This window comes from Haliotis rubra, unplaced genomic scaffold, assembly GCF_003918875.1.
Source record: "Haliotis rubra isolate DU_JTF1 unplaced genomic scaffold, ASM391887v1 Scf209, whole genome shotgun sequence".
Taxonomy (NCBI): Eukaryota; Metazoa; Mollusca; class Gastropoda; order Lepetellida; family Haliotidae; genus Haliotis; species Haliotis rubra.
This window is the reverse complement of record NW_025766103.1, coordinates 1,328,765-1,400,853: the sequence shown is the minus strand read 5'-3', so window position 1 is coordinate 1,400,853 and position 72,089 is coordinate 1,328,765. Positions and strand designations below refer to the sequence as shown.

General features: G+C 40.1%; 3 protein-coding genes across 4 annotated transcripts; all 3 read left to right on the top strand.

Moving 5' to 3' along the window:
• The first annotated feature begins 13,820 nt into the window (after positions 1-13,820).
• LOC124276398 (tigger transposable element-derived protein 6-like) lies at positions 13,821-14,606 on the top strand. Its single transcript, XM_046712040.1, has one exon. It carries the CDS (start codon positions 13,821-13,823, stop codon positions 14,604-14,606), a length of 786 nt encoding a protein of 261 aa, XP_046567996.1.
• A 1,163-nt stretch (positions 14,607-15,769) lies between these two features.
• On the top strand, positions 15,770-17,815 carry LOC124276397 (ankyrin repeat and KH domain-containing protein mask-like). The gene has a single exon (XM_046712039.1). The coding sequence runs from the start codon at positions 15,770-15,772 to the stop codon at positions 17,813-17,815; it is 2,046 nt and encodes a 681-aa protein (XP_046567995.1).
• A 40,200-nt stretch (positions 17,816-58,015) lies between these two features.
• On the top strand, positions 58,016-68,731 carry LOC124276429. Of its 2 annotated transcripts, none has more exons than XM_046712080.1 (7): positions 58,016-58,315; positions 59,943-59,969; positions 62,385-62,711; positions 64,449-64,502; positions 65,579-65,680; positions 67,078-67,153; positions 67,959-68,731. In XM_046712080.1, exons 1-7 carry the CDS (start codon positions 58,261-58,263, stop codon positions 68,086-68,088), a joined length of 771 nt encoding a protein of 256 aa, XP_046568036.1. In that variant the 5' UTR covers positions 58,016-58,260; the 3' UTR covers positions 68,089-68,731. The 2 variants fall into 2 exon arrangements, with proteins under 2 accessions (XP_046568036.1, XP_046568037.1); XM_046712081.1 differs by lacking the exon at positions 58,016-58,315 and adding an exon at positions 58,634-59,167.
• Positions 68,732-72,089: the final 3,358 nt, after the last annotated feature.

Here is a 72,089-nt window from a genome sequence, read left to right as displayed (position 1 = left end):
GACTGAGAGTATAGTTTGATCTCACCGTTCCAATGGTTCCTGCAGGAGAGGCAATAACTCGCCCAAGCGATTGATATGATTTGACCTTCGTCCCCTCTTGTGACCATGGCTGGGTCGACGCCTTTGGGAAGCTTGAAACAGACTCAATACATTGACGTTGACAGTTCTTCTCTCTATTGACAATATAGAAGAACCAGTATATGAGATTATTATGGAAAAAAGAAAGAACATTTCATTACAATGATCATGACACATTATAGTAGAAAGGCCATTGGGTGACGCAAAAGGATAAGGATCGTTGTGTGGTCCTACAATAAAGCGTTAGGATTATTGTACTCTAAAAGCCGCCCCACAAGGTCCAATTGTATGACATTCACTCACAGATAAACGTTTAGAACATGTACAGTCAATATTAAGACAAAAAAATTAGAAGTAACTGGTTAAATTGATATCCTTATTTTCAACTCAGAGAGTTATTCAAAAACATTTGAATGATATTAAAGTGTCATATTATGTGTCTAGTCTTTCAAATTGGAACGTTTACCTTCAATGGTGAAATTGTTTCATAATGTAAATATTTGGGCCTTCACTTTTCATGCTCAGGGTAATGATATGTTACACAGAACACCACGCTGAACACATATGGAAAGATGAACAATTCTTAGTTCATCTAAGAAAAGATTTGCCACATATTTCGTTATACATATTTGATATCAATAATTTACATTTCGTATGTAAAGATGTGAAGTTTTGGGATTTCGCCCTTCACCAAATACTATACATGTCCATTATACATTTTGCAAACAATTCTCTGGATCTTCCAAGAAATACAGCCAATGTTGTTGCTCTGGTGAAATTGTCGATATTCATTGAACGTCTACCAGTACTTAACATTATTAGATATTGGATTTCATCGTTATCCAAAGTAGATAATGCTATCTTGAATATTGTATATAAATAACACCATAATCACCTGTGATAAGGAAATTTATTGTTGGGTATCATGTCCAGATCTTACTTTATTTGTTATGGATTTTGTGGAATGTCCTACTTATGTCAATGATTGTCTGATATTGAAACTCGTTCGCCTACTCCTGGACTGGAGCGTTATTCTAAATAAATCGTTTGTAGACGTGTTAAAATTAACATTTTATTCGAAATTTATTTCAAAATATTTGACGGTGAAGACATATAGATTTGCCCTGACTAAACTCAAACCATAGTCTAATTCTGAAGTGTGATAGATCCTAGACTGAAAGGAGAAAATGGTCTGTGTCCATTGTGTGTTGTTTCTCACGTCGAAACTAAGTACCGCATTTTGGGGAATGCCCACTCTATAGTGATTTGTATGGGCAGGTCTAACAGTTCATGTCGGAGTCCTTGTTAATAATGGCCTTGGTGTGTCTCTCTGTAGAATGACGTTCTGTCATATCCTCAATGTTGCAAAACTGGTTTCATCTGCATATACCAGTAGCGCATATACTCAACACCTTCAGATATGTCGCCACTAACTGATGTAGAGTGGAACCCAGTTCTGTGTCAGGTCTATCAGCTTATGACGCCCCACTATGACAAGTTCGCACTGTGCCAGCAGTGTATACGCTAGACCATACTGTTGTAAAACAAGGAAGCACACTTGAGAAAGTGTGAACATTGTAATAAAGACAGTGTTGGCAAAATTCATCTTGCTTCAACCGCGATCAAGCTTCCGAAATAGGCCTAGGCTAAATATCCATGGTGCAAATATATTTGTACAAACTGTTGGTCTTCTTGCACCATGCGGTTTCATGCGCATTGGCTCTTAGCCAATCTTCTTTTATAACGAAAAGGCTGATAAGATGGGGGGAAGGGGGTGTTCATGAGCTATTTGCCTGGGCTGTTCGTAAGACGATAGGAGAAGAGGACTGGCCTGTTCAGATGCTGATGAGGTACGAGGCTGGTCTATTAGTGAGAGGATGGGGTGATGTGGCTGGCATTGGTGCAGTAAGTGTTCAAACATGTTTTCTGTATTTGTTTGTTATCACCAGAAACATAGCAATATTCCTGATATATGGCGGTGGTCTTTAAATCATCGAGTGTGAACCAGACAATTCAGCATGAACATCGATCAACTCAAATGGGATACGATGCCATTTGTCACAACAAGTCAGCGAACTTGACAACTCGATTCCGTTCAAACATGTACGTTGTATTGATCTCTTCCCACGCTTCGTGGCTAGGTCTAAAATGCCACGTGATGACCAGTTAAAATAAAAACAATTAACTGGAGACAATACCTTTGCCAATGTGTTGAGTTCCCCTAATCAGTGTATGGAGCCTGCTGACTACAGTGAATGCTGTACAACGATGCTACTACGTACAGGTATCTGTCTACAGATTGCCTTGACGGTTACTGTTAACTTCGTGGTTGTACTTTCAACATTCAGTACAAGAGAATGTGGACTTCAGATGAAAGAGAAAATGAAGCGCAGATCTGTCCTGTTAAGTAATGTTGACATGAAGTTTTGTCAAGTTGACTGTATTGAAAATTCCTATATATTTGCCTTTTGTCATCAATCAAGTGATAGATCCAGAAAGATTGAAAAGACGAGCGGATCCAGTATATCACCAGAGAATCATCCCAATGTAAGTTATGCCTTTGTCAAGAGGATGAGTACAGACATCTGTATGTGTGTATATGTGTGATGATGTGTGTTTCGATGTGTGTAGTCGTGGCAGTGTGTGTAGATGTGTGTTGGTGTGTGGGTGAATGTAGACGTGTACATACATTTATATATGTAAATGGATGGCGGTGTGTGTAGACATGTGTATTGTGGGTTGATGTCTAGCTGTGTGTAAATAACCGTGCGTATGTAAAATTGTGTAACCTTCTTTTTGCGTGTCATCTGTTGACATTTAGGGATTTGTATCGTTGTCCAGATAATGTGTAATCTGTTGGTGTTGTTAATCAATATGTATTGAGGTGCGTGTCTGTGTGTGTGTGTGTGTGTGTGCGTGCATGCGTGCGTAGGCAGACACATGCAGATGTGCGTGTAGCTGTATATGATGTTTGTGTTTGCTGATGCGAGTAGGTATGTGCGTGCGTGTTTACGTTTGTATGAATAACGTTGTACTACGATTTGAGAATAATGGCGGTTGTATTTCTGTATCCTGCTCATATGCCATGCCACAGGTTTAACATAAAGAAAAAAGGCTGTACTCACTTAAAGCTGACCTGTTCTTGTTTATCCATTAACTTGGGCTTCAGACAGGGCAACAACAAGTACCATCCTTTACAGTCTTTTGAATAAAGCAGCTTGGGACATTGCTGGCGCTTTATCTCCGTGAATACATAAAACAGTATCTCAAGTTTGAAAATGTGTGAGATTGCCTTTTGATTCAGGCGTCATGACAATTCATGTCGTTGTCATGGTCTGAAAACCCCGCTATATGTCCATATAAAATTTAGTTGTATACCGATATATGTTGATCTTTCACCCACCGTTGAAAAGTTCTATACTGACATGTTTTGAGATAAAATAAATAGTATTGAGTTTTCAATCGACTTTATATTGATAGAAGATAGACACATTTATTTCGCTCTAAAGGTCCTCACCAAATCCTGTGGATCCGAGGTCTGCAATGAGACTTCCCAATGTATAGATGACGGATGTCGAATGGTCTGTGTGGAAGGTAAGAGTTTCAAGCAAAGAAGTGTAGGATGTTCAGTTTGATATGGTTTCTCTCAATTTAGTAAACGTATCGGTCAATCATTCCATCTGACACGTGACAGTTTGTGCTACTAGCTAATATCCTATTACAAACACACAAACACACACACAGACAGAGACAGACAGACACACATTAACACACACACACACACTGTGTTTTACTGTGTAACAGCGTTGTATGTATACTGCATTATTTATTTGACGATTCAGTGGAGGATTGTGGTGTGTGTACAGGCCTGGACACTTCTAATCTTGTTCTGCAACATCCCCAGTGTAGTGTGAGCAAGAGAGCATGTTTGTATATAGGAAGGGGCAGCAATCTTGCTTGCAGGTATCTCACGTTACATATCACATTAGCAGAAGAACAGCAGTTGCGGGAAGCCTTGGCCTATTTGAGAATATCTATAGGTAAAAACTATGCGCTTTGGGTAAAAAGCACCATTTGGCTCACTTATCAATTGACCCGTTCCGAACATTTCTCGATATGTATCTTGCATGGCAACGCTTCCTTGTGATAACAACAGACAGACAGACTTTATTACGCGAGCCAAGCTGGCCATACATATGATATTACATGTACAATTTAGGTGGTGAGGTTAACGATCGACAAATACATTAGCTGTTGTTTCTTAACTGAAAAGCTTGATACACATGTTTCCTTAATGGACACTGAATATCAATATCTCTGCAGATAATAACTGTATACATTTATAAACGGAATAATGTTTACAACAATATTTCCTTAAATGAACACATCTCAAATGAGAGTATAATGGACATTAAAGAAAATCCTCTTCCAAATCTTGAGAATAACAATTTACACGTAGTCATAAACAACTCAGGATGCCCGTTTTATTTGGTTTAAACCTCTGCTGATTACAGTACATGTTCAGCTTATCAAAATCATTTCGTCAAATTCCGTAATTTATTCAGAATGCAAGATTGATGTCTATATCATGGATTCCTGAAATATTGCCGATGTGACGTTAAATATTAACTCACTCACTCACTCACTATATCATGGAGGTTGTGGTGACGAAAATCCAGGATGACCACAAAAATTACTTTATATTCAGAAATGGTCCATTTCTACTTCAAATATACTGAGTCAAAAAAGAAACTTCACAATTTTTAAAGATAATGAAAAAATTTTCTCTGATGATACATCTATGTATCCGAAATGGGATCCCTATCTTTCGACTCTAGAAAAACGTTAGCAAAACCTACTCAAACCCATCCATTCATCGTGCAAATGATGTTAGTGCCAAATCAGGTTTTGCAAGTGCAGTCGATCACGTGATCTTCGCATCGATGTTTTCGTCATATGCACGTGTTTGCATTGGCTTCAAGAATTGAAAAAACACTCTTAAACCACAGTTCTAACGGTACTTGAAATGCCACGATTGTCAAATGTGCAACGTGAACGTGCCGTTGGCATGTTGCAAGCTGGAAGATCAGTTATTGACGTCGCAAGAGCAATGGGATGCAGCCGTCGTACTGTGTATGACTTGCGATGTCGTCTACAAGAAACTGGCACCACTTCTGATCGCCCAAGGTCGGGTCGTCCAAGTGTGACGTCACGAGCAGAAGACCGTCAAATCGTCCTACGTCACCTACGTGACAGATTTCTGCCGGCTACACGAACCAGAGCTGAGATGTTTAGAGGTCGACTGTCCTCACGTACCATTCGAAATCGGTTGCGGGCTGCCAATCTCCATTCTTGACGTCCATATCGTGGGCCAATATTGAAGCCGTTTCATCAACGTCAACGTCTGCTGTGGGCCCAACGTCACCTCCGATGGACCCAGAGAGACTGGAATCGAGTCGTCTTTAGCGATGAATCCAGGTTTACCCTCAGATTCGCGGACGGCGGCATAGAGTCTGGAGACGACGTCGTGAACGGTATGCCCAATGTTGTGTACAGTAAGTCAACAGATTCGGGGGCGGAAGTTGCATAGTGTGGGGTGCTTTCTGTGGGAACAACCGTTCCCGACTTCTGGTCATCCGTGGAAACCTCACAGCTGCTGCTTACCGCGACCAGGTGCTCACCCCTGAACTCGTTCCTTTCATGGCGGCTCATGACCCAGGTCTACAGTTCCAGCATGATAATGCTCGGCCGCATACCGCGATGTTGACACGAAATTTCCTTCAAAACGCTGGAATCAACGTCATGGACTGGCCATCGAGGTCCCCTGACCTTAATCCAATAGAGCACGTTTGGGATGCACTTGGGAGAAGGCTTCGTGGTCTTAGGAACCAACCTCAGAATTTGCAGGAACTTGGCGCTGCCTTGCAAGAGCAATGGCGCAGAATCCCCAACCACGTGTTCACAAGCATCAGACAGTCGATGAGGAGACGGTGTTTGGCAGTGGTGAATGCGCGGGGCGGCAATACACAATATTGAACTGAGAAATTTCGCATTTTTATTCTTGTGACTTGACATTCTGCATACCCATGTTTTGGAACGGCGGTGTAGCCTAATGGAACTGATTATGGCACTGCCAGTGTATCGAGTACATCACACAGATCTCAGCAATGAAATAATAACAATTTAACCATCTTACCATCTCTTGTTCTTTTATAGTGCCCTGAAGAAAGAATGTGAAGTTTCCTTTCTGACTTTATATAGATGCAATTGTACAAAATATTACCTTTTGGACTTAAGGTCACAAAATGTCATTGAATCTTATGTTGTAAAACAAAATTTAAGTAAATGGGGAAATGTAATTATCATCCCAAAATGGGTTCCACAGGATGTATTACTTGTGTGAGATCAGTATATTTTGTACAATGCCCTGAAAATGCTATGACGTCATGAACTTGATGACGTCACATCAGTAGTACAGTGTTCAGAGATGTACATTTTTCATTGAAAGCAAATGAAGACTCAAGTTTTGTTGATAAATAGAATCTCACCCTCGTGCCTACTGATATCAATTAAATCAACACCCGTCGATAAAGGTAAAATATCCTTGGCAATCCTCGGGTATTTTATTTTATCAACTCGTGTTGATATATTTGATATCAGTGGGCACTTGGGTGAGGTTCTCTATATATCCGTGCACTTTGACTATGATTTATTTGTAAGCAATTTAAAGCAAATAACATAATCATTATTGAGGTTTCACTAGTTTTACAGGGACATCTGCGTTAGTTCGTTGAACTTCAGATGACCACAGATTTTGTTTGATAATTGGCTACACTCTCCATCACGTCATTTATCATTTATATCAAGTGAATTTGTATCTGTTCTCAAGAAAATCGGCACCCTTGAAGAACCACCTCCTTGTAGTGGGTGCTGGGTAACGCTAAGAGCTCTTCAACCTCCCGTGTGGGCCCGGAGGTATATTTGGTCCACCAACCTGTTTGCCGTCGGTTAAGCCCCTGTGCCGGTGGAGGACGGGAGTCTGGTTGAGGGCACTGGGAGCCTTGAACCGTGTTCCTGTTACCCAACACACCACTAGGACCCGTACTTCACCTAGACGGGCGGTAGAACTGGCCCGGTTCAATCGATCGGCTGGTCACGCCATGCCCTGTGCATAGGGAATATTTTTGCACATATAACTCTTTTGGGGTCTTGGCCATTTTGATTTTCTATTTATGAATTATTGATTTATTTAATTGCCTAGAGTCCTTTGCGAGAACCAGTGGCTCATGGGTCAATCTGGCATTATTGACCTCCATGTTCTGTTTGTCCTCAGGTAAATGTCTAGGGCGGAACCAGCCTTACTCTTATTCTGTTTGACTGTTGTAGCTACCTTTTTTTCTTTTGCTGGAGTATAGCATACCTGTAACCCTGGTGTTTGTAGTCGGTTTCCACTTCAACACCGTCCTTGAATAAATAAATGAATAAATAACTTTGATTGTTAGTGGCTATACCTTCAAAGGGGGTTGGCATCCGTGAAGAGCCACCTCCTCGTGGAGGGTGCTGGGTAAAACTTAGCGCTCTTTACCCCCCGTGTGGACCCGGGGACACAGTGGTCCACAGCACCCCATTGCTGGTCTTTAGACCGAATTAGGCAACCCTTTTGACGTGGGTTGCGCCCCTGTGTCGGTGGAGGAAGGGAGTGTGATAGTTGAGGGCATTAGGTCCAGGAACAGTGTTCCTTTGCCCAACACATTACTTCGCCCCTTACTTCACCTAGATGGGTGGTTGAATGGGCCCGGTTCAATCAATCGGCTGGTCATGCCAAGCCCTGTGTATGTCTATTTTGATACAGAAGTTTAAGACAGTATGTAAAATGTTTTGTCTGATGACTGGGCTTATGGTTATTTTCAAATTCGGAAATATTTCAGTTTTGTAATTTGCCTAAAGTCCTATGCCCAGAAGGCGGTGGCTCATGGGCCAGGCTGGTGGAGTAATTATTAATTATTCTGCTGGAGTATATCATCCAAGTATCCTTGGTGCTGCAAGTTGGAAATCCACTTGTTATTAGCATTGTCTATATGCACTCCGTTGTGGGTGGGGGAGCTTGGATGATGAACCAATATACCAACAATCATGGATTACCAAACCCCCAACAAACAAAAACAAACGTCCACTGGAAAATGATGATCAGCAACGACCCTCTATACTCATTGATTATTGGCCACGTTTTTTGGTAATCGAGACTCTTGACAAGACTCCTTTAAAATTAAATACATATGTAATTATATAAGGTGTCTCTGACATTGCAGGTGTGGATAAAAAAACCAACATCAAACGCTTGGGCTTAGGATCGATGCTAGCTGAATGTAGCAAAAAAACAGCAAGCTATGAACCTGTTATCAACTGATATGTTTATCGGAGTCCCGGTGTTAGTTTCTGCTCACAGAACGCTGAATACTAGCAAAAGTACTGTTCGAGACCGTGAGCATCTTCTAGCAGACATGACTGAGCTCGATGTTGTATCCGAGATTAAAGATCAAGGAGTACCTTACGTCAAACGTTTTACAACTCGGTAAACATAATGAAACTGTCCAAACCAATACCTATCTGTTTTCATTTTCAGCTCCAAATCCTCCAAAGTCAATACTGCAATCTGAATGTTGACTTATGTATTTCAAATCCTCTGCGCTGTTTTAAGTGTCAAAAGTACGGACATGGTGTTAATACTTGCACATTGTCTGTTACATGTGCTCACTGTACTGAGAATACATGTGCAAACTGTTCTGGAAGTCATTCGTCCTTTCCTGAAGAATGTCCAATTTGGAAAAGGCAAATGGACTTTAATAAAATCAAATTTTCCCGGAACGTCCGTTTGGCAGAAGCCAAAAAGATTGTCCAATCTACTGAACACACTGAAACTTACGCCCCTGTCACCAAAACACCTGAAACGTCCTCAAAACGAACAACTTAACCAATAATGACTTCGTCAAGCTCATGTCAGGCTGACCTGACATTGGTGAATACAGATATTCCCCAGCCTATCTCTCCTGAACAGTCTACTCAGTTTCTACCGAACAGATCGTATCTCCAACAAACAACACTTCTTCTCAGTCTGACAGAAATGAAAAACAACCTGCAAAATAAAATTCAAGACAAAAACAGAAACGTCCAAATGAAATCAAACACCTAAATGATCAGATAATAACATAAAATTGTTTAACAAGTTTGGATCACTGGAGGAAATGGATGTATCTGATTACACCAATCAAAGGACACATAGCGTGTCGCCCTCACAGAAAGTGCGGGGTAGATCCCCAATCAACCCACCTAAACGACAGTCCGTTCCAAACATATAGTACAGTGGAATTGTAGAGGATTAAGGACCAATTTTATTGAGTTACAGATATTAGTCCAAGATTTTGCACCATCAGCTTTCTGTCTGCAGGAAACCTATCTGAAGCAGGCAAATATTTTAAATTTACGTTGCATATAATTCTTTTTCGACTCCTGGTGACAGGGCCACTGGAGGGTCTTCAATACTTATTAAGCAGGACGTTATCCATAGTCCTGTAACACTCACAACTACTCTCCAAGCCGTTGCAGTGAGACTTACTCTTCACGTTACCTTTACACTATGCTCTCTGTATATTCCGCCTTCTTCAACACTCCAGCAGTCTGATCTTCAAGCTCTCTATGACCAACTTCCTAAAACTTTTATTATAATGGGTGATCTCAATGACCATAACCCGATCTGGGGTGGTACAGACACTAACTCAAAAGGTAAAATGCTGGAAGATTTCATCGCCAAACATGATTTGTGTATATACAATGAGGATTCAAGCACTTATCTGCACCCTGCAACCGGCACCTACTCTTCTCTAGATTTGTCTCTTGCAGACTCTAGTCTACTTAATGAATTTGCCTGGTCAGTCCACAATGACCTCTGTTGAAGTGACCATTATCAGAAATGAATGCATCTGACTCTCCATCGTATATAAGATGGAATTTGTCCAAGGCAGACTGGTCTTTATTTCAAACTTTATGCACATCTAAACTAAGACCCGAATGTTTCAGTGATATAACTGATCCTATTCAGTTTTTTTCTGACGTTTTAAATGAAATTGCTGATGAGTGTATACTAAAGTCCTTCACATGTTCGGAAACCATGGTTTAATACCGATTGGTCCGTAAGTACCAAAACTTTCAAAGTCAGTTCAAACTTACCAGGATTTTTAAACGTAACATTCGTGTTATTTTAATTGTGGCTAACATTTCTTACAATCACCAACAGCTGAAGGGTGGAGTAAATCCAACTAGGGTCCATGCAGGTAGCAAAGGTAAGTCCCCATGGTCCCTGGTATGGTGATCTACTTTCAGGTGTTGGCGATCTATAGCCTGTTTTTATCTCGTATTGTCCAAATAGTGCTATGAGTTTTAACTTTCCATGCTAGTTTTAACTCTTATTGTGATATTCTAGTTATTTTACTGTCCTTTGTCGACAGGTTTATATAATATACACGTTTTATTTGAATGTCAAATATGTTCTCGTCACGAATATGGCTGAAATATTGCCGATGCGACGTTAAATCTTAACTCACTCGCTCACTTAATAGCGATTGTAGGCAAGCAAGGAAAACGAGGAAAAAGGCAGATAATTATTTCCGCCATCACCCAACTGTCCACAACTTAAATAAATTAAAAACTAATTGTCCAGACTTTAGTAGGAAATATACGCCGCATAAGGACCCAGAACTATCATTAAATGCCACTCCCACCAAAGTTGTAAGTGAGGCCAAATTCTTGGGTCTAATTTTCGAGTCTTATTTTACCTTCTTGCCACACATTAAATCCCTTAAAAGTAAATGCCTGAAGGCACTAGATTTGTTAAATGTTGTTTCCAATTCTAAGTGGGGAGGGGATCACACTACCCTCCTTCACTTATACAGATCATTGGTAAGATCTAAACTTGATTATGGCTCCATCGCATACTGTAGAGCCTGCAAAAGCAACTTAAAACTACTTGATTCTGTCCACCACCAAGGCCGAAGACTTTGTCTTGGGTCTTTTAGAACTTCTCCCGTTGACAGTCTCTATGTTGAGGCAGATGAGCCTTCACTTACCCAACGCCGTATAAACTTATCTTTACAATATATTACAAAACTGTATTCTAACGAGTTTAACCCTGCTTTTAATTGTGTCAGTAATCCTCTCTCTGAGGATGTGTACAACAAAACGGCTTCTCTTGTTCCGCCTCTTGGGCTAAGAATTCAACCATTCATTTCTGCTGCCGGCATTGAGCTGGACAATATAGCTTCTTCACGTCTTCTTTGTTCTCCTCCTTGGCAATTAGTGAGGCCACAAGTTGACCACACACTGGCGAAGTTTACGAAAGCAGAAACTAATGAACTACAATATAAACAAGAATATAATCAATTAAAAAGTACATATAATACATACCAAACCTTATTTACAGATGGATCCAAGGATGGTGGCGCAGTGGCATGTGCACTGTAATTGGATCCAGAACAATATCTTCTTGACTATCAAATAACAGCAAACGCCATATTAACAGCTCTTCAATATATTAATAAACACCTTAAATATAGACAATACAAAATATTTTCCGATTCTCTTTCGTGTCTTCAGTTTATTAAAAATCTTTCTCGTAAACATCAACTTTTAATCGAAATTATTGAATTATACAATGAGCTTGCTACTGGCCAATGCGACATCGTCTTTGTTGGCTACCCAGCCATGTTAGCATTTCTGGGAATACAATGGCCGATCACTCAACAAGTCTGTGACACCACTTCTTCTTCCTTACTCTGATTACAAAGCTAGCATTAGAACTTACATCCGTGATCTGATGCAAAAGAATGACTGACTGACTGAGTTTGGTTTTACGCCGCTTTTAGCAATATTGCAGCAACATCACGGCGGGGGGCACCAGAAATGGGCTTCACACAATGTACCCATATGGGGATTCGAACCCGGGTCTTCGGCGTGACGAGCCAACGCTTTAACCACCAGGCTACCCCACTGCCCTGATGCAAAAGAAGTGGGACACCCAAGTAGGTATTAACAAATTACACGCAATAAAATGAACTATCGGTTTCACCTACTTGGTTTGTCAGTCCAGATTTGAAGAGGTCATCATTCGACGATGTCGTATTGGCCGCACAAGATATACTCATGAGTACCTATTAAAAGGTGAGGATCGTCCGTTTTGCATCCCTTGTGATGAAAGAATCACGGTCAAGCTTGTCTTGCTTGACTGTGTTGAATATTCCATCACAAGGGGTATATATTTCAAATCACGAACTATGAAGGATCTTTTTAATAATGTCGGTTCTCATTTAATTATTGCATTTTTAAAAGAATTAGATTTATTTAATGATTTGTAAATAGATAAATGGTATTTTAAACATGGTAGTATAAATTAGTCACTGCCATTGTTAGTAGCTGTATCCTCGAAGGGGGTAAAAGTATAGTAAAATTTTTGTCCTCCTGAGCGGGTACGTAAGTCCCAAAACTTTCAAATTAAATTTTTGCTTACCCGATTTTTATACGTAGTATATTTGTTCCTTTAAAATTCGACTAAACTTTTTCCCAAAATCGCCAGCAGCTGAAGGGATGGTGTAAATCCAACTAGGGTCCATGCAGGTAGCAAAGGTACTGTAAGTCCCCATGGTCCCTAGTATGGTGATCTACCTCCAGTTGTTGGCGATCTATAGCCTATTTTTATATTGTGTTGTCCCTATAGTTGAAATGTTTTAGATTTACTTACCAGTTTTACATGTATATCTGTGATATTTTAGTTGTTTTACTGTCCTTCGTCGGCAGGTTTTAAAATATAGTAATATTGTCGATGCAATGAAAGTTTAACTCACTCATTCACTCATTCACTCATAGCCTCTGCAATTAACTACTATTCTCATTGCATGAATACAGTTGAAACCGTAACATTTATCCTCTGTCCCATAATCAAACCGCTGATCTGAGAAAGATAAAGGCACTTACTTTCCGGTCCAGAATTATATTATGTCCACCATCTCACATGGGCTTGTCACGCTAAGGAACAGCGTTAGAAAGACATATAGGTATATAGACCCTACCCTAGCACTATATAAAAGGAAAGGGATGTAACGACGGAACCACCCCCTCCTCAATCAAAGTTAGATTGACCATGTAAACTATTTTAAGGCCCCGTCGAGGCCTACGGATCGAAAGCGAGATGATTTCCCTACAAAATGAACTATAAATGGTCACAACCAGATCAGTATTTCCAAAGTTACACGCCACGACTCACCGAAAACAGCTACAGGGGGTAAGGGGTTACTGACTTTGCCTACAGTAGTGGATGGGTGACCAGATTTAACCAGCGACATGGAATTAAGACGCACAAAATTCATGGTGAATCAGCCTCAGCCCGACAGAGTTCTGTAGACGCAGGTAGAGAAGAATTGCAGCAAATCCTGGCTGAATACAATCCGTGTGACGTCTACAACTGTGGTGAAACTGGCTTGTTTTACAAAATTGAACCCAATACCACACTGAGCACTTGTCCTATGTCTGGCAAGAAACAAGCAAAAGATCGTCTTACTGTTATGCTTGTGGTGAACGCATCAGGCACTGACAAACCTTAACCACTGGTAATATGGAAATTTAACAGGCCCAGATGTTTTGGTAGAACTTTTGATCCTAATTCTGTGTGCCACTGGTATTCAAACAAGAAGGTTTGGATGACAGCACTGATCTTCAAAGACTGGCTTGTGAAGTTTGATAGGCACATGCGCAGACAGCGACGACAAGTGATATTGCTGATTGACAAAGCCCCTTCCCATGCCTCCGTAGATCTCACCAACGTAAAGCTTCACTATCTGCCTCCGAATACAACATCCCACATTCAGCCCCTAGATGCAGGAATCATAAAGAATTTCAAACTTCTTTACAAGAAGCAGCAGATGAAACTTCATCTTGACAACGCCAGCACAGACACGCCAGTACCACTTGATATCAAGCAAGCCCTACTGTTTATCCGATCAGCGTGGAGAGATGTAAAACAACCAACGATCATCAACTGCTGGCGTCATGCAAAAATCCTGCCACCTACTGACAGCCAGATCGAGCCCGATAATGAACCAACTGAAGACGTCCGAGATTTACAGGAAACTCTTGACAAGCTATACCCGGATGCACCCGTACCTGTCAGTGACTTCATAGAATTAGACGCAAATCTGCCATGTGAGGAAGCCATGACAGAAGATGAAATCATCGAGATTGTCCGACCTACTGCTGAAGAAGAAACAACAATCAACACTGAAGAAGACCAGACAACCGAGCCAGTCATTCCCAAGCTACCTCAGGTCAAAACATTGCTGAACACTTTACAGACATTTGTGACATACAACTTAGACGTGTTTGATGTGAGTGACCTGGACTTCATCGACACGTTGAAAACTAAAATGCAGAAGACCTCAGAAAAAAATGAACAACAAAAAACCCTCAAAGACTATTTCAAATTTTAAATTATTGTTCACCAGACATCCATATGTTACTGTGGAACTAGTTGTATGCAAACAGTGACTCATTCAACATCCGGGTCATAATGGCTGCTGAGAGTGAACTAGCGACGACTGGTAAAAACAAACGTGAGTTTTGTGCCAATGTGATTTTGAAATCGATACGAAACTGATTGATTATGTGATTTTATGTGTACATGTATGTTATGCCATCTATGATTGTTAATAAATGATATCAAGGATGTATTGTTATATTTTTTATTACTGAATGTTTTTACAAACGAAGACGATAACCAGATCTACAATTTCTGATATTTTCTGACATTTTCATTAATCCGACATTTTCGTTAATCCGACATATTTCTCTGCAACCACAAGTGTCGGATTAACAAGAGTTGACTGTACCTCCGCAATTCCAAGCCAAAATCATGGATCACCCAAGACAGCGAAAGCTCACCTTTTAAATTCGTTTATTAATTCCAGCCACGTTGACAGCACCTATCTAGGGCTAGATTCGATTGGCAGCGGCATTCCACGGGTCTAAACCCTTATTGCAACATCTACAAATCATTTCCTTGACAGTAAGCAGGCACTTTCTCCAAAACCATCGGCAATCATACTCACTTGTCGGCCATAGATGGCTTTAAAAATAGTTTACGTGGTGAAATCTAACGTTGATTGAGGAGGGGTAGGTTCCGTCGTTACATCCCTTTCCTTTTAAATAGTACTAGGGTAGGATTAATATACCTATATGTCTTTCAAACGCGGTTTCTAAGCATGACACGCCCCTGTTCACCATCTTCATTCCTATTCCCTTCAAAATTGTGATCCAAGATGTATAACGAGTAAAAACATTGTGTTACAGCACCATCTCTGTGCGACCTCCATAATGCCTCAAAGTCCGGCGAACTGTCAAAGGTGAAATTCGTCTTGTCACAGGAACAGGCAGACATTGATTGCAAAGACCGGATTGGTAGAACACCTGTGATGTGGGCAGCTGGTATGGGACATATAGATGTGGTTGAGTTACTTGTGACTAAAGGGGCTAACTTGTCACTCGTTGATAGTCTCGGGGTCAACATCCTTCACGCAGTCTGTCTGGGTGGATATGTAGAGGTGGTGAAGTATGTCCTCTCCCAGGCAGAGTTCGTTGCGGGAGAACACCTGTGATGCTGGCGGCAGAGAAAGGACATAAAGAAGTGGTGGAGTTACTAGTTGGAAAAGGGGCTGGTGTGTCACTCGTTGATACAAGAGGTAACAACATCCTTCACTGTGCCTGTAGGGGAGGGGATGTTGACGTGGTGAAGTACATCGTCTCAAAGAAAATGGTTGATATCAACAGTAGGGAATGGAAGAACAAGACATCTTTAATGGTAGCAGGCCTGTGGGGACATAAAGCAGTGGTAAAGTTACTCGTAAAACAGGGAGCTAATCAGTCACTCAGGGATAAACGCGGCGACAACATCCTTCACTTAGCCTGTCAGGGAGGACATGTGGAAGTAGTGAAGTACATCATCTCGCTCGACACGACTGATATCAACTGTAGAGGTTGGAGGAAAAGGACACCAGTTATGTGTGCAGGACGACATGGACATAAAGGCGTGGTTGAGATACTCGTTAACAATGGAGCTAATCTGTCGCTCAGAAATTCACGTAGTAACAACATCCTTCACTTTGGATGTCAGGGGGGACAAGTGGAGGTGCTGAAATATGTCCTGTCTCAGAACACGGTGGACATCAACAGTAGAGGATATGGCAACAAGACACCAGTCATGGTAGCAGGGAGAAGGGGACATAAAGATGTGGTTGAGTTACTCGTAATGCATGGAGCTAATCTGTCACTCAGGGATAAAAGCGGTGACAACATCCTTCACTATGTCTGCACGGGAGGACGAGTGGAGGTACTGAAATATGTTCTCTCACGGAAGACGGTGGACATCAACAGTAGAGGATCTAAGAACAGGACTCCAGTGATGGTAGCAGGGCGAATGGGATATAAAGACACGGTTGAGTTACTCGTTGATCACAGAGCTAATCTGTCACTCAGTGATGCACGCAGTGACAACATCCTTCACTTAGGAAGTGCATGGGGACATGTGGAGGTGCTGAAATATGTCCTCGCACGAGACACGGGTGATATCAACAGAAGAGGAAATGACAACAAAACACCAGTTATGGTAGCAGGAGAAAGGGGACATAGGAACGTGGTTGAGTTATTCGTAATACATGGAGCTAATTTGTCACTTAGAGATAGAAGCGGTAACAACATCCTTCACTTAGGATGTGCAAGGGGACATGTGGAAGTTCTGAAATATATCATCTCACAGGCCACAGTTGACATCAACAGTAGAAGAAATGATAACAGGACACCAGTGATGATAGCCGGACGATGGGGACATAGGGACGTGGTAGAGTTACTCGTTGATCACAGAGCTAATCTGTCACTCAGAGATGTACACGGTTACAACATCCTGCATTTAGGATCTTATGGAGGACATGTGGAGGTACTGAAATATGTCCTGTCACAAGACACGGAAGATATCAACAGTAGAGGAAATGACAACAAAACACCAGTGATGGTAGCAGGAGAAAGGGGACATAAAGACGTGGTTGAGTTATTTGTAAAACGTGGAGCTAATTTGTCACTTACAAGCAAACAACATACTTCACTACCGGGAGGACTTGTGATGGAAATATATCCTCTAGCACTGTGGACTAGAAGAAATGATAACAGGACACCAGTGATCATAGCCGGACGATGGGGACATAGGGACGTGGTAGAGTTACTCGTTGATCAGAGAGCTAATCTGTCAATCAGAGATGTACACGGTTACAACATCCTGCATTTAGGATCTTATGGAGGACATGTGGAGGTGCTGAAATATGTCCTGTCACAAGACACGGAAGATATCAACAGTAGAGGAAATGACAACAAAACACCAGTGATGGTAGCAGGAGATAGGGGACATAGAGACGTGGTTGAGTTACTCGTGAAAAAAGGAGCTAATCTGTCACTCAGAGATGCACGCAGTAACAACATCCTTCACCTGGCCTGTCGGGGAGGGCATGTTGGTGTTGTGAAATATGTCCTGTCAGAGGGCACTGTTGACGTCAACGCGAAGAACGACAAGGGAGAGTCAGCTGCCACAATAGCGACAACACTTGGACGACAGCACGTTCTGGAGGTTCTTCTGTCACACGGTGTTAACATGTAACAGGTACAATAAATAAATGACTGAACGAATGAATGAAGAACAGGCACCGTCACTGAGGTTAATGAATTACTAACGTGTTGCGTACATACATGTACATACATACTGAAATATTGACAAGTGAAGGCATACTGACGATTTGAATCCCTACGTGGGTAAAACTATAATGACGACTTCAATACATACATGTGGTACAGACACATTCAGGGCTTGAGGGCACAGAAAAAAGATATATTGACGTTAACAAAGATATGTAGTGTTAAAGATATACTGACGACTTGAATACAAACCAGTGGTGCAGAAATATTGACGAGTTCAATCCCCAGATGAGTACTGATATATTGACGACTTGAACACATCTGGTAGAGACATAATAATGAGTTCAATCCCCAGATGAGTGCAGACTTATGGACGACTTGATCACATCTGGTAGAGACATAATAACGAGTTGAATCCCCAAATGAGTGCAGACATATGGACGACCTGATCACATCTGGTAGAGACATAATAACGAGTTGAAACCCTTGATAAGTACAGACATATTGACGGGTTGTAGACATACATGTGGTAAGGACATATTGACCATTAGAGTACATGCATGTGGTACTGACATATTGACGAGTTGAATCCCAACATGAGAACAGACATATTTACGATTGAATATATACATGCTGTAGAGATATCTTGACATCAGGAACAATATATGTGTGTAATGAAAGCACATGTCAAAGACATATTAACGTGAAACATACATTCACTGCGGTGACACGTATAATGGTGTTTTGAAAGCATATATGTGGTACACGCTCTTTAGCATTAGAAACAAATATCCACAAGATACAATTTGATATATACTAGGCATCATTAATAAAGGGTCAAGTGATATATAGCTTATGTAAAGAAAAGGTTCTCAGGAATAATAGAACTAAGAGTGTCATCATAATGCTTAATGTGTTGACACATCCTGACATACGGGCAAAAAGTTCAAACAGCACTAGCAAACATCAGTTGTATAGACCAACCCCAAAAATGAAAATTACAAACATGAAACACTTGTTCATTCAATATCTTGCGTACCCTTCTCGTGCGTCCAAGACACAGGTGCAGCCTTGTTGTCATGCTCCTTATCAAGTTCATAAAGGAAGCTTGCATTCCATTCCTCTACTATAGCTCTACGGACTTCTGGGAGATCCAATGGTGCTGGGTGACGTGTACACACGCCGACCGAGTTCATCCCAGGCATGCTCAATTGGGTTGAGGTATGGCGAGCATGCTGGCCACTCCATCCGCTCTACACCCTACTAGCTAAGGAATTCCGAGACAATCCTTGCCCTATGAGGCCTAGTGTAGTCCTCTTGCAGTAAAGAGGGTCGACCATAAAAGCCATGCATAGCTTGCAGGAATGATACTGCTGTAGGACTGCCATAACGCTGTCCGGTAGGATTACCTTCAACCACGTGCTGTGGAGTACGTCCAGTAGGAGTTATCCCTGCCCAAACCATGATCGATCCCCCGCGAAATCGGTTATGCGTGGCCACTGTGATTCGCTTTCCATTGCGACGATAAATCCTAGTGGTTAAAGCGTTCCCTTGTCACGATTCCCAACATGGTTACAATGTGTGAAGCCCATTCCCGGTGTCTCCCGCCATGATATTGCTTAAATATTACCAAAAGCGTCGTAAAACTAAACTTACTCACTCACTCCTTTGTGAAGAGCACACGAGACCATTGACGTTGATTCCAGCGGCCATGATGTCTACGCCATCTCAAACGCACCTGCCTGTGACGTGGCATCAGTGGTGGACGTAGCCTGGCTGCCCTTAGACGTCGACGAACCGTGCTCCTGGATATCCTCACATTGTTAACATTGAAGTTTTCTGTCTGAAGCTCTGCTCCGTTAAATTATCTGTTACGTAACGCAGTGTTAATCACGTGTCTATCATCTCGGACTGTTGTGACTCTGGGGCGACCTGGTCGAAGTGCGTATTCCACTGACCCATTGGCTTGAAATCTCTGCCACAGTCTACCAGTTGCACTCGGACTCGCATTGACAATTTGAATAAAAATGTTCCAAAAAAAGAACGTTAAAGAAAGTAATAATGACATTTCAACGGTCGGATGTGTTTTTTCTATACTGTTAAGAAAGTTTGTAAGACATTCATTTGTATATATATATATATACTCATAGAAACGAATAAGGGAACATATGCACTCCTTTCCATGAGTACATTTCAAACAAAAAATTGTTACCTATAGCTTGGCCTTTCATTAATGACGTCGAGTATATATCAAATTGTATCTTGTGGATATTTTATATTTTTTTCTAATGTTACAGAGTGTGTACAACATATATGTTTCCAAACACCATTGTATGAGTCACCCCAATGCATATAGTTCAAGCCACCTGTGCAACACTTGTTTGTGCTTAGAGAAGTTTTTAACCAGTCCTTTCATGGGTTTTTTCCTTCTTTTTTTACAGGTATACGCTATTGTAAAACGAAACAAATCTCCAACTGTTAGTTGACAATTTAAGTTAGCCTTCGTAGTGACAATTAGCGCCATCTGCCCATCAAACTTGATTCCGACAAGTCAGCGAGCATCTCGTTGAAAACCAGCGAAATCCTCTCAAATTCAAATTTTCGATCAGATTGTGCTCAACAGAAGCTTTCACGTTGCATGTTCCTATATGAGTGTATAATCATGTACAATTATGTAGTATAATATTCAACAACTGGCGTGGACACATTACGTTCAGTTTAAGTACTCAAAACAGCGACGACCACTACTTTTTCAGGCACATTACATTTAACGCAACAACAACTGCTCCCTTCCTAGTGGCAGCGCAGCAAGTGAGGAATGGGCAACTGAGTTGTAAAAGACTTCATTCAAAGGATTAACCGATAATGCGTTGATTGATGATTACTGTTATGTACATGTATGTAGGTTTACTATTTTGTAGTTTGTAATGTGCATTATAATGCTGTTCACTGACTATCTTAACATGTAATCATCAATTAACAAAACTGTTGGCTGTACCTCTTAATTGTATATTCTTTGTTATGATCTACCGCTTCGATCCTCCGATATGTACGAGAATTACAAAACAGTCGAAATTATAGTATAAATTGTGATTTCCAGAAATAAAGGGCGATCCATATTTCAACATGTTCAAACTTGGAGTTTTGTTTCCTTACGAAGTGTGATGTTGTCCCCAACTAGTTACGGTGTACAAACGATAAAATATAAGCACTTGAGTAATCCACCTTGTCTTATAACAACTCTACCCATATATGCTGTTGTTTATGGAGATAAAGGTATACTGATTCTTCAGCACAACTTCTGTTGTTTATGATCAGACAGAAATATGACAGATTATGGATTCTTTGCATGTAAACATATGCTTATGGATGTTATCCCTGCCTTGGGACAGTGTAGTCTTGTGTTTCAGAAGGGAGATCTGGATGCTGCTGCCATCACCCTTGTTTTGTCTGCTTAAGGATAGCATCAAGAACGCAAGAACAGGAAAGATACATTACCAGAGATAATTTAGGAATGGACTGAGAGTCAGTGAAGTTGAAATCAGAAGAAAGTTGTGTTTCAGGGTGCCGTTGTACAAAACAACCATAGTGCTGAGACTACATTAAGTATATGTTAATGTATGGCAGTTGTGGTCACCGTAGCGCTAAGATCGCTTGTACAACAACATCCTGGAACAGATTGTATCTTTCTCATATTCAGATCACCAGAAATCCTACACAGAGTCATTGCTTGACAATCTGGACAACAACCTGAACAAACGTTTCCCACCAGACAAACACCAGTGACAAAATCATTTGAAGGGTTGGTTTAAGAGCCCTCTGCTAACTTACAACTAGTGCGTAACTATAAATATATATTACTATAAACAACAATACATCCTAAAAACGGGCTATAGATCGCCAACAACTGAAAGTAGATAACCACGCTAGAGACCACGGGACGATGCTGCTTTTGCTACCTGCATCGATTCTAGATGGATTTAATCCATTCCTTCAGTTGTTAGCGACTGTATGCAAAGTTAGCCATTTATTTAAAATCGACATATATACTGCGACTAAGAACTGTGGTATTGCCATATACATATTTGAAACATGTGGGCTTGCATACCCTCTCAGGGGGACAATGTTTTGCAACACTTCAACCCCCAACAAAAAGGGCATGTCCACAAACAATCTCAGTTAAAAATAATATTCTACCGTTTCATAAAATATGTAACTATATACATAAGCAAATATGGATTAATTCTATTCCTGTTTAAAAGCACAATATCAAAGGAGAATTAACATTTTTAAAAGATCCTGGATCGTTCTGACATTGAAATATTTTTCAATTGAGATGTAAATATCAATACAGTGAAGCAGCGCATGACACGTACCAGGTTAGACAGTTTTAAAGACTGCTGCGATAAGTCACCATTTTGTCGCATAGGTCACACAGACCCATTTAACGACTTCAACTGGAATCTCTCTGGACAAGACGAATTTGCTGACAATCCAGCGTCTTGTTTTCTAATGTTTAAACATGGTAGCATTTTCTGTTGTAACTGCAACTCGGTTATCTCAGGGTTTTCAGATATTTAACGTACCAATTACCAGTAGTTTATTTCCAAATTGTCTTTTTCCTATATACCGTTTAAGATTTGTTTTGGTTTTCATCAATATGGAATTAAACTAACATTTTATATACAGTTTAAGATTAATTTCGGTTTTCATCAATATGGAATTAAACTAATATTTTTTTTCATCTATAATAAGTCTCAAAATGTATACAAAAATGACTCAAATACATCTTAAACTGAAGAATCCGTGACAAGTACTAGCATCCTTTGGTGTTCACGGTGTCTACCAGTTGTTTGAACATGCATGCAAACCTTGCTGTCAGTACCCCTGGTGGAATGAGTGAGTTTAGTTTTACGCCACACTCAGCAATATTCCAGCAATATGGCGACGGTCTGTAAATAATCGAGTCTGGGCCAGACAATCCAGTGCACCTGCACAATTGGGAACCGATGACATGTGTCAACCAAGTTAGGGAGTCTGACCACCCGATCCCGTTAGTCGCCTCTAACGGCAAGCATGGGTTACTGAGGTTCAATTCTGACCCGGACCTTTACGGGTATGGTTGAATGAAATTGATGTAAAACACATGAAGGACCCCAGAAACCTCAGAGTAAATTAATCCCAGTGAAGAGAATTTTAGGCACAGTGTTCAAGTTATAAGTTAATTGGCCATATATAGATTTATTCTTATGAAACCCGTATGTTTGTTTTATAATTACATTACCTAAACATGCCGGACAGCGCACGTAAAATCTCAAAAGCAAACTCGCAATAGCGTCGGAGAAGACTCTCAGTTGAAAACATGAGAGCCGCGTATTTACGAATGTGTATTTGAATCGTTCAACGTTCATGACCCATCCTTATCAAATATGCTTGTTAACTTCTAATTAGGCAGACAGATCTGGTAGACATGTTCTTTGTAGAGTGGTGACGAATGTACTGTAAATATGCTTATTAACTTCCATTTAAGCAACACAAATTTGGTAGAAATGTTCTTTGTGGGTCAGTGACGAATGTACTGTCTACTGGAAGTACGAATAAGATATATGTTTACGTTTACACGCTTTCATAATATGTGGCCTAGTCACCTTAGGCATACCCAAACACTGTGCAGATTGGCTTTTGTTGTTAGGTAAAAATGCATTCCTAAACCATTAGCAAATGACAACAAATTCATTGTTTAGATTTACGGTTATTCTCATGATGGCCTCAGGGTTTGGACAGAATGACGCGAGTTACAAGGAAATCGATGGAGACGTGTCGTTTTCGGGTCGTAAGTGCGAAAGAAGGTCGCCAATTGAAGGGTTGCAAATCTGTTATGTCCGGTGTTTTCCGATCGCCATACACACGAGAACAAGGACAGATAAGTTCGCAACGAATCAAAATGATTCATTGGAACAAGTAATCAAGATCAGACCAGACTCGAACCATTTGAAAATATACCCTTAACTCGAGTAGAGTGGTGCGGAATTTCCAATCGACGGAGGCAAATCACTTTCACTCAGTTTCCCACGATAAGACGAGCCTATCCTGTCTTGTGATGAAGTTGAGTTTGGTTGGTTGGTCGGTTTAATGTTTAACGCCACACTCAGTAATATACCAGCTACATGGCGGCGGTCTGGCAATAATCGAGTCTGGACCAGACAATCAGGTGATCAACAGCATGATCATAGATCTACGTAATTAGGATACGATGACATATGTCAACCAAGTCAACGACCCTGACCACCCGATCCCGTTAGTCGCCTCCTACGACAAGCATGGGTTACTGAAGATCAGTTCAAACCAGGATCTTCACGTAGTGAGAGAGCAGTGCAGGAATGTGATGTGAACAGTTTGCAGTCACGGTCGCCTGACCTTTCGAAGAAGCAGGCTGGAGTCCGAGCTTACATTCTCCGTGAAAACACATGACTACGATTCGATTAGGTAACTGGTGTATATATAATAAGCTTGATGGAAACTTCTTGTCGTGGGTTCGATTCCTGATTCACCTCCTTCATGTTTCTGGGGTAGTCAGTTGCCTATGTTTCACCAAAGAGGCAAATGTCTTTACCCCTGCATCATTGTTTTACAAGCTGACACGGTGTGTTCAATAAGATCATGTCCAACGACGATAGTATTCAAATGTCCTTTTCGAAGTGGCCATTGAAGACGAGTTTATATGTTAAACAAATGTTCCTATTTACAAGACATGACATATGATACTCACTACATGTAAGCATCACCACATTAATCATTTGATGAAAACCTCGGTATTAATCATATCAAATAATACTACAGACAGTGCTAGTATGTTAACTGAGGAAGGGATTTGCAGAAGAAAACAACAACAAAAATACATTGGTACTATCAATTTTCCTTATATTCAGAGAAATATTTTAAACGTTGAATTCATACCTCATGGAAATTGTTTTCTATGAGGGGTAGCGGGGTAGCCAGCCTATTGTCAAGCTGAAGACCCGGATTTCCATTTACTGATGATAGAAGTGAAGGGCTCTCGAGGGTTACGCCTCCGTATTTTTCTCGTTCTTTAAATCGCCTTTATTTTTGTAATTAGGTATAATGTTTCCAGCAAGCCAGGGGCGGGGTGGTTAAAGCGTTCGCTCGTCATGAAGAAGATCCGGGTTCGAATCCCCATATGGGTACAGTGTGTGAAACTCAGTTCCGGTGTCTCCCGCCGTGATATTGCTGGAATATTGATGAAAGCGGTGTAAACCATTTTGACTCACTGTTTTATATGAATAATAACAACAACGGGGGTTTTATAATACTTTTAACCGTGTGGCTATATTTACAAAGAGTCATCTGTAATGATCAAAATACTATAAATAAATATATATATTTCTAAATATGCTTTTTATATGGATAAACATAACGACTGAATATTAAAGACTACTACATATCCTATTTAATAATATACTCTCCCACGATGGAATAAGTCTCAGATTGCAATTAAAGATTGCTTAAATGTGAAGAAGGAGTTTCAGTTAGTTGTACATAACGTGTGTAACAAGCACGTCATTTTGCTGATTTCTCGACATTTTCATCGAGTTAAAAAATCAAAACTACTTACTAGTTGTAAAATATGTATATGATTGAAGACCAAAAAGGATTTTACATGACACAACTTGTAACATAACGAGTTCTTCCTCGGAAGTGAGGTTGTGGTTGAGGTGACAATAATATTGTAAGTAGTATTATATTGACATCAACCTCGCTGCAAAGAGAGAAATTGTTATGTTATAAGCTATGCCATGCAAAATCCTATTGGCCATCAATCAAATACATATTTTACTACCAGTAGAAAGTAATTTTGATTTTGTAACTCGGTGAAAACGAACCTAAATAGAATTTATTCTCAGACTGGCGGATGTTCGCGACAGGGCGCCACCATGTTTAAAAATTGTGACGTTACGGGCTAAAGTCTGTTCGAGTATCAGTGAGATTATGGTTTTGTTTTCATCAAATTAAAAAATCAAAGCTAGTTTCTACTAGTAGTTAAAGATGTATTTGAATCATGAACAAAAGGATTTTTCATGGCACATCTTGTAAAATAACGACTTCTTCCACGGAAGCAAGGTGGGGGTCGAAGTGACAATATTGCGCGATAAATGTCTTGCTACATTCACGTCCTTAACGTCCACTCACCACTAAGTAGATACTAGTCGATCTTCTTCCTGTAACCGTGTTGAGCGAGGCTGATCATCGTTTTCACTATCACTAGTGTCTGGCTCGAACAAATAAGGCCTAGCGATTGTTCTTCATTGAAGATTGAATGGAATGATTGTCGCTGTCTGAATTGCTTCTGGACATGTCCGAGTCTGCTTTGTACCGAAATGCCAACCCACTGAATGAACCATATTTGAATCACTTGACACAAAATTAATGGTTTAACGCCTAAGTAAATCGGGGAACAAAAGCAAGACCTCGCCAACAGGTAACCGTTATGACAACAAGCGATTTTGACGGAATCATCTATGAAAACATGTTGTAACTCGGAAGCTAGGCAAAACAGGTGGCAAGATTAAATGACATTAGATTGTGAAAATATAAAGCTTTAATTTTTCACAACAATTGTCACGATTTTAGGTCTAGACAAACCTGTCAACAAGATACCCCCCAGAAATGTACATGAATTCTATAGCACCCCTCACATGCATACATCGCATTACGTCAAGGAGACGCGCCCCTCTGACTGGTTGAAATTTCGTTTGCGGGAGACAATTGTGTACTGTTGTCAAAAAGGTCGATTCAAGTTAATTAAATGTCGAAATGAGTAGATTTAATGACGGGGTTTTATTTATAACGATGCCAATAAATGATCTATACTTTAGAAACTATTGTCAAAACACAAAATGTTATGTTTAAAGTAAATAATTCCAGCCTCGTGAATGAAATTTCACTGAAGTATTGTAAAATCCTTGCACTTGCACACAACCTTACCATATACAAAATTGCCCTCGAAATAATCTAACTTCTTTAGATATAGTGGAAGCTTCGAAGAGCTTGGACGTGGAGGCATTTGAAAAAGCAAATATATTACACAATGTTATGCAGTTATCAATGAAATATAACTCATTGGAACATATAACAATAATTTTTTGTGTAGAATATATTTTCAAAAGGGAGATAATTTGCCAGGAATAATAATGCATACCATTAAGAAAATACATTTCTATGTTTCCAGAACCTGTACCTCGTTACTTTCCTACAATTTTCAAGTGAAAGTGGCAGGAAACAATCGGCACTAGATAATGCATCAAGCCTCTAAACTTAAAACACTGTTAGATCCGCGATACACAAGCCAGTCAATACAACGTAACCTCAATAACTAGACACATTTTGGTTTCTTGAAGTTTCAAAACAGATACTCAAACATCTTTTTTGGAATCACAGAAAGAGAGGTATTTCAAAGATCTAAAAAAGGAAGAATACAAGAGGAGTAGACACTTGGTAGGACACATTCTGCAAATAAGTGACAATATGCAATAGTGGAGTGCCCTGTCGTTCCTAGACCTGGTCAAAACTGCATCCTCCAGCACCAAAATAAACGACTGACAACATGAAAACCGTGCCCATAATAAAGACCAGTAACGATGAACCTTATATTTCAATACAAAAATGAAATTTAATATAATGGGACGACACTTTCCTTTTTATAAATTTGAAGTCATGAAAAACTACTAGTTCCGGAGATAATAAAGAGAAGCGGGCATTCGGTAATATTGTGTGAGGCACTTGAGATAATTTATCTGGCAAATACGTTTTTAGAAGGATAACGAGACGTTCATAGGGATGCCAATGTCACATTACACTGTGTTTTTATATGGGACAACCATTGACTGTTTGCATACAGTATCAAATTGCATGTCGTGCACGTGCATGGCAGACTGCCACTTAAAAATGTGTTCTGGCGTTTTGCTCATGACGTGCACAGAACCCTACCTGTCTTTACACACAATGACATTAGATCATTACCATGCTAAAGTATGTTTTTCATTGCCAAGTAACTTTGATGTTTCTTATGGGATTATTATACCATAGGAAAGGCTGATTGCGTTTTCTTTGCTTCTCAGTATAGAAACATTATACTTTAATGCCACGCACGGCGGACTGACTGAGTTTGGTTTTACGCCGCTTTTAGCAATATTCCAGCAACATCACGGCGGGGGACACCAGAAATCGGCTTAAACGCCTCAATATTGTTGCTCGTATCTCTTTGAATTCATAAACGGCAGTTATATGCTGAAGTTGCTCAAGAATCTCCAGGCATAAATATTATACATTACGACATCTGTTTTCCGGAGATTCATTTCTTGTATGTTTATTAGTTAAAGTCACAAGTTCATTTGACATTCATCAAGACAGCCGTTTCTGTGAATGGCTGTTGCCCATGTTCCCTTCTCTTGTGTGAGAAAATATTTGTCTGAGGTAAGTATATAGTTTAGATATTTCATCATTAAATCATATGGCGCAAGCTTGCGACTTGTGTTGCCTACCCAAGCACCATTAAACCGAAGGTATACAACCTTTCATATTTCTTACCCGTGGCTCAATGTCACCTATAGGTAATTGCTACAATATGTGATATAGGTTCTAGCTAGCTTCACTGTGTCATGCACCCCTGGAGTATATTCATTGCGTCGTGTATATTCAAATCATGTGTTTTCATACGAGATCGTATAAACTTTATTCTCATCGATTTCAATATTATCAGATGGGGCATTGCCTGCATTTGCAATTTTATTTTGGCGTTTGCGACTGGTCACGAGAACGCATTTTCAGAAAACCAACCAACCAAACAAATATTTGTGAATTTGCGATTCTTGGGTACACATCATGTGTACATATTGCACAAAAACAATCTGTGAATGGTTATTCTGCACGCATTTCTGACATCCAGCCAGGCCTATATCGTTTTTTTGTAACAAGGAGTTATGTTACCACTAGTTTTGTAGAGAGTTTCGTTCGAAAGTGTACACGAGAAACGATAAAGCAGAACAAATACATCACCAGTTCAGCATAATATGGGCTAGCAGGAATAATGACAACTCAACTAGCTTCTCACACAACGGCAGTGTATAATACTGACTCTGTATTCATATCCTTATGTGACTACTATTTCAGCCCGGACAAGATGTTCAGCTGTGAGCGCGAAGTGTCCACCATCCTGTGTATACATGAGCCAGAGGGTGACCCATGCCAGTTAACACTTAAGGATCGTTTTAGTAATGATAATTGTAATTTAATTATTGGTTTCTTTAAAGAAATGGAACTAATTGAAAACAGAAAGTGATTGATATGCATTGTAGATATATGTAGTTTTATGATTTGAAGTTTAAATTAGTATCTGAGGTTGTTAGTGACTGTATCCTCAAATGGGGTTGAAGTATTGTAAATGTTTTGCCCTGAGAGGGTACATAAGTCCCGAAACATTCAAAGAAAACGTAAACTTACCAGATTTTTTAAACCGTAGTAATTTTGTCATATCAAATTATGGTTAAATTTGAATTCAGTCACCAGCGGCTGAAGGGATGATGTAAATTCAACTAGGCTCCATGCAGGTAGCAAAAGTACTGTAAGTCCCCATGGTCACCTAGTATGGCGATCTGCCATCAGTTGCTGGCGATCTCTAGCCCACTTTTATACCTTTACTGTTAATTAACATTTAATATTCTATATGCTCCCAGGCTAGTTTTAAATAGAATGTGATAATCTACATGTAGTTGTTATACAGTCCTTTGACGACAGTATTTTATACCCTTTAAATATTTTTCATTTATTATTGGCATCATTTTCTAGCACCACTATTTAGCTGAAATATTGCCGATATTAACTCACTCACCCAGTTAACTGATCAGGGATGGTACGCGTGCGGTGGGAGTCTGTAACTGCTTAGGTCACTGGTCAACGGCCATGGAACAATATCAGGTCCGAATGTTTATATGTATACATGTCCGAGGGTTTCGTTGCAGGAAAAATACAAGAGCTGTGAAATTCCACGCACCAGTCGGATCAGAACCGGTAGGCGAGTTAGCACTCAAAGTACACCTCCAACAACTGGTTTAGTATAGTAAGACACGCTCACAGTGCACCAGTCAGATTCGGAGTAGTATACATAGGCACTTACTGACTGACTGAGTATGGTTTTACGCCGTTTTCAGCAATATTCCAGCAATATCACGGGGGGGGGGGGGGCAGAAATGGGCTTCACACATTGTACCTAAGTTGGGAATCGAACCCGGACCTTCGGCGTGGGGAGCGAACGCTTTAACCACTCGGCTACCCCACCTCCCCCATAGGCACTTACATTACACTTGCCAATGGGATTGGCAACATGAAGTTAGAAACGGGTTGGGATTCGAAACCCGAATATGAAAAATAAAAATCACGAAAACCTCAAAAAATTCGGATTTGGGATTCGAATCCCCTATCCCGAATCCGTTTCCAACTTCATGCTGCTAGTCCGATTGGGGTTGGAAGACACCTCAGGCACTTAAAGAAGACCTTCCACAGTGCTTCTCGTTTTGGCGCTTCCTCTGTGAATGTCTCAGATTGATGCTACTCCTCTGGCGTGTCACGGAATGATTTAAGTATGTGAGTGTTAAACTTATTTGTCATGCCATTGTCACACAATTGTCACACAATATCCCTTAACCTTTTTGTGTGTGACTGACAATTATTCTTATACTTCAACGTGGCATTGTAGGACAATAATCCATAATCCTTTTGTTTTGTATGTTGGTGTCATACATGGGGCGGGGTGGGCAAGCTGGGTGGGCAAGCTGGCTAAGGCGCCAGGCTAGTGAACCAGCGAGGTTGAGGTGTCGGGATCGAGCCCACCTGTGACCGGGTGCAAAAACCTTGGAGTCAACTTTGTGTGCAGACTCTTTCCGTGTTGTCACAACCCCTAGTGCACAGTCGCAACCCTGTGCACTTAAAATAACCCACGAATCCGTTGGTATATGACCAGATGGTGGCCACATGAATACGTGCAAACACCTAGTTGCGGGTACAGCAACGTGCAGTGAAATTTGACAAAGTACTGTGACTATGTGTCCCAGTCGACCCAGGTGTGAATGGGTACCTCGTTAGGACGAGGAAGCCACAATAACTCGGTGCGCATAGAGGCTGCAAGAGTTGTATACTCCCCAGGGAGTTGAGATTGATAATACGATGTGCCGTTGAGATTGACATCCAATGATCGAGGGAAAAGAATACCAGCGCCTTGAGCATGCACTTGTTTCGTGGATATGTGCGCTATATAAATATCCTATAATAATAATATATAATGCAGTGATCTGTCTTGTAATTAACAAGAAGTCAAGAAAACCTTTCTGATCTGAATAATGTAGTTTATTTCAGATTGAACTGTTTCACCTCCGTCGTCCTGAGTATCACCGCCGTTGTGAGCATCATGATTAACTTTATCCTCTTCTTCAAGCTCCTAACTGTACAGCGACGATAAGCTACTCCTATGACGCTGTGAAGATAAGTTTGTCTTCCACGGTGTGTGCGTACGTGCGTGCGGGTGAGTACGCTTGGGGTGGAGAGTGGGGGGTTAAAGAAGCATAGCGCCGTTGTTTCCATTTGAGCCGAATGGATATACATGCTACTTTTGCAGTATACGTACTTCCTTGACAACTTTATGTTAGTGACAATGTTAGTTGGAACTTTTGTCATTATCCCTGGTATTCGTATACCAATATACATCGGGTTATAGATCGCCAGCAATCAAAGTTAGACCACAAAACTGGTGACCCGTGGGGTTTACAAAACGTGTTCTTCCTGCACGGTTCCCCAGCCAGATTTACACCATCCCTTCAGCTGCTGGCAATTGTACGCAAATTTAGTCAAGAATTAAAACTTACAAAAATACCACAATTAAAACGGTGGTAGCGATAGCTTTCTTTGAAAGAATAACTCACAGCACTTCTTACACATAGGTACATGTATCCCCATCGCTTGTACTTTAAAACGTGTGTTCTGTATTTTTTTAGTTGGGTTTCATTCTTCGGGGTGACGGCGGAAACCTACGTGGGTTTGATTCTCTCTAATACATTGTCTATTTGTACGAAAGTCCGGAGGGGTCAGCATGTTTTTGGTTTTTAATTATCTGTTAAAAATATTGGTAATTACCACTTTTTTGGTGGTTACCACTTTTGGTACTGGTAATTACTTTTTAAACTGGTAATTACCACTTTATTTTGTATTTAAGAATCATTCATCAATAAGGTTAATCATTTGTGATACACCAAGGTCCAACAAATGCTTTCATTTACTAGTAACTGTTTTGGTTCCAATTTTGATACTATCACGAAAAAAGAGGGTTAACAAAATAAATCATTGAAAGATAAGATTTTTATTCTTTCTGGAATTTATGTATGCCTGAAAGCAATGTTTCCACAAAGTCTTAGCAAACTTAGGGGCATTATAAAAGCATATCCAAATTGATCAATCTTTTGGAGTTATCGATAAGTATATAATAAAAGATCCTACCACCAGTTCACAATTTCAGAATTGACCAGTATACGATTCCATGATATTTTCAGATAATTAACCAAATTGTAAACAATTGTCACACCAAAACCTCCATCTCTGATGGATTTACAAACAGTGCATTGACTGTTCTTATCAGGATTGGTATTCCGTAAAAAGCTAAATAATATCTTGTTTAATTCTCCATAAACTGTCCTTATGGGTAAGGTAGTGTGAGAAAGATATAGTTCAACTTGGACACAAAGAGGGATTTGATAACAGCAATCTTGTCTAGAGGGCTTATTACTCTTTTCATCCATATATTCATAATGTGTTTAGTTTCATGATGTTTACCAGAGTACACAGTGCAGAGTACACAGATGTTCCATTTCATCCAAATCCTAAAATATTAGACCAAATACTCTAAAAATGGTGGGACTCCGTCTGAAGTTAAGATCAGGTCTGCATGTAACATTACTAGTTTTCTTGGAGCCAATCAAGGCTACTCTTGGCTTCTCCTTTTATATTTCCGAGCCGGAAATCCAAGCAAAGGTGTCTATAGTTTGAATCAATTTTTTTTAAATGACGTTTAGCTGTTCAGTTATAAGCAAGACCAGATCCAAAACGTCACCTCTGTCCTCTCTTCTTCGTAATCTAAGCCTAAATCAAAATCAATTTTAGTGTTTCATTGCTAATGATAATGCGATTCATCATCGCTATAGTCCCATATCAAAATAAGACTTAACTAATCCTTCAGTTTTCTTGGACAACATTATGATCCCCCTGAAACCTGTTAACATTTCTCCAACCAAATTCTAAACCATTCTCTTAAATACTCTCCTGTACGCGTGTACTCGAAAGTGGTAATTACTAATTTCAAAAGTGGGATTTATAAAACAAAAACGTGTTATGTGGTAATTACCAGACAAAAAGTGGTAATTACCAGAAAATTAAAACAACCCAAACTTTTGGGGCTTTCGTAATTATCCCTGTGATTATGTCTACTTTTCTGATTTTTTTCTGACAGACTGGTCACTTCTGCTTCACAGGGGACAGTTCGCCTGTCCATTTCTTTGTTGTCCTGTTTTAGAAGCTAAATTTCAACTGATAGCCTCTGTTCAGTATTGAGGCTTATTTGTAGTTTTCCATTCAGAGCTGTGTTTTCGTTCTGTGTTTGAAGTAGTCTACTTTTAAGGGATTATATCCCTCTATCTCTAAGTTTTTTAACGTTGTCCACCCTCTCCATCACACCCTGTATCTTCTCAGTCAGTAGTTGAATCCATGTTTTATTGAAAAACATGTAACTATTGTCAATGTATAATCGAGGGTCTAATATAGAAAGTGGAGATATTATATAGTCTTCAAAAAAGTAGGGGAACTTGAACTTTCAATTTGAATAGGAAGGATAACCTTTAACAGACGTTTCAAAGACAGACATCTTATGAACGCACCTCCATTTCACATTATCACCGCACCAAAACACAACGCATGGCATGCACGTGCACAACGTAGTAGCCTCTTACACGTGCATGGGATGCCATTCTTGATTTTGACGGTTTTCAAGGTCGATAAATAACTGTAGGCCATTAATTTTGACAACCATCTTGCATCACACAGATGTTAGTGTTTGTTTCTTGCCGGGTGTTTTTTTTTAAACAAAATATGAAAATCGTACACCTGCAAATTTTACGTCATACACCAATCATCTTTCAAGAGCGATTGCTGTACAAACAACTATGGTCGCAAGGAGAAGCAAGTGGTGATGCATTCTCAAAACATTCATTATTATTACATTAGCATTGATTTCAAAACTGCATCAACTAACATTTATTTGAAAAAACTATAAAAAATAACCTTAAATATACATGTAGCAAAGCACTTTGCATGATACTTGATGTCATGTATCGCACATTGTGCACAATAAATCTAATCACTTTTTTGCATGCTTTTTGAAACCTGAAATTCACGCACCTATGCTCTATGGCTATTTAGCATCAGAATGTTGAGGAAAACACGTTAATTTCAACCTAAACAGCGCGCACGTCATGCCACGGCTTACAGAAAATCAGCGTCTCCGCGTCATGGGTATGCTGGAAACTGGAATGGCACAAAATGAAATGACCAGACATTTTGGTGTCCATCGAAACACGATCTCATCTCTATGGAGACGTTTTCCACATACTGGGAACACGAGAGATTTGCCTCGGACTGGCCGTCCACGCGTGACAGTAAGACAACCACATTCGGCTGACCCATCTAAGGAATCGATTCCGGACTGCCAGTTTGACTGATCGGACCATTCCTAGCTTATGTCCAATCACTTCCAGGACTGTAGGGAACCGACTGAGGGAGCACAACATACGGCCCCGACTGCCTCCAATACGTCAAGTGTTTTCTCAAACGTCACCGACAGGCACGTATTTTCTGGTGCAGACAGCATCAACGGTACAGGAGACAAGTTCGTGATGGTGTTTTTTTTCACTGATGAGTCGAGATTTCCTCTTGTGAGCTCGGATGGCAGGGTAGGGGTATACAGACGTCTAGGTGAACGGTATGCTGACGCATGCGTTGTTCAACGTCGAGAGTTTGATGCCGTCAGCGTTATGGCATGGTGAAGCATCACATCTCATGGTCGTACACAAAATGTCATTGTCAATGTTAATCTGACAGGTGTGCGATACAGGGATGACTCATTAGGCCTAGTGCAGCCGTTCATTCATAGCAAATTAAACCTATCATCCATAACGTTCATATTGATTCCTTTCATTGTCAGCATTCATTGCTTCAGTTTGATATAAAGGGCATGTACGCACGTACATATGTGTGTGTGTGCGCGTGCGTGAATGCGTGAGTGTGTGCATGCCTGTATGAATGATAGATTTAATTTGCTACTGTAAGTAATCGGATTAGAATTGGGCTTCAACAACCCATGCTTGTCGTGGGATCGAGTGATCAGCCTCGCTGACTTGGTTGATACGTGGGATAATATCCCAGTTGCGTGGATCGATGCTCATCTTATTGATCACTGGAATGTCTGGTTCAGACTAGATTATTTACGGACCGCCGTCATATAGCTGGAATATTGTTGTGTGCGGCTTTAACAACAAACAAACAGTAAAATAGTGGAAGATTGTAAATCACGAGTCATAAAGGAACCGACTAACTCAACCACTGTTTATATAACACGTTACGTCGTTGAGTTAGGATTATCAACATCCTTGAATACACCTGTGACGTTTCTGCACAAAACAACGTCATCACCTGGCGCACTGACAAACCCAATTTCTCCGCGCCTGTATCTAACTGATCAACAATGGCGAACGACAGCTTGAGTTATTGAATGCTTTCAACAAGCTAAATACGACATTCATCTTAAAGCAACACCATAGGCTCCAGACCATATTGTGTGTCAGTAGTTGCGATCCAATAATCCATAGTCGTCACGACAATAGTATTAGACATCTACTAATCTTGTTGACTGACTGCGTCCTCCGCGATGGGCACAATGACAATATGTTTCAGGCGCATGTAACACGCCGTTACAGAACATGAAATTGATTCCGGGACAAAACAGGTTAACGGTACATTCATGAGGATGGTACTTGTTGTGTTACTATGTTTACCAGCAAATGAAATTGTCAATGAGATGTCTGAGCATTTGTTATATATGTGGACATTCGCACTCGCATGTATTTGGATTCCCAAGAAATAGAATTTGTTGAAATTGACACCATTTTCATGGTATACTACTTTGATTTATTGGTAGTAATACAATGATCTGTAATGATATTAACATCTTCATCATCATCATCATCATCATCATCATCATCATCATCATCATCATCATCATCATCATCATCATCATCACAGGGCGTCACGTCAAAGACCACTGTTCGATCTCCAAATGGGTAATAATGATAATAATAATAATAATAATAATAAGTGCATTTGTTATGCGCTATTTTTCCATCGGTTGCGCTTGCTCAAAGCGCAGACAATCTGACTATTATTACCCTCCGATAACCCCAGCTGCCTGTGTTCGGCGCTAGAAGGTTGATAGTCAGATGACTTATCCAACCGGGTTCCCACTTTCTCCTGGGTGAACGAAGGCAATTTTTTAACAAACTCACTTGCCTAAGATGAGACCACATGTATCACATGTGCTTCGTTGTTGGGCAGGACTGAGGTCCTCGAAACTCTCAGGAGTCAAGCTGACAAACACGCCCACCATCCAAGGACTGTCGGCTCCCAACTGCAACTGATGTGTGACCTGAGCTCTATGCACAGGACACACACCACCACAGGACCACACACCACCACAAGTACAATGTGTGAAGACCAATTCTAGTGTCCCCCGCCCTGTTATTGCTGAAGTATTGCGAAAGTCGGTGTTAAACCATACTCACTAACCATTACCATCACCGCTGTCATTATGAGCTTTTCATCCTGTTACCACACCACTGGTCAAATATCTATACATTGGTACGCAGTTTCTCATATTCTGACTCAACATACAATTGAACATTCACAAACGCCCAAGGTAGAATAGAATCTTTCACATGATAATGGCTTTTCCATTAACCAGTAGTTGCGTATATAGCTGCACAGTTTTATGATAACGAGGAATCAATAAAGTTTATACTTGCGATAATTTTAAGTCGATATCCCGCAATTGTTAAGACGCGTTATTGTATAAATGACAATAAATGTGTACTTCAAAGTTGAGTATGTGATATAACAATAACAGAATATGGCCAAGTCTCTCCGACCACACCAGAAAAGATGTGACGCGTGGGTTTCATGGAGACGTATACGGTCAACAACAAGAGTAATTTTACAGTTTGCCATCAGACAGCCTACTCGTTGGTGACAGTTATCTTCACCAACATGGTCTAAATTATCTGGATTGAGATTCAGGATTACTTTTGACAACGGACACGTTCAAAGGAGTTCCTGTCAATGACGTTCCCTGTATATACGCACTGCATATCCAAGATGAATACGTGGTTGGCCATTGTGATGTTGCTATCGTCACACTGCTTCCTCATTCAAGGTAAGGAGAATATATTTTGATGGACACAATTATAAGTGAATTACGTACGGCGACCTGGCCATATATATATTAGTCAGTATAATTGTCCCTAATAGTTGTTTAACTCAGGACTTAGCAATGCTCCATTATATGACAACGCTATGTAAATGATCGAATGTGGACAACACAATCCAGTGTTTGACGTCATAAGTATCGACCAACGTAAGTTGCTGTTCACAATGTCAATCACTGGATTGTCTGCTGCGATTATTTACAGTCACAGACAAAACTTTTGAAGATTCTATAAAAGATATATAGTTACTGATAAAAATAAAAATAATTTGCACTAATAGAATAGTATCCTCTTCTGTCTTTGTAGGGCAGGTGTGCCTTCCTGAGCCGGGTGATAAAGGTAAGGTGATTGTATAAAGTGTATTGCATGGTTGCCTAAATCATATGCTGTTATATAAAACCAAGTTTGTTCAAACACATATGCATGTGCCGGTCAATTCATATTTTGTGATATGAAGAGATATACTCACAATTGTGATTGTCCCATATATTATTCAGGATTCCACTTTATCGGTACTCACAGATTCTAGCAGTTTTGCAGTAAGTCACAGAAGAGATTCGAACCCACACTCTCAAGAGTCGAACACCTGAAGATTCGGTTTTGTGTTTGGCGTCTAGATTCCTGAAGTAAAGAACTCGCATTGAAATATCCATTTCATATTGAGCATTACTACTTATTCAAATAAAAAATGACCAGAATATTTTGCATTTTATCAAATTCTTCATATATTTCGTTCACAGTTGTCAATATGTGTGAGAACTCTTTCAATAACGGCAACTCCCTCTATCTGGACACGTCAAGAGCCGTCAACTATCAAGGCAGCTGCACCTGTCAACTCAAGACACAGGGTGACGCTGTTGAACTCCAGTTGTCAGCGCGGGGAAAACAAACTGACTGTGATACTACCCTGTTCCTATCATCACAAATCGAGTACACCTTTAGGTGTGTCGGCAAGGACCCTATCGTTGCAACAGGGAAAATAGAGCTTACGCAGATCGTTTTTATTACTCTCACAAAATCATCCTCCGACGCCAAAGCGGCGATGTGTGTGCACATTACACAAATATCGTTTGGAGGTGAGTGAGTCAGGGGGCATGTTTATAATGTCGAGGTCAAGAAAATATACATAACAGTAGAATGTACATAATCGAATTTGGGACGGCGAAAATTGTGTATGAACAGATATATGCAGTAATGTTTGAACAACCATATTCGGTAGTGTATGAACTTCTATACGTGGTAATGTATACACAACAATATGCTACACTGTATGTAATGTATCTGGGATTAGTGCATGGTCTTCTCTATGCGGTACTGTACGAATTTTATTCAGCTGACTGTATATGTTGTGTATATTGTCTGCTTTCAGTATATATAAGACTGGATATATTTTATGCTAAGTGAGGATAAGATATATGGATGCACATTGTACATGAAGAAGGGCGTTTCAGTGTAGATTCCAACACCGTTTACATAACTTTGATCAGGTTTACTGTAATGGGGCGGCGGGATAGCCTAGTGGTTAAAGCGTTCGCTCGCCACGCCAAAGACCCGGGTTCGATTCCCCACAAGGGGACATTGTGTGAAGCCCATTTCTGGTGTCCCCCGCCGTGGTATTACTGGAATATCGCTAAAAGCGGCGTAAAACTACATTAACTCACCCTCTCACTCAGGTCTGTATTCTAAAACGGCAGTGTATTTTGCTGTTTTATTTTCTGTCAACAGATTTTTTAACACAGAATGCCTTGCCTCCATCTCGACGGATGCAAAATTATGAATGTGATGTAAACTCATTCCGGACATTACAGAAGAACAATCCAAGTTTAATTCTTTTCAAATATTTTATTTTTGATTATTTCCCCAGGATCTCTAAGTTTACTTTGCAAAGCCGGAACGCTGAAACCCCCAACAACCGCTCCCGTTCCAGTAACGACGCCGACACCCTCGCCAACGACCACGCCGACGCCACCTGCAACCCCAGCTCCAACTACACCTGTTGCACCACCTGTCAGCAATACAAATTCAGGTACACACCTTCACCTGCAAGAGCATAACATGAGCAAAATATCATAGTCTCTGTAAATACATCCACCCATACCCGCGTATTCATAATCAGTCGGCTTGAATTAGGGCTTATATGATGAAGTGGAATGAAGGACAAACACATGATACAGGACCCCTTTTGTTTAGTTATGATTTGGCGTCCATATTGTGTTTCTGTTCTTTCGTTGTTTGACGCCGGACGTAATCTGGAAAAGTCAGTTTTGTTGCTACCGTCATGAACATCAACCTTTGCATCTTGACATCTATCAAATAAGTCAGCGGGTCTGATCTGTCGATTCCATGTATTGTCTCCCATAAGCATCGGTTGCTGAAGACCAGTTCTATTCAGACACCTCCATTGCGTGTATACACGTCAAGTACCTGTGTAGCTCTACATTGAAAACGTTCATCTCCTGCATCAGTCGAGACGATAGCGGACTAAAATGTTGATTTGAAACAAAAATCAGAACATTATAATCACATACTGTCAGCAAACTGATCACGTTTAGTCAACAATGAATGTCAAAGATATATGTGTTTCAGCCAGTATCTGCTCAGCGGACACGAGAGACAAAGGTATGTTGATGTTACCTGTTCATCTAACCTACATCAACCCGACGAAATACATCAAAAGCAGTCCAGCATATAGACATCATCTAATATGATAAATTGCTGACATTATTCTATTAAATCAGTTTCATAGTTCCACGCCCAACAAAACAAAACACTGATACAACCAGTACATTTCAGGCTTACCTCACTAAGATGAAAAGTCTTTGTATAAATGAAAACGCAACTCATTGCATTTATTTTTAATTTAAAAAAAGAATCTGGTTCACCAGTATCCTGGCCACGGTTGGTCTGATACTGGTGGGATGATACTTAAACGTATATCTTGTTGTCGACTATCCGCCCTCTATAAGTATGATAATTACCATTTCGTATAACTATAGCATTAATATCCATATATTCGATACATGCAAAGTAGATACAATACATTGCATGGGATATATTTATATTTGTATTTCAGTCATCAACATGTGTGAACGCGACTTTGGCAGTGGTAACTCAATCTATCTGGACACAACCAAATCTGTCAACTACCAAGGAAACTGTATGTGTCAGCTCAGGGCGCAAGGCGGTACTGTTGATCTCGAGTTATCAGTGAAGGGTGTCCACGCGGACTGCAACGCCACACTGTATCTGGCTCCCGTCATTGACTACACCTTTAATTGTGTGCAGTCGGAGTCTGTGTCGGCAACTGGGAAGGTGAAAGTGGGCCAGACAGTTTTCGTTACCTTGTCCAAGGCATCTCCTGACGCCGTAGCAGATTTGTGTGTGCAGATAGTGCAGACATCTTTTGGAGGTAGGTCATCCGGAAAGGGCGGATTGATGGAGTACGTGTGACTTTACGTCGCCGCTTTCAACAGTTTTCTGAGATACACAACTGCGTGACAAGGTAATGTTGGTGTAGTTCCATTGGACACAGGTCGTGGACATTTGGTAAAATCAGCTGGTTGAGTATGGTGCTGAGTAACTGAGAATAATGTAACATTCGGACGTGACGAGCGAATCCATGCGAATCATGACTACGATGTCAAGTATGATTCATGCACCTGCACAGATTGATAGATCATCTGTATTTCCTCCAAACTATAAATTCCAATTTAAAATTAAAGCGTGATAGATAATGAAGCCATATAGGCACATGTTTAGTTATCAGTATGGTTTGAGGACATATAGATTTCAATACCAATACTGATAACATATGTAAAAATGCTTTCAAGCAAATATACCAAGGACGCTATTGTAACGTGTACTGTACGTGTTCAGGTAAACATTTGATTTGCATTTGCATGTGTTTATGACGGCTGCAATCGTGGTTGTACAAAGGGCTTTGTTTAGCAAGTTGGTTGATTGGTTAGTTGTCGGTTGCGCTCAGCAATAGTCCAGCTATATGGCGGCGGTCTGTAAATATTGGAGGGCAGACCAGACAATCCAGTGATAAACAGCATGAGCATCGATCTGCGCAATTGCGACACGATGACATGTGTCAACCAAATCAGCGAGCTTGACCACTCGATCCCGTTATTCGCCTCTTACGACAAGCACGGGTTACTGAACACCAATTCTAACCCGGACCTTCACGGGTTCTGTTTAGGAAGTATTTCTTGTGCTTCTGGATCTCTGCTCGTTTTTTTATGTTCAAATTAAAATACATTTTACAAATTTGAAGACCAACCAAGCCACATGTAGACCAATTGAAATGAGTGAAATACAACTCGCTTCTTCTTAATCCTTCCAGCTGGATCTCTGAGTGTAACCTGCAATGTCGGTAAACCGAAACTTGCCACCACTCCGCGTGTGAATGCTACAACAACGGTGCCTGTTACAAACAGCACAGGAAGCCAGGTGACCAATAATACCACTAACATCACCACATCTGCAGGATCTGGGCAAACGAACACAAATGAGACAACCGCGACAATGGTCACAGTTCAAAAGCCACAGGTTATAGGTGAGTAAATGTTAACATCGTAACCCATCAATATCACTTTACTAATTTGTTCCCAAAAATGTTAAATTACGTCAGTAAACTCCATAAAATATTTCTCTATATGCAAATATGTCAACTACCTACAATCTGAACACAGTATACATTGAGCACAAATCATAAATCTGTTCGTTGAAAGCCTTCTACTGATAATGTATGATTTGGTCTACCCCATTCTGATAAAATAAGTAACAAATCTAGTAGGGGAGACTTAAAAGCGTGATTGGTCTAAACTTTTGATTTATGTTGCTTACAGAACCAATTTGTCAGTCTTCATCTGGAGATAAAGGTACGATTGTCTGATACTGTACGGTTTAACTAAGATCTATTATAGTTATTTTATTTTAGAATACAGTCCTTTTTGTAACAGATAAGTCCATCATTCCAAACCCAACTAATATAATAGTTTTTGTAACCAATTATCATCGAATTCACATAATGGAAGACTATTGCCGAACTGACGAGAGAACTAATTCTACTCTTCAGAGAGACAAAGATGGTGAAGATATATAACTCTAATCATTGTTATGTCGAAGCTGAAAGTGTTGGGGTAAATAGGTCGGGTTATATGAGGTTGTAATAACGAATAAAGAAAGAATACCAAAGGACGAAACTTTTCCGTGCAGGCAACAAATCACAGGTCGAAGCAACGGTGTTTGCGAAGAGATTCTGGACTTTTGGGTTTCCAGAATTAAGTTGTGACGTGTTCAATTATCATACATTTCCTATTGTACGTTCGAAACATACATGTATAATTATGTCATTTCAGTTGTGAATATATGTGAGAGAAGCTTTGGTAGTGGAACTGCCATCTATCTGGACACTGCTAAAACAGTTAATTATCAAGGAAGGTGCGTGTGCCAGCTTAGGGCGCAGGGTGGCGCTGTTGATCTTCAGTTGACAGTACAGCGAGCCAGTTCAGAGTGTGATGCTACCCTGTACTTCTCACCGTCCATTGATCACACCTACAACTGTGCAGACAAGACACCCTCAAACACTACAGGACGGATCGAATCAGGACAGATGGTTTTCCTCACTCTCACGAAGGGCTCGGATGCTGTAGCGGATTTCTGTGTTCTCTTAGTTCAGACATCATCAGGAGGTAAACCTACGTAGCACACGTATTTAAAACCGCACAACTGTCATTTTACAGTGGACTACCATTCTCTCAATCACAATGTCATATTTACATCTTTTGAGTATCATCACATAAATGTCTCACTGGATAACCATTATCATGGTGATAGTTTAACTTTTAACTGATTTGTTAACATTTAAGAACCTGTTGTTACCATTGCGATCACGATTTGTATCAATAAAACTTTATGCATATCTTTATCTATATATTTAGCCTCATCGTGAGGTCGGGGTAATTCTTTGTGACACGACTCAAGGACATTTGCCTTGTTGTTGAGTATAGTGCTGACAAACTAAGAATCAAAATCATAAAATCATATTCCAATCTTCGATCAGCAAAACTGACAGGTGCAAACTAGTCCATCCGTCTCGCCGAAGTCTGTATGACGCGCTTGAAAGTGCAGTCGATGTTAACGGATATATTACGAATGAGTTAGTACGAGTACCTCTTGGAATTAGGCGAGTTTTACGCCGCTTTTAGTAATAATCACGGCGGGGGACACCATCGAAATCGAACCTGGGTTTTCGGCGTGACGAGCAAACATTTAACCACTAGGCTACCCCACCACCCTTTAGAATTAAGAACGTGATGAGAAATGAAGTTACAAACATGCTGATGCTATGGTCGGAAAAGAACAACTGACTTTTTTTTTAGCGGAGATTTCTTGTGATTATTGAAACGTTTTTGTCTCCAGTTCTTAAGCTCATGTAGATCTGCCCAACAAGAGTTGGTCAAACATACCTTTCGTTTTAAATATTTCAGCTGGATCTCTGAGTTTAACCTGCAATGCAGGTACACTGAAACCTACCCCCACTCCCCGGGTGCCTGCTACAACAACTGTGCCTGTTACAAACAGCACAGGGAGCCAGGTGACGACCAGTACCACTAACATCACCACATCTGCAGGATCCGGGCAAACGGACACAAAAGAGACAACCACGACAGTGGTTACAGTTCAAAAGCCACAGGTTATAGGTTAGTGTGTGATTGACACTTTTGGACAGAATTAGTTACTTCCCAAAGTATATTCATAAATATCAAATGTTCTATGTCTTTAACTTTTATTCAGCGTTCATTTCTCTGTGTATGAATCTGCCAAAGATTCAAGTTCATGAGGAATTCATTCTAGGAGCAACATTCTGGTAGATACTAGCAACACATTAATACGTTCCCATGTTCCCTTATAATTGCCTATTGGTGTATATTATAGAAACGGGCAATATGTGCCTTAGTAAGTAACAAAACCTGTACTTATGTCTGAAAGACATGATAATGAAGTCTGAAAATATTGTTGTTGGTTGCAGAACCTGTTTGTCAATCTACAACTGGGGATACAGGTATGCTTTTTCTGATATAGTGAGTAAGTGAGTTTAGGTTTACGCAGCACTCAGCAATATTCCAGCTATATGGCGGCGGTATGTAAATAATCGACTCTGGACCAGGCAACCCAGTGATCAACAGCATGGGCATCGATCTAAGCAATTGGGAAATGATGACATGTGTCAGCGAGTCTGATCATCCGATCCCGGTAGTCCCCTCTTACGACAAGCATGGGTTATTGAAGATCAGTTCTAACCCGGATCTTCACAGGTGCTTTTCCATTGTATACTCATATTAAATGACATATAATTTAAGATCATTCGAAGGTTTATTAAGGTATTCGAACCACAATCAATCAAAATTTAAAAGCATACGGGGTAAGAAAACGATGTCTATATCAAACTAAGGGATTTCCCCGAAGGCACAATACCTAAAAAATATATTTATCTCATTTCAGTTGTGAATATATGTGAGAGAAGCTTTGGTAGTGGAACTGCCATCTATCTTGACACTGCTAAAGCAGTTAATTATCAAGGAAGGTGCGTGTGCCAGCTTAGGGCGCAGGGTGGCGCTGTTGATCTTCAGTTGACAGTACAGGGAGCCAGTTCAGAGTGTGATGCTACCCTGTACTTCTCACCGTCCATTGATCACACCTATAACTGTGCAGACAAGACACCCTCAAACACTACAGGACGGATCGGGCCAGGACAGATGGTTTTCCTCACCCTCACGAAGGGCTCTGATGCTGTAGCGGATTTCTGTGTTCTCTTGGTTCAGACATCATCTGAAGGTAAACCTACATAGCACACGTGTTTCAATGATTACAGCATGAGAGTTCTTATATTCTCTTGGTCAGGATTTCATATATGCAAATTGTTGGGTAATATCATAGCGGTAGAGTACTGGATAAACAATATCGCTTGATCCGTCACCTTGCGGTTGATTCGCCTCTATTTCAGAAAGCGACAGTCTCGAAAGAATCAGTTTTGTAGTGTGCAGATATAGCATTGTGCATTGCTTCTGCACAATTTGCCTCATCTCAATACCCGCAAAACCTTCCAAAGATTCAGTGCAATGGAAAGCCAAGAAATAATCCCTAATCATTATAAATAAGTGCCTATTGCGAAACATACTTCCCCACTTTACCCTGTTCGAGAGAACGATGGCTATATATCTCTATCACTAAGTGAAATATTTGCAAAGATTTGGGTCATATCTTACACTGCAAAGATCTGTTTGTAATTTGTTTATACAGTCGTTTGTATATGAGCTTTTGGGTCTCATCAGAAGCACGATAAGCGTAGGTAGCCATTTCGAACTGGGATTTTTACAAATGCAATATTTTCTTTGCTTTGACATGATCGGTCTCAGATTTCCCCAACTTCAACGAATAACTATCAATATTCATGACTGTGGCAATATCTCTTTTCATATGTTGCATGTTGAAATATTTGTTGTACAGCTATTTTAATGCACGGTTTTCTAAACATAGAGCACTAAAAACATTGTTCATGTATCTCAGGATTCCTGAGCCTATACTGTTCGGAAGGGACACCAAACCCTACAACAACCGTCGCGCCCCCAACCACTAACCCCTCTTCGCGGAACAGCACTGACAGTGGGGTTACTGAAACGCATAACACGGGTAACACTTCCAGCGACCCTGTACCGAAAACCACTACCATCTCTTCTGAGCCCAAAACCACTTCCACTTCCTCTGAACAGACCACTGATCACGGATCCGGGAGTACCAGGGCTCCGACGCCGGCACCTTTACAGCAATCTCCTGTCAAGTCAATGTTTGTAGGTAAGAATTCAAAGTAGACATGTCTTATCGTCACTGATAACCTGACGCTGCGCTTCACTGACATCGTTTGTATTGGCGGGCAGTCTTCGAGAACGATTATCTGACCTCTTCATCGCTAATGTGCAGCTGGGTTGCATTTAATGTATGGTGGGCGAGCTGTCTAAGGAGCCGTGCTAGTAAGCGAAAGGTGCCTGGATCGATCCCCATTTGTGACCGGGTATAAAAACCTTGGAGCTAATATTACTTGCAGGCTCTTTCAGTGTTGTCACCACCCCTTGTGTGCAGTACACAATCCTGTGCAGTCAAAAAGAACCCATTCATCCGACGGTAGGTGACCAGATGGTGGACACGTGCAGATACCTAGTTGCGGGTATAGTAACGTGCAGTATCATTGGACAAATTACTGTGACTATGTGTCCCTAGTTCACCCAGCTGCAAATGGGTGCCTTGTGAGGATGAGGCGGTGTGATAACTCACTGCGCCTAACAGGCTGCAAGAGTTGAAAACTCCCCAGGGAGTTGAGATGGTTAAAAGAATGCCAGAACCATCCGTTGATCAAGGGAACACTCAAGCGCCTTTAGCATGTACTAGTTGCGTAGATATGTGTGCTATATACATATCCTATCATCATCATTTAATGTAATAAGGACAGTCAGTAGTTTTAGCACCTGAAGCTAACAACGGAGGTATAAGTACAACTGGAAAGAAGGATAACTGAGCGCCATATTCTGAACACAAGGTTCTAGCAATTAAAGCTCTTTTGGAAGTTGATCCACAACGGTTCTTGGACTATTTATTAGTCCATGGACTATGGATGAATCCAAACAGAGGAAATTCTGAAAATATATATATCACTACTAAATCAGGCAAAGTCTGTCCGCTCAGCTGAAATGAATATGTCCCCTGCGTCCAACAATGCTGAGGGTGTTACCACAGTGGACAAGCTTCCTGAGGGCCAGATAATAAACTGAGCATACGATGTAAACGTGTAGCGTAATTACGTTATGAAACACTAAAAGGTATCAGAAGAAGTGTAGCACCAAGCGCCAGTGCACAAATAACTTTCTGATCCTGTTCAATGAACACATGAATGATAGATTGTCTTGAGCAGCATTTTCTTTCTTGTGATCATGTTCCCAAATATGAGAGAAGCACCGACCGAACGCTTTCGATTCGAACGAGGGCGCTATAGCAGACGTGATGATATTTAAGTCAGTCAAGAGAGGGATTTCTATAAACTGTGATAAAAACAACCCAACGTCGTGTAAGATAGTATCACAGATGTAGGAAACATGCAACGATGTATTGTATTAGTAAGTGAGTGAGTTTGGTTTTACGCCGCTTTTATCACTATTCCAGCAGGCGGCAATATCACAGCGGGGGACTCCAGAAATGAGCTTCACACATTGTACTCATGTGGGGAATCGAACCCGGGTCTTCGGCGTGAAGAGCGAACGCTTTAACCACTGGGCTATCCCACCACCCCCTTATGAGTATTTCTGTATGATGGAAATAATGACACATCAATTGCCTTTTGTGTCATGAATGTGAACGGATATACATTACAGGTGTGATATTATAATTATAGCAGGGCACATAGTTATCCGTGACCTATAGAGGCATGATACCCAATTTATTTCAAATTGTTCTGTTTCAGTGAGCATTGTGGTGGTAGCTGTCTTTGGAGCAGTGGTGCTGCTGCTGATAATAATAGGCAGTGTGAAACATTGCCGGTAAGATTTCTTGTCTTTATCACCTTGAAACTAGTAGATTGTCACGATTACACAAGGGCGCAATACCTTGCTTTATCATGTCTTGGTCATATTGTTTATGGACTGATTATGAAAATTCATCTTGATGTGACCTCTGCAGGTACAATGATGATTTACATTTGTTCGTAATGGGAAGCGTTATAAAAGTGAGAGCCAGTCTCGATTTTCTGGCTGGACACATTTCATTGCACGTAAACTACAAAATAGCCATGTATATATAAATCATTGCGAATCAGAGATGACACAAGAAGTTCGCGATACGGGTAAGCATGCCATATGAGAAAGGTAATACCCAGCAATACCCAAGCTATGCTAAGGTGGTGTATATGGTATGTAAATTGTCTGAAGTCGCCAAACCACAAAACACTATGATACGTGACAGTCGGTAAAATCACAAAGCCCCTCGGGGTTGTCAACAGGTTACATATCTCATTATTTCATTTGTTGATATTTGTCCATACTAGGAAAAAGTCAAGATCCAGCAAGGTAACAGCTGCGCCGAGTACTGCCAACGGTCTGATCAACATTAACCTGTAATTGGACCTAAGAACAAACGATGACATTGCCGCAACATCTCTCCAAAATATTTCCTTCCCGGAAATTATTAGAAATCAAGAATCAAAAGCCCGTTCAATGGACCTTCACAATTGTTAATGGGATCACCAACAAAAGGAAATACAATTCACAGACGATGTGATAAAATTTGTCATCAAACACTGCTAATGTGATTTGTGACAGTGTAATTAACCACAGGAGCCCATTTTGGCTGGCAATGATATCGTCATGCCGTGACTGTTCCTGTAGGTAATTAATACTCTATTACGATTATGTGTATGCATCCGGCTATGGTATCTCAGTGTCAAAACGTCAGTGCATTCTTCTATGTATTCTACATCAGCCATATGCCATGGTTTCGCTGTGTTGTGAGAACAAGGATTGCTTGCCACGATGTCCCTGGCCGTGACGCAGCTTCAGGATCATTCATGTACTGTGTAAAACAGGTGCTCATTTAAAAGCGGCGATGATCGGTCCATCTCGTAGCTCTTAAACGGCCTTCACACGGCAAACTAAAGTTTGACAACACATGTTGTCAAATTCGAGTTTGAGAGTGTGAACATTCCCACAACTCGCCACCAACACCAATTTCAGAGTTGTCAAACTGTTGTCGAGAAATAGGATCGGTCTCTACTCTCTATTCTTTTCCATCAAACTTTCGGTGTTGTCAAACTCGAGTTTGACGTGTGAAGTGTTGTCAAACTCGAGTTTGACGTGTGAAGTGTTGTCATACTTATGTTGTTCAGAAACAACCAATCGCATTCAACGGAACTGTCACGTGACCGCACCGATAGAGACATGGCGCTCAAATGACACGAAAGTTTGACAACATGACATTGTGTTTGACGTGTGAAAACGAGAGTTTGACAACTTTTAAAATTTTAACAACATGTGTTGTCAGACTTTAGTTTGCCGTGTGAAAGCCGCTTTAGGATCGGCACAAAGTATTCCGCAGTTTGGCACTAGCAATACCATTTTAATCTGCCACAACCGAAAACTAGTTTTCTATGAAGGCTTTAAAGGTGCTTATTTGTTTACATTTCACTATCATATGATACGTAACTGTCATTTGGTGAGACATTTGTTGCTGTACCGAAATAGATACGTGTTCATTTTGTTTGTCATAGGATATAGTCTCAAGATATTTTATACCATATGTGTACAGCGTTTATATTTTTTTAAAGTACCTTCAATTACTCTGTTGAAGTATTGGGGCAGAGGTGGTTTCGTTGTTTATTCGCGCATCTCTATGGGAAGGTTGTGTTTCACAGCTACTAATCCGAGATTCAGTGACTGCTAGCACAATATACCTGTATGATGCTGCCTCTAGGACGGTGCCCTGATATAACCTTTCTGTGGCACTACCTTAGTTAGTAGAATTATTGTTTTGTTAAATATTACTGACTGACTGAGTTTGGTTTTACGCCGCTTTTAGCAATATTCCAGCAACATCACGGCGGGTTTGTCAACGGTAAACTATTTGAGTGAGTGAATGAGTTGAGTTTCAAGCCGCACTCAGCAATATTCCAGCTATATGGCGGGGTAAACTATTTGAGGATACGTAAAGAGGTCTTATGAAGATTACTCCACGAGTATCTTTAAAATACCGTTTTTATAGCTAGTTGTTGGAAAGCTTATCTTTGCTATGAGTTAGATACATTTCGAAACAAGGGAATTGCAAGATAATTCCGACTGACATAAGTGAAGTAATCTGTTTGTTATACACGATACATTCGCATCATCTTAGCATCGAGTCGATATTAATTTTGTCTATTTGCATTTATAATTGTGAAGTAATACATGACACAACGACCATTTGTGACGTCATCCGGCAGACCGCCTACCATTCACACCAAGAGTGAAACTCGACACAAACGTTTCCATCATATCGGTGGGTTATCAAAGCAAATATACTAAAACTAGCCTAAAACTAACGAAAACCAGACAAGGTTTGAGAAAGTAATATTAACACTGGAAATCATAAAGTTTCCTCAAAGGTTCGAGTTCCTCTGAAGAGCGACTAACTTGTGTATCTAACATATCTGTTTCTCAAACACCGGTTTGTAAAAGTAACATTTTCAACTGTCTGTGCATTACGTTTTAATGTTAATGCATGTTAAAATGTTTTGACATTATTTTGTAAAATACAAGTATTTGTACATACTTTCGCCAAATATCCATATCATGTCATTGTGAAAATAAACTGTTCACTATTTATATTCATATTTTAATGCTAGATTTTCTTGTTTTGTTCTTGATCATTTCTCACCCCGTTCAACGATACGTGCGAGTACTCCCCTGCGAAAAACAGCGCTGCGCTGATATTTTACGACACTTCGAACGGTCCTTTGCTACCATGAATAATCTCCCTTCAAACGGGCGCGCTTCAAAATTTGTCCAATCACTGGTGAACGTTATCATCGCTCGCGGTCAATTTGGAAAGCCAGGACGACCCGTTAACGCATGTTGACCAGTGTATGTACACTGCCAGAGTTGGGTTGACCAAACTGGACCATCGCAAATATTGCATCGATTGGGAACTTCTAATTGCGATTTTCCTACCATCGCCAGCGGCCGAAGGGGTGTTGTAAATCCAACTTGGGTCCATGCAGGTAGCAAAAGTAATGTAAGTCCCCATGGTTCCTAGTATGGTGATCTACCTACAGTTGTTGGCGATCTACAGCCCGTGTTTTAAATTGTTATGTCTGCTTTGATGTTTTATATTCATATCTGTGTTACTCTAGTGATTTTACAGTCCGTCGATGACTGGTTATTTATCTACTGGTATTTATTGTGTATGCCCAATATTTCTCGTCACTATAGGGCTGAAATATTGCCGAGGTGACGTTAAATTGTAACTCAGTCACTCACGTCTAATTGCGCATTTGGACAAAAGCAATGAACACTTAGTCTCCAGTATGAACATCCGGGTTGAACATTTTCAGCGGCAACTCTTGCTTGTCGAGAGGTTACGTGTTCTGGGTAAAGGTTTGGATATCACTCTATCCCAGTTGCGAATGTTGCTGCTTGTGATGCCAATTGCTGGATTGTATGGTTCAAAGTCGATAAACCAGTGAAGATTCGTGTTATAATTGGTCTTATGTAACCCATACTTGTCGTAAGGGGCGACTAGCGGGATCGGGTGGTCAGACTTGTTTGACACACATCATCGTATCCAAATTGCGTAGACCGATGCTCATCGAATCAATGGATTTTCTGGTCCAGACTCCATTACTCACAGACCGCCGAAATGATGCTGGAATACTGCTGAGTGCAGCGTTAAACAAACAATCAACCAACCAACATCAGACTCGATAATTTACAGGTCACCTTCACAAAGCTGGACTCCAGAAACAACCATTATGTGTGATATGCAAGCTTCACTTTTTGCTGCTGCAGCAGTCTGATATATTACTTATGTCGCAGCATCTGCCTACTTTCTATAAATATTATTTGGCGCTATGGCTGGCTTACATAATACTTATCATAGCGTGTACTTCAACGAGAACTAACTCTTTCACAAGGGATTCGATTGAGGCAGTGCTCAATACACGTTTCCGATGTTCCCAGTGTAATAATATCAGTGACAGAACTACAGACTCAAGACTGATAGCACCTGCTCTGATATTGATAATTCTAAGCACGAAATTATGGATCAGTGTTTAAACATACTTGGTACAGGGTGAAACTTGGTGGATTAATTATTGTTAATGCATAATAAGAAATTACGCAATTATTAATTAGATAAAAGCACTTTTTAACTAGTTTTGTTTGCATTAATCACTATGGCAACAGGTAAAATATTTAAAAAGCAGAATTTGTGGATAGATTTTTTCTCGATCCTCCAGTATTCCGTCCCCATGCTCATATGTTGTGGAGCATTTAATATTTTTTATGAAAACTAACCTCTCTACCTCTATGTATAACTGATTTCTGGGGTAGATATTGTGATTGGTCCGGACTGTTTCGAGAGACAGGTAATTGCTATACCATCGCTGGTAACTTTGCTGGCTACGTCGCCGCTGCTGTCAACAGTTCACTGGTAGGAACTGAATGTGAAAAGTATATGGGTCCTCTGCGAAATGATTATGTTTTTCGAATTGAAACATTCATTGCACCTTTCCATAAAGAGCACAGCTAACTTTTAGATCCGAAAATAGTACTACCACCAGGTCAGTAGGTTGTGCTATGGGAGTGCATTATTGATCGCAAAACAAAATATGTTCAAGATACATGTTCTCAGAAGAGGAAGGACGTCTGGACATGTGCAAGCTGCGAAGCTGCTGGAAGCAGACAGACATTTTATAGAACATCAGTCAGCTATGCCTACTGCAAGAGTGAAACGGTTCGTTTTCGTGCCTCATGATACGAACGGTATATGTGTGTATAAAGTTGACAAAGCATATCATGGTCCTGCCAAGATAGATGATAATAATGACTACTACCAGGCTTGACACCAGCAACATATATATTAGTCACAGCAAACACCGGGTGGTCAGGCTCGCTGACTTGGTTGACACATGTCATCGGTTCCCAATTTGCGCAGGTCGATGCTCATGCTGTTGATCACTGGATTGTCTGGTCCAGACTCGATTATTTACAGACCGTCGCCATTTAGCTAGAATAACAACACACCAGCCATCTAACCAACCTTTGGAATATGCGACCTAATGCGTCCCATGTTCCGTAAAAGATGTAGCCGGCAGCAGTCTGTAATATCATTACATGGAGATAGAATGCTTAGATAGGTACGTTAACTGACCGCCGCCATATAGCTGGAATATTGCTGAGTGCGGCGTAAAACTAAACTCACTCACTCACTCACTCACTCAATCTCTCACAGCAAACATACGGAGACGACTGCTGAAGAAATCTCCTTTCCCTTGAATACTTCATCCATGCAAACAATATATACTCCAAGACAAATAACGCATTTTAATATTTTTTATAATACACTTAATCCATAACCCAAACAGGGCCTTATCGGTAGTTTTGTTTTTGCGCGTTTTCGTTCTTTTAAGAAGTCCGATGTAAAAAGGCATGAAAGGTACCGTTTAAAAGATGTGTCTCTAAACCTCGAACCACTGTCAACCAAATCATTTTTAGGACGTCGATGGGTTCTGGAAATAATACTCCCGCTCAGCGGACCAGTCAAATCGCTCGAGGGGTAGCGAGTGCGGGATAACGTTCACCCCGGATGTTGTTTGGTTCGATTTGCGAGTTTGAGGACGTGGTAAAGTTAATAAAATTGGTGATATGTCGTAGAAGCAGGCATGATTTGTAGGGAAATGTATATTTGAGAGGAACGTGTGTATAGCTCTGAATGTCACCGAATTCTTAGTGTAAAGTTTGGCCTGAAATCGAAATGTGTCGATCTCTGCACGATAAGTCAAGATGGCTGCCGCTGCTCCTTTACTCTCTCTATATGTGTGTAGATCTATGGTCTTTGTTTTACCTACATAGCGATAACGGGTTCCTGTGATGTTATCGTATCCCAAATGCGTAGATAGATGCTCATAATGTCAATTACTGGAGTGTGGTCTAGACACTATTATTTATAGGCCGACGTCATATAGCTGGATACTGACGGTGTTAAACAACAAGCAACTTCGATTCATTTAACGTTTAATATCCATCTGCCAGTGTCCAACCATCACCATATTAATTGGCTCATTACAGCATCTATATTGCGGTATATTCTCATAAAGCCTATACTTTAAATACCTTGCGCAGATGTATTGAAACAGACGAAGTTGCAACAATTGGTAGGAGACTATCCTTGGATCAAACATTTCGTAAATAATTCTGAAGAGCCAGTAGTCAGAGCTTCGGCTCTAATCCACACATCGATATTATCAAAAAGTGAATATTTCTTTTTTATAAATATTAACTTCCAATGGAATTCGGCTATCCAAGCAGCTGCCATAAAACATTCGGTTATATTACTGTGAACTATAGCATGCATATGGTTTAAGATAACTTACATTTTGATTTCATTAATGTCAAACACCTGTCATAACAAGAAGTAATGTAATGTATTGTATGTTTATTGTCATTTTGTATTCACTTGCTGTGGGCACTGGTAAGCAAAGATGGCAAAATTCCAGCATACACACCCATATATTCAAATGCATCTTTTCCCAGTTTATTAAAAAGTATCTGTAATATATGTGTTTTGGGGTAATAGCTCAATAAGGCCTTGCTATTGAAAATTATACATATATTTGTAGAGTCAGGAAGCATTCTGAAACAGCAGTTCAATTAAACAACCCAGAGAATGATCGGCCTGGAATATATAATCTGTCGGATTCCAAATGGCGAACAAAGACACAACAATGGTGACAAATACAAGAATTAGCTTACTGATCATTCAAAATCTGCGATGACATAATATATTCAATTATGTTCTCGAAAAGGGTTGACCTACGCTATTCTCCACCCAACAACATTTGTGGATTCGGCGACCAATCACCAATCTCAAAACAGGCAACCAAATGGATTATACAGTTTTAAGTTAAAAATGTATCCCTCAATCATTAGTAAGTTGCAGCAAAATCATTATTTGGAGAGGGGGTTGTTCTAATGATTGCTTTCATGTCATGGTTGTTTTGTGAAAAGCAGAAAGTCGCGTGTTAGAACGGACGTCGAAAGAGATATGTACATTTGCTGATAGTTTCGTGCGGATGTTTCCAATCAGTTCGCTAGTAAAGCCAGAAAATCTATCACGAGAGACAGAACACGTTACGCTGAAATTAAAACAGTTAAGAAGAGTGGTAGAGGGATGGGTATCTGATTAGTGATGTCCGGTATTTTTGTCCGACTACGACAAATATGAGTTCATGGCTTGATGGAGCTTATAACCAATTAAAACGATGTTTTGGGACATGTGATCAATGTCAGGTCAGACTCGAACCCTTTAATAACGTATCATTAACACGAGTAGGGTGGTTCGAGCTTTCCACTTGACCGAGGCGAATCGCTGTCCGTCGTTTTCCTGTGCTGTGACGAGCCATTGGAGCCACTGACGCTGTGGTGAGGACAGATAGACAGAAGCACAGTAAACATGTGAGTATATACACATGGAGATTGCTTTCATTTCTTGATGAATGTACGAATCAGATTTTCATTTCTTAATGAATGTACCAACCAGATTTGCATTTCTAAATGAATGTACGAACCGCCTCCGTGGTGTAGTGGTTAGAGCGTCCTCCTGGAGAGCGGAAGGTCGCGGGTTCGATCCCTGGCCGCGTCATACCAAAAGACGTTAAAATATGGTACTTGTTGGGCCCTGCTTCGCGCTCGGCATTAATGGGTACATCAAGGACTGATCGGCTTGGAGTCAGTATAATGTGTCTGAGTGGGGTATTCATGCCTAACTGTGGCATGGTATCTCAGTGGGCTAGCACTATAAAACCAGCTTAAGTCTGGACTAGTACAAACAGCCACATATTCTTAAGTAGGACGTTAAATCCCATTTCACCTCACCTCACCTCACCTCACCTACAGTCCGTTTGAGACAAAATGATACCGATGAATTGCAATATAACACAAAAACGAATAGACATAAAAGAATCAAACCAACGCGGACTGCAATAAAAACAGCAGGCCAACTCTAGAAAGAAATTGCATAATTTGTCACAAAAATTTAAAAAGTTGTTTAAGAAATTGTCATCATTTATTTGTGCGTTTTCCCAGTTTGTTACAAGGGCGCATTGGCAACTAAAGGAACAGCGTGAAAAGCGAGATGCACGTGTATTAGTGACGTCAGAGACATGTGATTACTGCTGATTGACAAAGTGAGAGAAAATGAAAGTCTATAATTTACAAAGTCTATGATTTCTTCAAGGATGAAAATGACAGGGGGTGACCCAAGTATGCAATAACAGCGCACTGCCTGTGCAGCTGGGGTACGTGTCATCTCGCCAGCTCAAAAATTTGTTGAGAACCCGTTAACGCACGTGCATCTCGCTTTTCCTTTAGTTGCCAATGCGCCCTTGTAACAAACTGGGAAAACGCACATATAAATGATGACAGTTTCTTAAACAACTGTTTTATTTTTGTGACACAAATTATGCAATTTGTTTCTAGAGTTGGTCTGTTGTTTTTATTGCAGTCCGCGTTGGTTTGATTCGTTTATGTCTATTCGTTTTTGTGTTAGATTGCAATTCATCGGTATCATTTTGTCTCAAACGGACTGTAATGAATGTACGCTCGTACATGAACGTGATCTTGATAGGAGCGATGCTGCACAGCTACAATATTGAGCACACGTTATTGATATCAGCTTCATAAAGTTTGTTCAATATTGTACGTCCAAACTTCTAAAATGCCACTGAAACATATTACCTGTACGGACTAGCCGAGTATCGATTCATAGCACATATACACCGTGGCAACGTACAGGATGCAGGATATCTGTTACCAGCATAGCATAATGCGTTTATACACTATGATATTTTATAATTATTACTTTACAGACGTTTGACATGGCAGGACAGAGGCCCTTCCCAGAGACAATGAAGGTCGGTGGTTACATGGCTACGTCACAGTAAGACTTCAAAGGATGTTATTTGTTGTTGCCCTGCCTGACGCTGAGAATTAAGAGATTAAATCAACAACCGGTCGGCTCGGAGGCAGTGCCGTGTAGCCTCCTTTATCTACTATATTGTACACGTATCTGGCACAAATCCGGGACACGTCCGGTTTATCACAAACCAACACACACGCATGCACGCACGCACGCACGCACGCACGCACGCGCGCGCACACACGTGCAGCTTCACAAGTGCAATACCTTCGATCGCACTTCAAACCCAATTTAACCTGACCTGGAAATCAGTGCAAGGAGCATCAACATATTGCATGTTGTTTAAATGCATTTTATAAATTCAACATGTAATATATCATCCCAACCGTAACCCATTTGAATTAAATGCCAGCATTCAAATGATTTATGAGCATTTGTGCAATACGTCTGTCGGATTGGTTACTTTCCATCAATGTAGTCGTGTCGCTTTCTATATGAATAAAACCAGCTGATAAAGAATTCTAATATGAATATCCGTCCACAAATAATAGAAGACAAACTGACGAGTCTGACACAAGTCATTGTTATCCTGTAGTGAATAGAGAAACCTATATTACAGATTGGTAACAATGTGTGTAAAGATAATGCAATGATATTAACATTTTGACCACCTGCAGACCTAACTGTTTATGAACAAATCGCATCCATCATCGATACTGATGGTGAATAATCAATGTTATTGTATCAATGCAATACCAAAGCAGTGTAGTCACAAGTAGTCACAATGCAAAATGTCCTGTGATAATTAGGCACCAATTAGCTACAGAATGTATTCGGTCGGCTCAAACAGTGTAATTACGGCTTTGATAATACTACCGTCATTACAAGTGCTCGCCGATGTATGTCAGGGCGGAATGTTTTCATAAGTAGGCAAAGTCCCAGTGTGACGACTTTGTCTGAAGAAGCAGCATGTTCTTTGTGGATGGCACTTGAGATACTGTGCACTAGCGGAATGTCTACAGACAACGACCTCTGATGAATCGTGTGGACAATGAGAATCCTGTTAGGATGCCTAATCCTTTCCTGTTGCTGGTCTCCCGTCGACGGTAAATATACAGGATTAGCAATGAGATCTCGATGCATACACCACTTACAACATATGTTTTCTATTTTCATACAGTCGTGATACCTCATAATTCTTTCCTGTTGCTGGTCTCCCGTCGATGGTAAATATACAGGATTAACAATGAGATATCGATGCATACATCACTTACACCGTTTGTTTTCTATTTTCATACAGTCGCGATACCGTATAATCCTTTCTTGCTGCTGCTGGTCCCGTCGACGGTAAATATACAGGCTTAACAAAGAGATCTCAATGCATACACCACTTACACCATATGTTTTCTATTTTCAGGCAGTCGCGATACCGTATAATCCTTTCTTGTTGCTGGTCTCCCGTCGACGGTAAATATATAGGATTAACAAAGAGATCTCGATGCATACATCACTAACACCATATGTTTTCTATTTTCATACAACCGCGACTCCGAGTCAGACTTAATGTATATTCCACTCCAGTTCAAAAGCGTATAGATGCACATGTAATTATTCCTCACTTAACGTTTACAAATACATTCAGCATTCAGCCAGTACAAACATATCAGGGCCAAGAACCTTCCATAAAGTTCACAGATGTAGGAATGAACATTAATCCGACGAGATCGTCATAATTATCGGTGTCTTTTCTTCTGAACACGCATGAGTGGTATATATCTGTTATAAATATGATATGTAATTGTAGTAGATCTGAGGCCCGGCGGAGAAGCAGCAGCCGGTGAGGCTGTTTCAGTGTAACATGTGGCTATCAGTACTGCCATTTTCCTCACACAAGAGATGAGGCGTCATGATTCTCTGTTGGTTGTCTCTGTTGATGTTTACTAGCCTGCCATCCACACGTATGTCCATCTTAATATTTTCTACCTGTTGCTTTCATGTTTAGGAATAAGTAATCTATTACCTGTATGTATAATTACAGTAGCACTTTGTAGCAGACAGTAAATCAATTTAAATAGAATATGGCTGAACCATCTGTACTGACATAGCTGTCTGTAGGTTATTCGTATATGTACTCATTGAGTGGCTTCCTCTATTTTCTGTGCACACCTGGGATCAATATTGTCAAAACTGCTGTTTTTGCATCTTCATTTAGAAAATGTGTATTGTGTTTTGTATTCAAAAAAGGATGGACAGGGGTAAGTATATTCACGTAGGAATATCTGGGTTATCTGGGACACTCATTGTTGTCTTCTAATCCCATCACGGAGCATTATCATGTGAGAGTTTGAAACATGCGAATGCGCATAGTTCATATTTCAGTCGTTAATCTATTAGTTGCAAAAACATTTTTAGTATCCATCATATTTATTTCTTCATTAATTTACCATGTACTTATTCATTTATTTATTTACTTGTATAACACAATGACACATATATGTATTAGATCGGCATCCATTTATTTGTTTAACATAATGTCCTGCTTATGTTCGCTGCGACCCACTTTCGTTGTAAACTGGTATAAAAATAGGAATGCATCTATACCACTGTAGACATGTAGATACAAACTATAAATGTGATCTTTTGTTATGGTCAATGAGTCGATGTTTGTGCATTAACATGTTTTAATAATTCCAGTGACATATGATATTGATTTATTTCATCGTACAATTGCAGGCGCAGCTTGTGCCAGCCTGGAATCAGGTCAGTGTCATTCGTCTGTACATAATGGAAGACTGGGGACATTTGTCGATAGAGAAAGAAGGAGCCTACCTTTACACTGTATGACCTCGTTTGTGCGAGAGTATTCACGACGGGGGAGCGTAAAATCGAAATTTAGTATGATTGTCAGTTGAGCGTACTTGTTGAACGAGTGAGTTTATGTGTAAAGTCACTGTAAAGTTTAAATCCAGAAAGATTGTTAGCTGATTGCCCATCACAATAAAGAAGTTGACATCCATTAAAGTTTGCCTTTGGTAGAGCGTAGTTGTTTAAAGTCTAAATCTAGATTGATTGTCAGTATATGGCCATCATTAAGTCCACATTTCAGCATAAGTCTATAACTAGTATTAAACCTAAATCAAGTTCGAATAACCCCCATGTCCATTAAAATGTTCATATGATGTATGCTAAAATCAGAATAAGTCTAGAAAGCGTGATAGTAGTGGTATATGGACAATGAAGTCTATAAACGGTATAAAGTCTATAAATGCTAATGATCGATAAGTATCAAGTCTTTGACCTGTACAGAGTTCATATAGTTATAATAGTCTATAACCGATATGAAGTCAAAAACGGAATAAAGTCTATGTTATGCTAATGGTCTATAACCAATATAAATTCCATAAAGGGCATAAAATATATCATGTATAAACAGTATCAAGTTTATTTAGGTATAATGTACAGAACCATGCAGTGTAAACTCTGTCACCAGTATAAAACTAGGAACAGTAAAGGCAAAACAGGAAATGTCTAAAACAATACCGGGTGAAACCTATGACCAGTATGAATTATATAAACCGAATAACGTAAGTTCATACCATGCTGATTTAAGTGCGAAAAAATATGTGGTCTAAAATCTGTAACCAGTTAAATGTCTGTCACCAGTATTCTCTATTCTAATTTGAAACTCAAAGCCGGTACGCAACATACCCAGTCTGGCATGAATCTATAAACAGTATCAAGTCTACATATTAGTATGCTCTCATTTATAAGCTCAATGTCAAATCGATCTTGTATAATCTAGTATTGTCGAGCAATATTCAACATTTCCCCTCTATATTTCCTAAATAAATGTTATACACACAATCGAACATGCGGTTTTTACGAATATATCAAAGAGCATCATCTTGCCTCTTGTCGTAATAATTTCAAGACGTCATCATAGAAGAATATTTAATCTCGATTATTCGCCGAACCTATTCCTCTGGGCATAAAAAGCAAATAGTTATGACAATTATATGAATGGACAACTGGAAATCTGGCATATGTTTGGAATTGTTTACAAGAGTAGACGTGCCTTGCTCGACCGGCATCACCCTCCAGCTATTTTCACACAAAGTAAGTGTGTGTTTGGTGCCTAAAGGAGCACCTTGGGGTCCTCCTTGAATGTGTCTGATGTACGCAAACAATCAAGTATGGACAATACAGCCACGTGCCTACGTCTATGTGGTACAGCATGTCAACCAACACCAGTTAGTAAAACTGTATGGTACAGAGCTGATCATCATATTCATAGGTTTTCAAGCATTGTGTTGTGGACATGTGGATGACATATTTCAGCTTGACGTGTCAAATTATTTCTGTTGCAATTCTGTTTTTACATGTGCCATATGTTCTCGTACGCTTGACTAGCCTTGGCAAGCGAGTGTGACTGGTGACACAACGGCATAGAACACATTCACCATTCGAACATTACTTGAGATATAGTGACGTTACACATTTGTTTGGATGTTTAATATGAGCCAGAAGCGTGACAATGACTACTAAGACAAATTAATGTTATATCCTTTTTCGATCGTACAATAAACTCATTCTCGCATGTTTGTAATTTGCTTTAGTTTCAGTCGTTTATGCATGTAATGACTAGATCGCTGCGGGCTGTGTTGTGTTTCTACACATTTCTCTGACGTAGGCCATGACAGGCTAATACTGGTCATAGAGTGACGTTACATATTTGGTTGGATGTAAGCCAGAAGCATGACAAGACTGGAACAAATTAATGTTTTATCCTTTTTCACAATTCAATAATATTACTGCCGCATGTTTGTAATTTGGTTTTTCAGTCGTTCATGCATTTAACGACTAGATCGCTGCTGGCAGTGTTCCAAGACACTTCTCTGACGTAAGCCATCCCAGGCTAATTATATAATCATAGACTGACGTTACATATGTGTTTGGATGTTTAATATAAACCAGAAGCATGACAAGACTGGAACAAATTAATATTTTATCCTTTTTTCATCCTTCATTTATATTGTTCTTGGGAGGCATATAGAAGTTGGTATTCAAGTAAGACAAAATATTATAGATGTCAACTTCTTCTTTGTTAATCTCCATTAGATTTTGTCTTATACTTCAATAATATTATTATCGCATGTTTGTAATTTCATTTTTCAGTAGTTCATGTATGTTCCGACGAGACCGCTGCGGGCAGTGTTGTGTTCCTGGACACGTCTCTGACGTACGCCATGACTGGCTCTTGCAGGTGTATCTTGGATGGCAGGCCTGTGCCCATGGGTATAAACATCTCAGTGGAGAGTATTGCCGAACAATGTGAAAGTGTGTTGAACTTCCCATCCATAAACTATGACGTCACATGTGGACAAGTTCCTGGTTCGGTTGTGACTAACCTAACGGGAAATATGAACATAACATGGACTAAACGGAATGCGTTTAAAAGCACGGATACTTGTATCAGGATAGCAAAAAGTCAACAAAGCACAGGTGAGTTTTAATTTATTCAGGTTATGTGTAATTTCAGAAAATCCAGAGTCCTTAGATTGCATGGGATGAGGTAGTTTAAAAGTGAAACATTTTGTAAGTAGGAGATGAAGTTAAATGGGGTTCATTGTCGAGTTCAAGATCACTGCACTCATTTTTAACACAGTTACGTACACTTCTTGTGTGTGCGCGTGTGTGTATCTGCTTGTGCTCGTCCTGTCTAATAGTCCTTGAGACAGAACTTGAACATATGGAGTTGACTACCAAATTGAGAGACAAACAGCGGTATTGTATTGTTACACCACTGCGAAAACGTGCCTCAGTTTTAAAGTGAATACCTCACTCAAACACAGTGAATTGCCTTCGGGCGGAGCAGTTCTCGTTTCATCCCATCATTTCGAGCACAAGGCAGGGTAATAACAAGTATTACATTTGAACGTCTGCTAAAACGCAGTTGGTGATCGACCCACCATTCACCAGCCAGACATTCTGTCCACTACACCATGAAAGCCCACCAATAAGAATGAAACAGATCTAAAGTTCTGAAGTGAGTGAGTGAGTTTTGCGTTTACGCTACTTTTAGCAATATTTCAAGAATATCACAGCTGGGAACATCAGAAATGGGCCTCACACACTGTACCCATGTGGAGAATCGAACCAGGGTGTTCGGCGTGAAGAGCGAACGCTTTAATCACTAGGCTACCTCACCGTCCCTTCTGAAATCACCTCTATAGTGCATAAAATGCAATACTTCTCCATCATGGAAAGAATATAAAAACTACCAGAACTAAATGACTGTCCCGTACATCAAAATAGGACGATAGACGGTTAAAATATGTGACCCTGACCTGGCTATGTGTCATGGTATTCGATGTAGTTAGTCGTTCGATGTAGCCAACTATATTGCTTTCTAGCTGCATGCACAATGATTCATGGGCTGGCGTGTTACAGCTGGGATATAACTGACAAAAGGTGGGGGAAAGCAAGATTGAGTAACTCCCAATAGTCCCGTAATACAGGGGCGATAGGGTAGCGTAGTGGTTAAAGCGCCCGCTCGTAAGGCCGAAGATCCGGGTTGAATTTCCCCACATGGATACAATGTCTGAAACCCATTTCTGGTTTCCTCCGCCTTGATATTGCTGGAATATTGCTTAAAGCGGCGTAAAACCATACTTACTCACTCAGTCACTCCGTTACAACATAGTGTCAAACCTATGAGTCCTACCTTATCTCCAAACTACATTGGTGCTTTTAGCTCCCTCCACGTAGATCTATCGGAACATAACCTTTCATTGTTTAAGTGAAATGGAAAGCCCAACAATGTAATAAACTCAATATGCAGATTTGATTAATACTTTTCGATGTTCAGCTAATTCAGATTTATGGTCAAGGCCCTTGACAAAACATGGCACTGCAATTAAGTAATCCACGCAATTGAATGAATCAATGTGGTTTGATTGAACTTTTAGCAACTTAACACGAATATCACGACTCGGGACACCAGAAATGGACTTCACGCATTGAACCTACAAAAGGAATGGAACCTGTGTCTTCAGCGTGACGAACTAACGCTTTACCACTAGACATCTCACCGCCCCATATGACAGTGCATTATTATATTAATAACAAGCGAATACTATTAGCCCTGATTATTTTCTAATATAACTTGAAAACTACCATGCCTTTTTATCTGTAACAGAGTCAACGTTATTTTTTTTCATTCGGTTGTAATGCTTTCAGCGGGTAACCTCAGCCTTCAGTGCGAGAAAGGTGGTGATTTTAAGAAGACCACAGGTATGTTCTATGCTCTATTGATACACACTACTTTATTATACGAGTCCTTTCACATCGATACTGACCTGGTAACCCTGGTAACATGTGTGGAGCCTTATAGACATACATAACAATAGATGGACACGAAGCAATATTCAGCCCGCGGATTACTATTGAGTGAGTGAGTGAGTGAGTTGGGTTTAACGCCGCTTTAAGCAATATTCCATCAATATCACGGCGGGGGACACCATAAATGGGCTTCACACATTGTGCCCATGTGGGGTTTCGAACCCGGAATAACTACTGAAGTCCGTGTATCGTGTATTATTCTTTCATCAATATGTCTACATGAAACACATACATATGTTACAGTCAATGTGTAAAATCAGGCAGTTTCTAAATTGCCTGAAATTTTCAGGCAATTTGAAAATGTTCTCATTCCCTCTGTCAATGTGTACATTGCCTTAAGTTTGCAGTTTAATTTAGTCGATCTATTTGACAGATTGACTGTTTCAATGTGTATTATCATTATTAGTGTGTAAAATCCTAAGAAAAACCTAAGAGTGAGTGAGGAGTGAGTGAGTTGAGTTTTACGCCGCACTCAGCAATAATCCAGCTATATGGCGGCGGTCTGTAAATAATCGAGTCTGGACTAGACAATCCAGTGATCAACAGCATGAACATCGATGTGCGCAATTGGGAACCGATGACATGTGTCAACCAAGTCAGCGAGCCTGACCACCCGATCCCGTTAGTCGCCTTTTACGACAAGCATAGTCGTCTTTTATGACAAGAATGGGTTGCTGAAGACCTATTCTACCCCGGATCTTCACGGGTCAAAAACCTAAGACACAGACACTCATGAGACATCTTTTTTGACATATAACAATATTTCAAAATATAAAAAAAAAAAAAAGCATTGGGTGACATTGTTTGCTCAGGTTTTGTCTGCTCAAGTGAAGGTTTCGTGGGACATGTTGTTGCATTTGACTCCAGCTTTAAAGCACTTGCATCTGTTGGTTGCACACTGCTTGCCACTCTTAGAATAGTTGCTCTATATATATGAGAGTCATGATCAGTGTGTTTGCATATACCAGGTGACAGCCCTCTCAAATCGCACTTCACTACTACCAAACCAGAAGAGACTCATCAAACCACTATCTCGCCTCAGACAGCTGCTGCCATTCGAAAACGATTTGGTAACTGTGTTGCATTTTCTATTATTTTTTAGATGAACCTATTGTTTTACACCCTCATGGATCTTTTTAATGTACATCCTCATTTAATTATTGACTTTTTAAAAGAAATTGAATTAATTGATAAATTTTGAAATGTGTTGTAATTAGTCAGTGATTTTAATTTGGTAGAATGAATAAATAACTATTATTGTCAGTGGCTGTACCTTCAAGGAGGGCTGAAGTAGCATAAAATAATTGTCCCCCTGAGAGGGTACGTAAGTCCCTTTTCATTCAAAGTATTTTTCTTTCTCTGAATTTTAATAGTAGCATATTTGTTCGCTTAACGTATAGCTATTTTGCTAAACAATTGCCACCACCTGAAAGTATGATGTAAATCCAGCTAGGGTCCATGCAGGACTGTAAGACTCTAAGTCTCCATGGTCTCGGGCTCAGGAACTCAGGGAACATAAACAAACATCGAGGGTACATCAACCCATGACCCCTCGTGACCAGTGAACAACTTATATTGTATTGTTCAATTTGATAATACCGTTTTATAATAGCATGCTAGTTTTTACTTAATATCTCTGATATACTAGTAGTTTTACTGTTCTTCGACAACAGACTTAATTTCTAATTGTATAATAACACGATATGGCTGAAATATTGCAGATGTGACGATAAATATTAACTCACTCACTCACTACTGTTTTCCATTCTTAGATGTAACATACGGATTTCCACTAAAAAATGATTAAAACATATCTTGTTTATCTCTGTCAATACACATTTAAACCTACACTTTTTCTTGCCTATGTAGAAGTAAATACTATCACGTTTTTTAACACGGACTCGTTTTCTTGAGCATTCATTCTGTGTAGTGATGCGGTTGGAAAAGGTTCGTTGATCCAATTTTCACATTACCCAACCAGATTAGATCACAATTCTGTGTCATGGTCGATATTCATCAATCAGACATATAAAGATTTAGATATTCAGTGTAGCATCATCCTGCTTTGGTAAACAGGAAATTGATCCCTGAAAAGAACCTTCTACAAGTGTAGAAATGAACATTTCCGGGTTGATGGTTATAGAGTAATGTCCCTTTACTTGGCTTTGGGAAGACGCCAATAGCAATCGTCCATGGTATCGACGTTTCACTACAATTCAAATCTACATGAGAAAACAATACTAGTAACTGTATTTACCTGTGAGTAGTTTATAGTAACCCCAAATAATTTGACTTATAGTACAGAAACATCGATCGTATTGTAAATATAGGAAACACTATCAAATGATATTTTTACATTATTTCAATGTGTCATGATTATACATGTTTTCATTTTCCTTTGTCCTCGATACGTCATTGTAATACTATTGATTTATGGTTGATTATTTTCATTTTTTCTGTATTTCAGTGAGTAATATAACGGTTGGAATCCTGTCTGGCATTATAATCACACTTTTCCTCATCGGTCTCGTAGTTCATTTCAGGTGAGACACATGTTCATATAGCTGTACACCGACAGTATGTATACTTATGGGGAGTTATCAGCATGGTTCATGCTAGTGGAGAGAATGGGTGCAGCAGTGGCCAATTAGGTGTTTGCGTCCCCATTCATAAACTTGAAACCAAGGATCTGGGCCCTTATCCCAAAGTCTCATTGGTGTTTCAAGCTGTATTAACAAGGTAGTAAGACTCACATCACATCAAGCTTCATTTAACTATAGTAAGTATGTTCTCAAAACCAAGTGAAATTATTTGTTTGCTTAACGACGCACCCAGCAATATTCGAGCTGTATTGCGGTGGTCTCTAAATAATCGGACCAGGCAATCCAGTGATCAACATCATGAACATTAATCAACGCAGTTGGGATAAGATGACTGTGTCAAACAAGTCAGTGAACCTGATATCTTACGATAAGGAAGAGCTGCTAAAGGTTGTTGTTTTTTCAAACAAAACAATCCCGGCTAGGAAGAAACACTAACAATTGTGCGATGCAAGATGATTGTCAAAATTAATGATCCTATGCGTTGTGTTTCGGGGTGGTGATAAAGAGAAATGGTGGTGCGTTCATAAGATGTTTGCCTTCGAATAGTTTGTTAACGCTTATAATTCCTATCCAAATTGAATGTTCCCCTACTTTTTTCAAGAGTATACAAACTCTCTCTCACTCACTCACTCCCCCCCTCTCTCTCTCTCTCACACACACACACACACACACGTCCGCACGGACGCATGCACACATATATACACATACATATATGTGTATATAAGTATACGTGCCCCTATTTCAGTGACAAGAGGCTGAAGGAGAGACTTTTGAGGGAGGAGGAGGAAGCAAGACTGAGGAGGATGGCCAAAATGAACGCCATACACCGACTGTACCCACCCCGGAGGAGAGAGGTCGTAGAGACCACAATATAGACAGTCCTTCCTCAAGAAAATGTGATATATAACCGTATGAAACTAATCCATATAAACTCCATAACCTGTTCCTCTACAATATGTTATATCTAGCAGGACCGAATGATTTTGTTCCTCTGGTCAATGTTATATTGCACCTCTACAAACTGTGATCAAATTACACGTTGCAAGTTCACGCTGATGATTTCAAATGAAATGTATGTATGTGTGTTATCAACGTCAAACAGTAAAAGCTTGTATATAGTTACTGACGTAAATGTATAATGGTTGTTTTACGTTCACAATGATCTGTATCCGTCATATTGCCGCTTGCAGTGTTGTGCTACTGAAGCATGGATGTTTATTGTATCATATTGCATTATCTTTATGAAAATGACTTGAATTCCTCTATCTCCCTATGATGAACCTTGTAAGTATCTTCTTATAACCAGGAATATACAGCGTGCTGTATTCATGTGAAGCGTCCATGTGCTTCCAAAAGAGACTGACCTTGACCCGTTGAAGTAACGCAAAGAGAAAACATTTTATTGAATAATACTAAAACGGATCTCTGTGTATTTGTGATAATTAATTCCACTGTTTGCACGATTATTTTCTACATTTATTATTGTCTCATTGAGAATTAAAATCAAACTATTTCATATTTTCATTGTTCGTGTTGTTGTACTATTGTGGCCTCATATAGAAATACTGAGATACAAGGCGACTATTTGACATTTGGGGGTTTTGAGTGAGTGAGTGAGTTTAGTTTTACGCCTCACTAAGCAATATTCCAGCTATATGGCGGCGGTCTGGACCAGACAAGCCAGTGATCAACAACATGAGCATCGATCTGCGTAATTGGGAACCGATGACATGTGTCAACCAATTCAGCGAGCTTGACCACGCGATCCCGTTAGTCGCCTCTTACGACAAGTATGGGTTACTGAAGATCAATATTCTACCCCGGATCTTCACGGGTTTGGGGGTATTGGACATACTACTTAAACATATGTAAGTCGTGAACGAGTTTCCATGATTGGCAAAGGACATTCCGAAGGTTACGAACAATTGCAATATTGCAACAATATGTTCATATTTGCAAGCACTTAAAAGTCAGAGAAAACGCAGTCACGAGTAAAACGGAAAATAGTAATGGATGTTGTATGAGTGGATCAAGAAATGACATTAATGACACCACATATTCGTGCAAAGGATACCATGTCCAGCTCAAACGGATGCTCCATAATTTTCAGTTTTGAGTCAGAAAGTAAGTGTCAATGGTTAAGGAAGGTCGTAACATTGGATTGCATACCTGTTATGTTCATTTCTCTGAACATTTTGAAATGACATAACCAGGCCCAGATAGCGAAACATTGAAATAATATTGATACAAGGCATATTGATACAAGGTATATTGATACAAGGTATATGCAGACACAAGCACTGTATTGTGTTATTGTCTGCATGTGAATTTATGTAACCTGATATGTAATATTTCATTTTATTGACTATTGACTGCAGTGTTAATGTCTAGCCAACACGCTGCGATATAACTGGCACAATGCTTAGGTGTTAAATCCAACTTACAAGCACGACTTTGACATAAACCACTCACAGGTAAAAAAATGATGCTATTGTTCCAATTCGGATACCATTGGAGCTTCTGTGTAATCTCACGAAACCGTATGACCACTATGGAAGCTACCGCTCGAGAAATTAGTGGAAGTGCTTATATTGTGCTTTGTATTTGATAAGGTAAGGGCTAACATACAAATCCTTGAAAAAAAAGAAGAAAATGATCAAGAAACGTATTTTTGCAAATGTATTTCATTGGTTACTGTACCATGCACGGTCATGGTATCTAAGGCAGCTGAAAATGTTCGGAGAGCGGAAGGTCTGTGGTTCTAACTCTGGTCGTGTTATGCCCTTATACTTGTTATTACTCTACCTCGCGCTAGCTCCTCGAAACCGACATAAGTTAAGGACGAACATAAATCCAAAAACACATTCACTCACTCACTCACTTACTCATTCACTATGGTACTCGCTATTTCACTGCTTAGCGCTAGCTCCTCGAAACCGACATAAGATAGGGCGAACAAACATCCAAAACCTCACTCACTCACTTCACTCACATACACACGCGCATTATTGCTAACTGGTTATTTAACTGGCAAATTTACTGGTAACATGCAGGTTTGAATTTACGAGACGAAACCTTGCAAAGACATTTTATCAACAATTTATAAATATACCATGTCTATGCAGGGAACGCGCAACAGCTGCAGGTGGTTAAGTATTGATTTAAGCTCCATTGTCACGCCGACGTGTAGTAATTTATACAGAAGTAATCCAGACATACAGTGTAGCACAAGTGATGTAATAGCAGCATGTTATCAGAAATGCCAGTGACTTCTTGCAGGTCGTGTCACACCTTTCGATCTTTATCATGATACATACATATATCTCATACAAGCATGATCTCCGTATGCTCATTATCACATAAATAATTGTGTATGTAAAGCCCACTTCTAGTGCCTCCCACCATGATATTGCTGGAATAATGTACAGCTATGCTCACTGATCTTCAATAAGATATGCAGCATGATCACAGGTGTAATACTGCTGAAACACACACTAGTATAAAGTTATGATATAGTCACAATAGTACAATCGACTCTGCTTTTAACAGAGATTTCTTATGGATGTGGAAAGGGTTTTGTCGCATCTATCTATGTGATGGATGTCAGTTGTACCACCGTCGTAACATTCTTTGGAGGTACCAGTTACTCTGATTAAATAGGAATGTTATCATTTGGCGTGAGAATTATTCGTGTATATGGGGGAAACCCAAAGTGATGAGGCCTTCATTTTACCTGTTTGGTGAAACCCAAGAAGGCGCGTATGGTTGGTGCTGAAACACCATGAGACTTATTTAAATAATTAACTTTATTTTGTACCAATTAAATAGTTTAATTGGCGTAGAATCATTTCATAATGCAATATAGCCGTGAAGGTCCGGGTTAGAATATTGATCTTCAGTAACCCATACCTGTCGTAAGAGGCGACTAACGGGATCGGTTGTCAGGCTCGCTGGTTTGGTTGACACATGTCATCGGTTCCCAATTGCGCACATCTATGCTCATGCTGTTGATCACTGGATTGTCTGGTCCAGACTCGATTATTTACAGACCGCCGCCATATAGCTGGAGTATTGCTTAGTGTGGCGTAAAACTAAACTCCCTCACTCACTCACAATGCAATAACTGAATCTGGCTTGAATAAAACATTACGCAACAAACCAGTGGTTGCAAGCACATACACCAAATGGAACATCGATTAAGACTTACGTAACAGCATTAACATGTCTATATGCATTGCGAAGCATACCTCAATTGCAAATCATTAAACTTTATAGTCTTGAAATGGTTATGAATTCTAAGTATTTGTGATCTCAGCTCATGGAATGTGCGAAACAGTGTCAATATATGAACACTTACACATGAGTCATGCAACGTTTTGGCGTCGTTAAACCAATCGGTGTCAATATACCAACGTTCGAGATTCTAATGCGTCAGACAATTGAGCTGGTTGGTTGGCTGTAAATATGGAAGATGGAAGCAGCCTAACATATTATTGAGTTTAATGCAATGTATGCACAAGAGGCCTGCACTTCCTTATTGCTCAGAGGACAAGTAATTCGTGAAGACTGAAGGCACTTTGACTTTCACTATGGTGCGACTTTTATGTTGCATGGCAAGTTTCCTAACAGTGTGTTTCTACACTGTAAAAGGTATGTATAGGTTAATCACCCTCACAAGGTAGTTATTTAAATAACTACCGTAGTGAGGGTGATCAAACGGCTTACACCTCGAGAGCATACTTACTCGTGTTTAATACGGGTGTAATGTATTAGGCATGATCAACATTATCAAAATAAGTACAATTTCATGGGTTTTCTTAAATAGAAATAATTGCCCTAGGGCACTTATTCAGTTATGCTAATAAAACACTTCCAA

Bases quoted from the DNA above. Each gene is read 5' to 3' on its own strand.
- LOC124276429 (XM_046712080.1), top strand. From the start codon at position 58,261: ATGAGAATCCTGTTAGGATGCCTAATCCTTTCCTGTTGCTGGTCTCCC. The intron at 59,970-62,384 runs GTCAGTGTCATT...TTCATTTTTCAG, and splicing joins TTGTGCCAGCCTGGAATCAG to TAGTTCATGTATGTTCCGAC. The intron at 64,503-65,578 runs GTATGTTCTATG...TGCATATACCAG, and splicing joins TGATTTTAAGAAGACCACAG to GTGACAGCCCTCTCAAATCG.
- LOC124276398 (XM_046712040.1), top strand. From the start codon at position 13,821: ATGACAGCACTGATCTTCAAAGACTGGCTTGTGAAGTTTGATAGGCAC.
- LOC124276397 (XM_046712039.1), top strand. From the start codon at position 15,770: ATGCTGGCGGCAGAGAAAGGACATAAAGAAGTGGTGGAGTTACTAGTT.